The 60948-nt window shown below is 33.8% G+C and overlaps 2 protein-coding genes and 1 long non-coding RNA gene across 11 annotated transcripts; 2 read left to right on the top strand and 1 right to left on the bottom strand.

The window, feature by feature from the left end:
• The first annotated feature begins 9375 nt into the window (after positions 1 to 9375).
• On the top strand, positions 9376 to 17658 carry LOC130052889 (uncharacterized). Of its 2 annotated transcripts, XM_056159058.1 has the most exons (5): positions 9391 to 9493; positions 9717 to 9832; positions 10443 to 10507; positions 11395 to 11556; positions 15363 to 17658. In XM_056159058.1, the coding sequence occupies exons 2-5, from the start codon at positions 9801 to 9803 to the stop codon at positions 16199 to 16201; spliced, it is 1098 nt and encodes a 365-aa protein (XP_056015033.1). In that variant the 5' UTR covers positions 9391 to 9493; positions 9717 to 9800; the 3' UTR covers positions 16202 to 17658. The 2 variants fall into 2 exon arrangements, with proteins under 2 accessions (XP_056015032.1, XP_056015033.1); XM_056159057.1 differs by lacking the exon at positions 9717 to 9832 and having other exon boundaries at positions 9376 to 9493.
• Positions 17659 to 20324: 2666 nt separating this feature from the next.
• LOC125676218 (glucose-6-phosphatase 2-like) lies at positions 20325 to 44345 on the bottom strand. Of its 7 annotated transcripts, none has more exons than XM_056159079.1 (8): positions 44300 to 44345; positions 41521 to 41622; positions 39899 to 40056; positions 37807 to 37919; positions 35669 to 35756; positions 35451 to 35569; positions 29569 to 29811; positions 20325 to 20570 (listed from the first exon to the last, which is right to left on the bottom strand). In XM_056159079.1, the coding sequence occupies exons 2-8, from the start codon at positions 41602 to 41604 to the stop codon at positions 20329 to 20331; spliced, it is 1047 nt and encodes a 348-aa protein (XP_056015054.1). In that variant the 5' UTR covers positions 41605 to 41622; positions 44300 to 44345; the 3' UTR covers positions 20325 to 20328. The 7 variants fall into 7 exon arrangements, with proteins under 7 accessions (XP_056015054.1, XP_056015052.1, XP_056015053.1 ...); XM_056159077.1 differs by having other exon boundaries at positions 43791 to 44333; XM_056159078.1 differs by having other exon boundaries at positions 41521 to 41633; positions 43791 to 44331.
• Positions 21679 to 26634, top strand: LOC130052898 (uncharacterized). Of its 2 annotated transcripts, XR_008801269.1 has the most exons (3): positions 21679 to 23568; positions 23786 to 23855; positions 26180 to 26634. It is a non-coding gene; the product is annotated as an uncharacterized LOC130052898 (long non-coding RNA). The 2 variants fall into 2 exon arrangements; XR_008801268.1 differs by having other exon boundaries at positions 21679 to 23855.
• Positions 44346 to 60948: the final 16603 nt, after the last annotated feature.

Genomic DNA, 60948 nt, shown 5'->3' with positions numbered 1-60948 from the left:
CGAATATCAAACAAACAAAGCATTACTTCCAAGGTGATCCATCGAATAGCGACAGTTACTCTAGACTATTGACATTACTTTTAAACGAGTTGGGTTACTGTAATTTATACATATAATTTACATCTTAAAATTATTATTTAATTAAATAATAAAAATGTTTCGTTTCCAATCTAAATATCATTATGTTAAATTACTTTACTATTAAAATCTTAATTATTTACATGTCCTTATAACTCCATTAAAAAAAAATTTTTTTTTTTCCAATCTAAATATCATTATGTTAAATTACTTTACTATTAAAATCTTAATTATTTACATGTCCTTATAATTCCATTGATAATTTATGCTTATTCAATATTCAATGCATTCAATAACTTAACCTTCTGTTTTGCTTATTATTGATATAATAGGCCATCGTACCGTGGTTTCAGCGGGTGAAACGTCACAATAACACAAATTACGTTTTATGAGCGGTTTCAGTGGATGAAACGTCACAATGTCACAAATTACGTCACAAATTACGTTGTATGAGCGTCTTCACAGCGGCTGCCACGTAACTAATCTATTCATTCGCCATCTTCAATTTGCATGATTTATAGCTTCCAATATCATTCGTAAGTTTCCTTCCGGTTGGTGAGTAAAAAGTTTTACTTATATGTATAACTAAGGTTTTATCATGCATGTTTACAAATATGTAAACAATTTCGTATGTTTATATGCATGTTTACAAATATGTAAACAATTTCGCATGTTTATAAGTATGGAAACCACTAAGCATCATTATTCTACTGTTGAATTTTTATATGCTTACTAATATAAAAACAACTACATGTGTTATACTTATATAAACAACTAAGCATATAATTCGGGTTTTCTATCGTGTATATCTATATGTTTATCAGTATGTAAACAATTACATATATAAATATCGTAGCATATTAATATTAGGAATATAAACTTTGCGTTTTTATCGTTTTAGTTTATATAAACATGTATGTTAAAGTATAAATGCAGCTATACATCAAATCCAGGTATATTATAAGTACATGTATATGCAAATATACATAAAATTCAGGTATGTTATTATACGTATGTATTTTGTAAACTTCTCTTTTTATGACAAACATTTAGATGCAATGTCGCAGTTTGTATGTATGCAGGCCTGCTACATACTATTATATTTAATATATGTAAGCTTGTTGGATGTATGCGATTTGTGATTTTGCATCTACTCTGTATTTTCATTAATTAATTAAATCTATATGTTTTGTAATTAAGTATACCACTTCTTATGGTTAATATTTTATCTGTCATACAATTTTAACATTACTAACTCACCAATTATTACATTATGCATCTTCAGTTTTATACACATAATACATACTATCGAATAAGAATTATGGAGCCATGTCGTGCTACGAGCTGGATCCAGTTACAGAAACATGGTACAGGGTCTGAGGTGTAGCACCTGACGACGACCTCAAAATTCTTGCCTGATGACGATCTCAAAATTGTTGTCTGGCATAATTTTATAATTTATGATTAACAAAGTAATAACTAGTGGCACTCTATTATCAAAATTTTCTTTGGCGACCCTACCCTAATTCTTTTCTGTATATATTTTAGTTATTTCACATGTATATACATACCTACATCCATATTACTATCACCTGTTACTAATATTAATAATTATGTAATAGTTATGGTATATTTATTTCGGTGTATCTTGAATTGGACGAAGGACGGAGACTCGTGCGATTACTAATTATTATTACCTTCTATTAGAATCCAAATAAATAACAAATATTTTAAATATTTAATTTTATATTTACTTATTATAATTTTTAAATTTTAATATACTTAAGGAATAATTTAAATAAAGATCATTATTAAAATTATTATATAAATAAAAATTATAATTTATTTCATTAATTTTTACTTTTTATTTAGTTTTTATAAATATAAGTTACTTCTTTATTTCATTATAATTTATGACATACGACCATCACATGTATGTGTCCGGCCATCAAAAGACAGTACCGCAGTCATCAGACGTGTTGGTACACGATGGTCCTTATTTATTTATATTTATTTATTTTTAAACCATGGGACAACCCATACGTCCCATACGGAGCATATGGAATGTTACTACAACACACTTCAACTTCACTATGTTGGTGCATTTGGGAGGTGTTGGAGAGTGAGGCTGGATCGCAATGAGATGGATAGTATTATGGCAGATAATACAGTCACCAATCGGTTAACGATATATAGTTAACCAATCCTACGAATATCAAACAAACAAAGCATTACTTCCAAGGTGATCCATCGAATAGCGACAGTTACTCTAGACTATTGACATTACTTTTAAACGAGTTGGGTTACTGTAATTTATACATATAATTTACATCTTAAAATTATTATTTAATTAAATAATAAAAATGTTTCGTTTCCAATCTAAATATCATTATGTTAAATTACTTTACTACTAAAATCTTAATTATTTACATGTCCTTATAACTCCATTAAAAAAAATTTTTTTTTTTTCCAATCTAAATATCATTATGTTAAATTACTTTACTATTAAAATCTTAATTATTTACATGTCCTTATAATTCCATTGATAATTTATGCTTATTCAATATTCAATGCATTCAATAACTTAACCTTCTGTTTTGCTTATTATTGATATAATAGGCCATCGTACCGTGGTTTCAGCGGGTGAAACGTCACAATAACACAAATTACGTTTTATGAGCGGTTTCAGTGGATGAAACGTCACAATGTCACAAATTACGTCACAAATTACGTTGTATGAGCGTCTTCACAGCGGCTGCCACGTAACTAATCTATTCATTCGCCATCTTCAATTTGCATGATTTATAGCTTCCAATATCATTCGTAAGTTTCCTTCCGGTTGGTGAGTAAAAAGTTTTACTTATATGTATAACTAAGGTTTTATCATGCATGTTTACAAATATGTAAACAATTTCGTATGTTTATATGCATGTTTACAAATATGTAAACAATTTCGCATGTTTATAAGTATGGAAACCACTAAGCATCATTATTCTACTGTTGAATTTTTATATGCTTACTAATATAAAAACAACTACATGTGTTATACTTATATAAACAACTAAGCATATAATTCGGGTTTTCTATCGTGTATATCTATATGTTTATCAGTATGTAAACAATTACATATATAAATATCGTAGCATATTAATATTAGGAATATAAACTTTGCGTTTTTATCGTTTTAGTTTATATAAACATGTATGTTAAAGTATAAATGCAGCTATACATCAAATCCAGGTATATTATAAGTACATGTATATGCAAATATACATAAAATTCAGGTATGTTATTATACGTATGTATTTTGTAAACTTCTCTTTTTATGACAAACATTTAGATGCAATGTCGCAGTTTGTATGTATGCAGGCCTGCTACATACTATTATATTTAATATATGTAAGCTTGTTGGATGTATGCGATTTGTGATTTTGCATCTACTCTGTATTTTCATTAATTAATTAAATCTATATGTTTTGTAATTAAGTATACCACTTCTTATGGTTAATATTTTATCTGTCATACAATTTTAACATTACTAACTCACCAATTATTACATTATGCATCTTCAGTTTTATACACATAATACATACTATCGAATAAGAATTATGGAGCCATGTCGTGCTACGAGCTGGATCCAGTTACAGAAACATGGTACAGGGTCTGAGGTGTAGCACCTGACGACGACCTCAAAATTCTTGCCTGATGACGATCTCAAAATTGTTGTCTGGCATAATTTTATAATTTATGATTAACAAAGTAATAACTAGTGGCACTCTATTATCAAAATTTTCTTTGGCGACCCTACCCTAATTCTTTTCTGTATATATTTTAGTTATTTCACATGTATATACATACCTACATCCATATTACTATCACCTGTTACTAATATTAATAATTATGTAATAGTTATGGTATATTTATTTCGGTGTATCTTGAATTGGACGAAGGACGGAGACTCGTGCGATTACTAATTATTATTACCTTCTATTAGAATCCAAATAAATAACAAATATTTTAAATATTTAATTTTATATTTACTTATTATAATTTTTAAATTTTAATATACTTAAGGAATAATTTAAATAAAGATCATTATTAAAATTATTATATAAATAAAAATTATAATTTATTTCATTAATTTTTACTTTTTATTTAGTTTTTATAAATATAAGTTACTTCTTTATTTCATTATAATTTATGACATACGACCATCACATGTATGTGTCCGGCCATCAAAAGACAGTACCGCAGTCATCAGACGTGTTGGTACACGATGGTCCTTATTTATTTATATTTATTTATTTTTAAACCATGGGACAACCCATACGTCCCATACGGAGCATATGGAATGTTACTACAACACACTTCAACTTCACTATGTTGGTGCATTTGGGAGGTGTTGGAGAGTGAGGCTGGATCGCAATGAGATGGATAGTATTATGGCAGATAATACAGTCACCAATCGGTTAACGATATATAGTTAACCAATCCTACGAATATCAAACAAACAAAGCATTACTTCCAAGGTGATCCATCGAATAGCGACAGTTACTCTAGACTATTGACATTACTTTTAAACGAGTTGGGTTACTGTAATTTATACATATAATTTACATCTTAAAATTATTATTTAATTAAATAATAAAAATGTTTCGTTTCCAATCTAAATATCATTATGTTAAATTACTTTACTATTAAAATCTTAATTATTTACATGTCCTTATAACTCCATTAAAAAAAAATTTTTTTTTTTTCCAATCTAAATATCATTATGTTAAATTACTTTACTATTAAAATCTTAATTATTTACATGTCCTTATAATTCCATTGATAATTTATGCTTATTCAATATTCAATGCATTCAATAACTTAACCTTCTGTTTTGCTTATTATTGATATAATAGGCCATCGTACCGTGGTTTCAGCGGGTGAAACGTCACAATAACACAAATTACGTTTTATGAGCGGTTTCAGTGGATGAAACGTCACAATGTCACAAATTACGTCACAAATTACGTTGTATGAGCGTCTTCACAGCGGCTGCCACGTAACTAATCTATTCATTCGCCATCTTCAATTTGCATGATTTATAGCTTCCAATATCATTCGTAAGTTTCCTTCCGGTTGGTGAGTAAAAAGTTTTACTTATATGTATAACTAAGGTTTTATCATGCATGTTTACAAATATGTAAACAATTTCGTATGTTTATATGCATGTTTACAAATATGTAAACAATTTCGCATGTTTATAAGTATGGAAACCACTAAGCATCATTATTCTACTGTTGAATTTTTATATGCTTACTAATATAAAAACAACTACATGTGTTATACTTATATAAACAACTAAGCATATAATTCGGGTTTTCTATCGTGTATATCTATATGTTTATCAGTATGTAAACAATTACATATATAAATATCGTAGCATATTAATATTAGGAATATAAACTTTGCGTTTTTATCGTTTTAGTTTATATAAACATGTATGTTAAAGTATAAATGCAGCTATACATCAAATCCAGGTATATTATAAGTACATGTATATGCAAATATACATAAAATTCAGGTATGTTATTATACGTATGTATTTTGTAAACTTCTCTTTTTATGACAAACATTTAGATGCAATGTCGCAGTTTGTATGTATGCAGGCCTGCTACATACTATTATATTTAATATATGTAAGCTTGTTGGATGTATGCGATTTGTGATTTTGCATCTACTCTGTATTTTCATTAATTAATTAAATCTATATGTTTTGTAATTAAGTATACCACTTCTTATGGTTAATATTTTATCTGTCATACAATTTTAACATTACTAACTCACCAATTATTACATTATGCATCTTCAGTTTTATACACATAATACATACTATCGAATAAGAATTATGGAGCCATGTCGTGCTACGAGCTGGATCCAGTTACAGAAACATGGTACAGGGTCTGAGGTGTAGCACCTGACGACGACCTCAAAATTCTTGCCTGATGACGATCTCAAAATTGTTGTCTGGCATAATTTTATAATTTATGATTAACAAAGTAATAACTAGTGGCACTCTATTATCAAAATTTTCTTTGGCGACCCTACCCTAATTCTTTTCTGTATATATTTTAGTTATTTCACATGTATATACATACCTACATCCATATTACTATCACCTGTTACTAATATTAATAATTATGTAATAGTTATGGTATATTTATTTCGGTGTATCTTGAATTGGACGAAGGACGGAGACTCGTGCGATTACTAATTATTATTACCTTCTATTAGAATCCAAATAAATAACAAATATTTTAAATATTTAATTTTATATTTACTTATTATAATTTTTAAATTTTAATATACTTAAGGAATAATTTAAATAAAGATCATTATTAAAATTATTATATAAATAAAAATTATAATTTATTTCATTAATTTTTACTTTTTATTTAGTTTTTATAAATATAAGTTACTTCTTTATTTCATTATAATTTATGACATACGACCATCACATGTATGTGTCCGGCCATCAAAAGACAGTACCGCAGTCATCAGACGTGTTGGTACACGATGGTCCTTATTTATTTATATTTATTTATTTTTAAACCATGGGACAACCCATACGTCCCATACGGAGCATATGGAATGTTACTACAACACACTTCAACTTCACTATGTTGGTGCATTTGGGAGGTGTTGGAGAGTGAGGCTGGATCGCAATGAGATGGATAGTATTATGGCAGATAATACAGTCACCAATCGGTTAACGATATATAGTTAACCAATCCTACGAATATCAAACAAACAAAGCATTACTTCCAAGGTGATCCATCGAATAGCGACAGTTACTCTAGACTATTGACATTACTTTTAAACGAGTTGGGTTACTGTAATTTATACATATAATTTACATCTTAAAATTATTATTTAATTAAATAATAAAAATGTTTCGTTTCCAATCTAAATATCATTATGTTAAATTACTTTACTATTAAAATCTTAATTATTTACATGTCCTTATAACTCCATTAAAAAAAAAATTTTTTTTTTCCAATCTAAATATCATTATGTTAAATTACTTTACTATTAAAATCTTAATTATTTACATGTCCTTATAATTCCATTGATAATTTATGCTTATTCAATATTCAATGCATTCAATAACTTAACCTTCTGTTTTGCTTATTATTGATATAATAGGCCATCGTACCGTGGTTTCAGCGGGTGAAACGTCACAATAACACAAATTACGTTTTATGAGCGGTTTCAGTGGATGAAACGTCACAATGTCACAAATTACGTCACAAATTACGTTGTATGAGCGTCTTCACAGCGGCTGCCACGTAACTAATCTATTCATTCGCCATCTTCAATTTGCATGATTTATAGCTTCCAATATCATTCGTAAGTTTCCTTCCGGTTGGTGAGTAAAAAGTTTTACTTATATGTATAACTAAGGTTTTATCATGCATGTTTACAAATATGTAAACAATTTCGTATGTTTATATGCATGTTTACAAATATGTAAACAATTTCGCATGTTTATAAGTATGGAAACCACTAAGCATCATTATTCTACTGTTGAATTTTTATATGCTTACTAATATAAAAACAACTACATGTGTTATACTTATATAAACAACTAAGCATATAATTCGGGTTTTCTATCGTGTATATCTATATGTTTATCAGTATGTAAACAATTACATATATAAATATCGTAGCATATTAATATTAGGAATATAAACTTTGCGTTTTTATCGTTTTAGTTTATATAAACATGTATGTTAAAGTATAAATGCAGCTATACATCAAATCCAGGTATATTATAAGTACATGTATATGCAAATATACATAAAATTCAGGTATGTTATTATACGTATGTATTTTGTAAACTTCTCTTTTTATGACAAACATTTAGATGCAATGTCGCAGTTTGTATGTATGCAGGCCTGCTACATACTATTATATTTAATATATGTAAGCTTGTTGGATGTATGCGATTTGTGATTTTGCATCTACTCTGTATTTTCATTAATTAATTAAATCTATATGTTTTGTAATTAAGTATACCACTTCTTATGGTTAATATTTTATCTGTCATACAATTTTAACATTACTAACTCACCAATTATTACATTATGCATCTTCAGTTTTATACACATAATACATACTATCGAATAAGAATTATGGAGCCATGTCGTGCTACGAGCTGGATCCAGTTACAGAAACATGGTACAGGGTCTGAGGTGTAGCACCTGACGACGACCTCAAAATTCTTGCCTGATGACGATCTCAAAATTGTTGTCTGGCATAATTTTATAATTTATGATTAACAAAGTAATAACTAGTGGCACTCTATTATCAAAATTTTCTTTGGCGACCCTACCCTAATTCTTTTCTGTATATATTTTAGTTATTTCACATGTATATACATACCTACATCCATATTACTATCACCTGTTACTAATATTAATAATTATGTAATAGTTATGGTATATTTATTTCGGTGTATCTTGAATTGGACGAAGGACGGAGACTCGTGCGATTACTAATTATTATTACCTTCTATTAGAATCCAAATAAATAACAAATATTTTAAATATTTAATTTTATATTTACTTATTATAATTTTTAAATTTTAATATACTTAAGGAATAATTTAAATAAAGATCATTATTAAAATTATTATATAAATAAAAATTATAATTTATTTCATTAATTTTTACTTTTTATTTAGTTTTTATAAATATAAGTTACTTCTTTATTTCATTATAATTTATGACATACGACCATCACATGTATGTGTCCGGCCATCAAAAGACAGTACCGCAGTCATCAGACGTGTTGGTACACGATGGTCCTTATTTATTTATATTTATTTATTTTTAAACCATGGGACAACCCATACGTCCCATACGGAGCATATGGAATGTTACTACAACACACTTCAACTTCACTATGTTGGTGCATTTGGGAGGTGTTGGAGAGTGAGGCTGGATCGCAATGAGATGGATAGTATTATGGCAGATAATACAGTCACCAATCGGTTAACGATATATAGTTAACCAATCCTACGAATATCAAACAAACAAAATATCCCTGATGGCATGCACACATTTTAACATTTTGTCTTTTATCGTATCCCAAAATACATTTTTAGAATTATTGTTCACTACATGTAAATGTGATAATATTTGCTGAATATTGAGGACAATCCCATTTTATCAGAAAAATGTCGATTCAACAAGCCGTAGTTTCCTGATGTTGACTGTACGATGTATTTCCTGGATTTGATGAATCTAAATAGAATTTGTATTTGTTTGGATTTAATGGCTTATAAAGCTGTTGGAATTTTACCTCTGCTCTTTGCGTGTTCATCTTCCATTACCAAAAGTAGAACTGTCTGCATTCGAAACAGGTAAAATTCAGATCGAATATTGTTTTTTCTGTTAATGTATTCTTCATTTTAACATGTTTACATTTAAAGGCATTTAGAGCGTAGAACGAGGAAATAAATTTGATGTAACAATTCACTCTGTTTATGACTAACAATGTTTTTATAGTAACATACCGGTAAATAGAACAGTCTCATATTTACAGATTAATTGTTGAAAATAATTGTTTTGCCTGTTTCGTTATAGTGAATTGCTGCCTGTCGAGTAAATTATACACACAGGTTTAAAACCATTGGTCTGCCTCTGGGTTTAAACATTCTAGCATAATTTATGTATATGACGTTGACAAGCCTCAACACAGGGTAAAATTGAATTTCTCAGTCATCGAATCACTCAACTCTTTCTTCCTTGAAAATATCTACTTGAGCAAACGTTCGTGATCATATACATTCAGATAACTCTATGGGTTATTTTTTTCACGGCGCATATAGCCCAGTAGTTAGGGATCAGGGCCCATATTCACAAAATATCTTACGACTAAGACGAAAAAAATAAATCTGTCTGATAATCAAATACCGAGCCCAAGGTCACAAATATGTATTCAACTTTTATAAACCATGGATGTACTTTACATATTAATTAAGAAAGTCTACAAGAAATGAAAAATAAGGCAATTACCGTGTTTGTAAATTTTGATCTTAGTCGTAAGATATTTTGTGAATAGGTGCTCAGGTCTTGGCTTCGGTTTCCATCTGTACATGTATGTTGGTCGCGTGAAATTTACGACGTGAATAGTGAAATTGTTCATTCGCCAAACACTGCTACAACTCTGAGCACTATGTTTTTCAAGGTTCAAATGCCTGGTACTTCATCTTCAACTGGTGACGTATTTATAGATGATATTTTAGAACAGAATCAAAACAAAACAAAAAAAGATTTATTTTCTGTAATTCCCATGTGATGTATATTCAGGACCGACGCAGGATCCAGTGCATGCTGCGACAACTACGAGAAAGACGAAAATGGAGAATGCAATTGTAAGATTGATACACTTGAAATTTACCTTGGGACAAAGCTACACATTTTGTAAATGAATTTCATTTGACAAGTTAGAGTATATACGCTATGCGATTATCAGCAGTCGATGAAATGATTACTTGATTGATACAAAATTTAAAATAATGTTCGTAAGATTAATTCAAATAAATAAATAGAATCTCTATCTATCTATTATAAATACCGTATCATAAATAGCCATTCTAAAACATGTAATATTGAACATTTTAGATATTGATTGTCTGTTCCTGTACGAATTAAGCAGAATAATTTCAGGAAGCATATTACCCCCAAGAATTATGTAGACTAAAACACCGTATGTGTCTCTTATACTGTTCTGTACTTCAGCACATAATTAACATTTCCCGTTCTTTTTAAATTGTGAAATTCAATATAATAAGACGTTTTATTTATCATCTGAACATCTTAGCTCATAATCACGTCATAATTTACTACAACATCCGGTGATTAAAAAAAGATAATGATAGAAAATAAAGAAAACAGAAGCCCCATAAAATCATTGCTACTTCATTTAAGACGGGCCATCATGGACTATACACCGAGGCCCTAGCATAGACCCGCTACTAACATTGTGTCAACAGGAAATAGCTTGATTTACTTCCTAGTAACACTTCACTTTACTTACTATTTTTTATCATAAAAATAGCCAGGGAATCTGGTTTGACACTATAGAAAAACAAATTAATCATTGAAAACAGAAGAAAATAAGATAAAACGCTATGAATTCATTATTACAACTTATAATCATAAGCATTTTGTCATCAGAAAATAAAGAATAAAGTAATTAACACCCGTCTCTTCTCCGGAAGCTTGATTTATTTCCCATAATACTTGACTATATCTGCAGCTTGCGTACCTGGATATTTTGGAGACTTTTGTAAAACACCTTGTCCTCTTGGTTCATTTGGAAAGGACTGTGGAGGATTGTGTTCTCTTACGTGTGTCCCAGAAGATTGTGACCATGTTAAAGGTTGTCTGCCTACAAATACTGCCTCAGTCACAGCTTCAGGTATCCATTCTGTTCAGATTATAACATAGCTAATATTAAATACTGCCTCAGTCACAGCTTCGGGTATCCATTCTGTTCAAATTATAACATAGCTAATATTAACGTTTTTCAAGTTTTTATTTTTCCCAATCGCTGTTAAAATAACATAGATGAGATGTATCACTGTTCTTTATGTTCACCTTTCATGACATACAAAACAGATATTCAAGAGTAATACTCACGCATGAACATGTAATGCATATAAATACACTCTAAAAACAATGTTTAGGTTTGGAACACTTTTTAAACGTGTTTAGGTCTAAACGTGTTTAGGATTGTGCTTATATCCTAAACGCGAAGTGTAATAAACATGTTCTACCCTAAACATGTTCAGACTGAGAACATGTTTAGCTATGCAAAAATACAGTATCTAAACACAAAATAACATGCTAAACACTTGCTAAACACATTCCTAAACGTCTAAACACAATCCTAAACGTCTATGCGTTTAGGTTTTGAACATGATAAGCTTAGTAACATTGTTGACATTAGTTTTACAGTCTTCATGTAGAATATTCCTGTCTTCTGTAAATGAAATTCGAATTGCAGAAAAAATTGCATGTCAGAATTGCCATACTTCAAACTGTTATAGTGTACCAGGTCCCGATAGTGACCATAGTGTACATCATACGCCGTATTGCAAGTATACACTGTCGAGGTCGATATCCAAAATTGATGGAACCATTAGAAGAGCCGTCTATGGGCTTCAACCCTTTCCTGTTGGAAATGAGCAGAGTTTAGGAGTATCCAGAAGATTTTGATCTGGAATTCCATTTCAACTTGAACAGGTCTAGACACATACATATTGAATTTAAAAAAAGAGTGTAATTCATTTTCTCTGGTATTAGACGTGCCTTTAGTGTTAATTTAAACCAATGCATCACTCTTACTTTGCATTGGAACAAAATTCATTTAAATCTTGTGAAAGAGAACATCAGTTGCAATTTGGCCCCCCCCCCCTTTTTTTAATTCAACATGTGACAGTGCCTGTTATGCGAAAACTAGCATATCAAAGACAAAAAAATTGTTGAAGTTGTACTTGCCGGATGATATTTAACCATGTATAGTTTACTTCTTATATGTGCATAAGTGATTTTTAATGGTTTTGTCTTTAACATGTATCGCGGAAATGTCAACCGTGTTGTTTCGGCAATTAGAATATAGAAATAGACTTGCAATGTAATTTGAGAAGAACCGCCCAAACCCGTGTAGTGATTTTGGGGGGTGGATTTTTAGTATTTCTGGTCGGGCTCGGAGTCCTCTGAGCCTGCACGTGATTTTCTCTCTCTCTTACCCGCGAACTCTAGGCAATCGGACGTGTTTTAGAAAGTGCAGCAGTGTAGTTATTGTATTTGTTAACCCCTTGTAAGTTGTTCTGTGTATTTGTGAATATATCTGTTTATAAGTGTTTTCCGGTGTTCTTTGTGTGTAGGAAATCACTTTACCCGCATTGTTCGATTTGAAACATCATGGATCCCATAGACACAGTTTGTAATGCAAGGGATATTCTTGCTAGATTTTGCAATGTTATTCTCCTATAATAGAAGAGAAAGCTACTATTTAAGACTCTTTAATGCTGTGGATTGAGTTTTAAATATAAGGTTAGCAAATCATTTTGTAATTGAGACAAAGTCAAAACCTAAATACAAGGAGAACTAAACATGTTCAAAACCTAAACACAAAAGAGGTAAACGTGTTCAAAACCTAAACACAATAAGGGTAAACATGTTCAAAACCTAAACATAATAAGGGTTAAACATGTTCTACACCTAAACATAAAAAGAATTAACATGTTCAAAACCTAAACACAATTAGTTAGACGTGCTCCAAACCTAAACACAAAGAGATTTAAACATGTTCAAAACCTAAACACATTGGGTTGAACATGTTCAAAACCTAAACGTAAGAAGTGTTGAACATGTTTAAAACCTAAACACAGAAAGTGTTAAACATGTTTAGATTTAGAACGCGTTCAAAACTGTACACAAGAAATGTGTTTAACTTTGTGTTTAGGATCTAAACACCATTTTTAGAGTGTATACATGTATATCCCAATCTTAATAAATAACTACAAGAAAAGACTATATGCATTTACTCCCTCGGCATTTAATTGTATCTATTTACACAATTTCATAAGTAGTTGTTTCATTTTTGGTTGCAAATACATTTTGGAATCTGCTGACAGTAGGTCTAGGTATGAAACATTTCTGGCATATACTATCGCCTGATATTTAAAACAGGACAAATAAATACATCGCATCTCCAATATCAGAGCTGGGAATGCTATATTTTTTATTTCGATCTATATCAAACCACCTTCAATACTGTAGATTACTTATTTTACGCGAGTACTTAATATTGCGAAATAACTTGAAGTCAAATCGCGATAACACAGATTCGCGAATACACTGTTGATCACGTGTATGTGTGTGTCGCGAGTACACTGTTGATCAAATGTCTGTGTGTGTCGCGAATACACTGTTGATCAAGTGTCTGTGTGTGTCGTGAATACACTGTTGATCAAGTGTCTGTGTGTGTCGCGAATACACTGTTGATCAAGTGTCTGTGTGTGTCGCGAATACACTGTTGATCAAGTGTCTGTGTGTGTCGCGAATACACTGTTGATCAAGTGTCTGTGTGTGTCGCGAATACACTGTTGATCAAGTGTCTGTGTGTGTCGCGAATACACTGTTGATCAAGTGTCTGTGTGTGTCGCGAATACACTGTTGATCAAGTGTCTGTGCGTGTATTTTAGCAAGAGAAAAATAAATGCGAGTAATTTTGATTCTCGTGAAATTATGCGACAAGAAATTCCTCTCAAATATTTATGGAATTTATAGTATTAAAGTACATGTATCATGAATTTATCATCGGCATAACATACAGTATAGCTGTATTATTATGTATTTATCAATGGCATAAAATACCTAGTGTAAAATAATTTTGTCATCGACATAAGATAGCTAGTGTCAAAATAATATCATTATGGGTTTATCGTCGGCATAGCATAGCTAATGTCAAAATAATGTAATATCATGAGTTTATTATCGACATGACATAGCTAGTGTCAAAATAATCTATCTTCATGGATTTATCATCCGTATAGCATAGCTAGTGTCAAAATAAAGTATTATCATGATTTTTATTGACATACATATAGTACAGCTAAAGTCAAAGCATTATCATGAATAAACTATACTCATAACATAGCCAGTAACAAAGCAACATGGATTTGCTATACTCGCAACGATACACAGCTTGTGTCAATGGATCATTGTATCATTTTATTGTAATATTGATATATTGTCGTCATGAAATAGCTAGTCTCACAGTATTTCCATGAATTCATTACAGTCATGTCATATCTATACTTCAAATTGACATTGTGAACGTAGTATCGTCATGACATAGATTGTGTCACAGTATCATGGAATCATTATCGACATATATATGCAACATAGCTAGTGTCAAAGTGTCATAATTCACTACCTTCATAGCATCTCAATGAATCTACATGTAGATATTATCTAACAGCATACACCGTAGCTAATGCCAAAGAATTACACGTACCATGAATCTAAAGTATCAAAAATTGAATTTATCCGTTCCTACCGGTTTGTATACAAAGTATACCAATATAATCTATTGCAAGAAATTTAAACGTCATATATAGTGGGTTTTTAGGTACTCGCGTACATTCACATAAAACAGTGGACTGATTATTAAGGTACTAGAATTATGAACATTAATTCATGTTTTATTTGTAGATGCGTCAGTTTTTACAACAGTTCCACAGCATCAGATTTTGAATATCTCAACATCACCGCCATATTTAACACATATTTCATCCACCACCAATATAACCAATCACTATACAGTGTTGCCTTCAACAAAACCGCCTATAGCCGTTAGTAATCCCGAAAACGGACAGTTCAATTCCAATTATTTGATTGTTGGTGTGGGAGGGTTTATATCCGTTCTTCTACTTGTTATGATCATACAGAAGTGTTTGAAATCAAAATCGGCACAGCGAAACATTTCCAAAAGAAAAGTAGAAGATTACAATGCACCCGTTGATTCTATTGTTAAATCACGTGACACCGACAAAAAGAAATATGGCGGACTTTATCACTACGGAAACAAAGACCACTTTTATCAACAAATGGAGTCTGATTACCAGGAAATCGATCAATGTCTAGAAATGGCAAATATGACTCCAGGGGGACGAAAACCACCTGGTACAGAAGAATCCAGTTTGTCATCTGAACCTAACGACTCTTATTTATCACCAATAGCCGGAAGTGACACATATGTTGAACCAGTGACACAAGAAGCGTATATCGAACCACAGAACTTACAACCGTACTTAGATTCTCATAAAATACCTAAGGGAAGAGAAAATAGCAGTAATGAACGATTTCATTCTTACATAGAAGTGGTAGAATTAGGTGAAATGAACCCAACAGAAACTATAAGCCATACAAATCCTGATAACGTGCCTCGACTCTCATCGTCATATGATGATGTCATGTGGGAGTGTCCGGCCGTTTGTCATGAAATGGATGACGAAAAAGACAACTCTTATCTTGATGCTGTCTTCTCATGATACTTTGATCAGCTGATTACGCGAACGTGTTTCGAGTTATCGCTAATAAATGGGTGCCAAATATACTCAGGGATGTATTCATTTTGCTGTATTTTATTTTCATTTTCATGAAATGATTTCAAAATGTTTACATATCTAATGTTGTGCCTTTAACATCCCAACAAATTGTAATGGTGGCCATTTATCTAATGACTGTAAATGTAAAGAACATGCGTGCAGATCAACATAATAATTATATTCTAACGGCTGGGAATTCCGACAGAAATAAATGAGAATGTAAATATGAGATGTAAAGTTCATTTTAATTCACATGAACTGAAACCTCGTGAGCATTTTTTTTAATTATCCCTTTCAACATGACTCTGGTGAGCTGTGTGGCCCATGTGGCTCTTGTTGAAAAACTATAGCGCCTCACGCTGATATGTAATGAAATGCTTTTCCTTGGTTTAAACGGGTTATGCAAAGTTTTCTGCAATGTGTGTGATTATTTATGTCCTGTTAAACAAACAAAACGTCGACACTTTCATAGCTATATTTAGATTTTTCTGCATTTTGAAAAAAAAAATCATAAGTATTTCTAAGTATGTAGATTTAAAAAGATAGATACTATTGACCTGTAAGTTAAAAGTAACAGCTGAAAATCATCTGGCCTTGACTTCATGTTTGGTTGGTTGGTTCTTTTACTCATATTGATAGGTCACCATTTATAGGTGAAGTACTACAAATTTAGACAAATGATCAGCGGCGCTTTTGACCGCATATTTAGCAGCAGGGTTTCTTTATTGTGTCATAACCTTCTGTTACCTTCATCTTCAAGGTCATATTCGAAAGAATCGCGATTCTCACTTCTACATACCGAGCACTCGGTGACGGAGCAATCATTACTTACACTGACTGTTTACATCTTAGGTTTGACACGGCCGTAGCCTGAACGGGGCTCGAACTAACGAAGAGAACCCTGTTCCACTGGGCTTCATCGACCAGTTCCATATTTGGTAATGATTTCCATATTTGAACAACGGCAAAGAAAAACTTATTCAAGAAGGAAAACTCTAAACTGATGATATAATCCATTAAATAAAACTGGTACATGCAAGCTTTATCTTGCATTCGTAATTCAGATAAAAGGTAGAAATAAACCAGAATACTTATAACATATTTGCAACAATTATAAAGATACAACGTAAGAGGTGGCGAGTTCGTTGGAAGGTGAATATTTATACGCGGACAGTTAGAAAAATACAACTACCAATTCACAACTTCCCTCCACCACTACCACCCCACGAAATAATTCATTAGAACTATTCTTGGGATTCTCCCAAATTATATGAAATGTGACAAACGATAAATTCATTGGACCTTTTAGACTTGTTCCCAGTAGAAGTTAGTGTATATGATTTTATGATTATGTTTTGTTCCCGATTCTGTCATACTGTTAATACAGAGTTGTGTATATATGTCAGATTTATCTTTTTATTTCTGTTAATTTACCTGGAAATATGAAAACAAAACAGGATTATTTTGTTAAAAAAAAAACTTAAGCCCACATTATTGCATCATTGTAAAGTGTTTACACCCCACCCAACTCCCCCACCCCCCGCTAGAAAATATGTCACCCCAATATTCATTACTCCACCATGTCTACTTTCTGGATATATTCCTGTTTACAATTTTTCTTTGAAAGGGGATGTTCTAAAGACACAATGTTTTATTCTGATTCAAATCAAGGACATAAAACCGGATAAAATTATTTAAGTAAACTTTAACAATAGCTTAGAAAAGAAAGCTATATTTCTTTTATTCATAGAAATAAATCTACAGCAATATACCTGTATAGATAGCTATGTCTGGTTGTTAGATAGGGATGTTCGTCTTCTTTGAAATTCTTTTTATCTTCCATCTCACTTTAATATCATGTCTCATACAAATTATATATCATACCAAGTACTAACCTTTAAAAAAAGATGATGAATTACGCACTATTTTAGAAATATAATGACAAAATCCCATTGGAAAAATATATTATAATATGTACCTTAAAACCACGACAAAATAGAGCATTATGGGCCAGCTTCGGATGAACTGTTATTTGTGGAGAGTTCGCCGTGTTATGTTGGTGTATTACAAGCTACTAGTGTAATATTTCAAAATTATATGCATAATTTCTTTAACAATAATGTACATGTACCATTAAAAAGCTGAACTATGCTGTGAAGGTGTAGGGAGAAGGAACATGGTCATATGTCAGAAGAATTACGTTAATGTATGTTTCTCAAATTGTTGTATTTTTTAAAGCAAAACCACTTGACTGATCCAGAACACAACTTAGCGGTACAACACTTTCCGTTACATCTCGCGTGTTGAAAATACTGATAGGGACATTGATTTCCTGATATTATCACCATATATTAACTTCCTTAAAACGTTTGCCTTATTTTCTCTTCTCACCAAAATTCAGGAAGTTTCACTTGATCTACTCCCAATTTAACAAACCGTGGGTTTAATATGAAAACCTTGTCATGCTGTTCGAGAGGTGATGACTCTTTTTTCTTCCTGGAGCAAATTCAAATGTGCAAAGGATAGCAATGCATTCTTTCAGATAAGTAGTGCACTGCAGCTAATTAAATGTTCGAGGGCTGCTGATTTTAGCTATATTAACCTCCACGCGAAATAGTTCATATAAATCGTTATGGATTCGCCCAACGTGAAGGATTCTCCAGTGTCCAAGAAGCGTGCTTACCCTACCCTTAATTTTCTATTGTTTATAACATCTATGCAATTCATCGTCCGTTATTTTCTCTTTTTTTCCTCTCACACATCTTCAACATTCGGTAAATGTATAAACATAACAGCTTTAGATCACAATAATTGATCAACGAATGAAAGTAGACTCCCTTTCATTTTATTCAATTTAATGCTGGGTATGTCTATTGTTTGCAAACCTTTCAAGACATTTCAAGATGTTGGATAGTGTCTGTTTCATTTACAGGAGCTCGATTTTGATACTATTCAGCATAGCCACACCGTTAAAAGAAACGTTCGTCACGCAACAAAAGGGAAATTCTAGCCTTTGAATGATACCTTCAATTTTGCAACAACAAAAAAATTGTCTCCTCTTAAAACAAAGGAAAAAAAAAAAAGAAAGAATTAAATGATTTGATACCAGCAAGCTAGCTCAGTAGACTTCTCTCATTATTTCCATTGTCTCCTGTCATTCGTAACTAAATCATTTTTGCACATACATGTAATTTCATTACTATAGGCGCACTTTATATTTAATCAAGAGTATCAACAACAGTACATGATACACCCGTCAACAGATAACATTTGGTCTTTTTCTGACACCAAAATTTGTAGAACTTGGCTTCAGGTAGTATCAGCAATCATCGGAGTGTGACGTAATCCCCTTGCATCATAAAAACAGACAACTTATGTAATGTCTATCTAAAATTTTCACATGTCTTAAGGTATATATGTACCAAGTTTGATGGTCCTAATCCCAACGGTTCAGTCTGTTTCCTGCTATTAAAACCGTGGCCTTGAGAAACAATAGACATCATCCACTTGGCATAAAGTATATGTGTACCAAGTTTGACGGTCCTTGCCCCACAGTTCGGTCTGTATACTGCCTACAAGTTTGACCTTTTAACTGATATAGCGACTTTGACTTTTGACCTTGAAAAACAATAAGCATATTCCCCTCATCATTGTGATCAAATGTACCAAGTTGCAATATCCTGAGGCTTATGGTGGGTCTGTATCATACCTACAAAGTTCTCTACTAAGTGATAATGTGACCTTGACATTGATAAACAGGCATCTTCCTTTCATCATGGTGATCAAATGTACCATATTGCAATATCCTTAATCTTACGGTTCGGTCTGCAATATGCCTAAATATTTTATTACTAATTGATACTACGACCTTGACCTTTGATCGTGAAAAATAATAGACAACGTCCTCTACTCAAGATGATCAAACGTACCAAATTGTAAAATCCTAGAGCTTATAGTTCGGTCTGTATCCTGGCCACAAGGTCCGAACAGACGGACGGACGATGCCATACCATGATACATCCCTTCAATGATGGACGTATGCCACCACACCATACACTAAGTGATGTTCACTAGTTTTTCTTCTTTTTATTTGTAAACACAAGATACGGTATAACAAACACAATGCCAATCATCATTATGTTGAATTTGACGAATCCGATCACGTAGAATACTGGGGATGTTGACGGAATCTTGAAGTTTTCTACAACCATTGTCAATGTAAGAGACAGAGTTACATACACAAGTTTCTGTCCCATCCCTATATCTACAGTGGTTTTCATGTTGTTTCGTAGAGAGATGCCTGCTCCAAAACCTGAATATAAGAAGAAACATCAATAAATCATTCAACATATACATGTATATGGCAAATTATTCTACATACGATATATTTATATAGTTGGTGTCAAAACCTGAAAAATATGAAATGTCAACAAATTCCTCAATATCCACTTCGATTAACCGGCCAATACTTGCTAAATCCACGTAAAAACTTTTTAGTAGAACAGCAAGAGGCCAACATGTCTTAGCGGTCACCCGAGTACTAGGTCAAAAGTATCACTACTCCCAAAGGCTATTGATTCTAGAAAAAAATCCTGTTCTAAAAACTTCAATGCCCTTAAAAGTGCATACACTGATGAAAGGCTTTATATGTTATAATAGGTATATTAACATTAAAAGATTTGACTAAATGTGGACCTTTCCTAGAGTCAAAGCCCTTGGTTGTAAATCTTTTGAACATCCTTTTCTGCTATTCCTAAGTATGCATTTAGATTTTATACAGTATCAGAAGACTTACACATGAATACTATTTACTAGGTTTGGCCCCACCCTAGGGTCAGAGCCCCTGCCCCGGGGATGATCAAATTTAAAATTTCAGTATATGACTACCTACGCTTTTTAACAATATCCATTTAATTTCAATTTAGAATCAATAACACTAAATATTTTGTTATTAAAGTATTTTACACATAAACACTACACAGTAAGTTTGGTCCTGCCCTGGGGTCAGAACCCATACCTCGGAGATCATGAAATTCACTATTTTGGTAGAGGTCTTCCAGCTCTACATTACTATATATTTAGTTTCTCTTAAACATGTGCGGTTGTTGAGAAGAAGATTTTTTAAAATTTGTGAATTTTGAGCATTTTGTGCCCCGCTCCTAAGGCCCCAAGAGTGCAGGAATCCTAAAATTTACACTTGATATGCTGACCCCCACCCCCCTTGTCCGAAAGATGCTTTATACCAAATTTGGAAAGAATTTGAACAAGAGGCCCATGGGCCACATCGCTCAACTGAGTCACCTTGGCCCATATCTGAAGACTTTTCATATATATTTGCATGTAAAACCTTAGTCCTTATTATGGCCCCAACTACCCCTGGAAGCCATGGTTTTTGCAAACTTGAATCTACACTACGTCAGAAAGCTTTCATGTTAACATCAACTTCTTTGGCCCAATGGTTCTTGAGAAGAAGATTTCTAAAGATTTTCCCTATATTTGTATGTAAAACTTTGACCCCGCCCCTCTTGTGGCCCCAATATCAGCTTTTCTAACTCAGTGGTTATTCAGAAGAAGATTTTACCTAGATATTTGTATGTAAAACTTTGATCCCCCTTGTGGCCCAATCCTACCCCCGGGGGTCATGATTTAAACAAACTTGAATCTGCACTATGTCAGAAAGTTTTCATGCAAAAATCAGCTTTTCTGGCTTAGTGGTTCTTGAGAAGATTTTTAAAGTTTTTCCCTATATATTTGTATGTAAAACTTTGATCCCCTATTGTAGCCCCCTCCTACCCCCGGGGCCCAAGATTTGAACAAACTTGAATCTGCATTATGTCAGGAAGTTTTCATGTAAATCTCAGCTTTTCTGGGTTAGTGGTTCTTGAGAAGAAGATTTTTAAAGTTTTTCCCTATATATTTGTATGTAAAACTTTGATCCCCTATTGTGGACCCATCCTACCCCCGGGGGCCATGATTTAAACAAACTTGAATCTGATGTCAGGAAGCTTTCAGGTAAATTTCAGCTCTTCTGGCCCAGTGGTTCTTGAGAAGATTTTTAAATGACTCCACCTTATTTTTGCATATTTGTGATTATCTCCCCTTTGAAAGGGACATGGCCCTTCATTTGAACAAACTTGAAAGCCCTTCACCCAAGGATGCTTTTGGCCAAGTTTGGTTGAAATTGGCCCAGTAGTTCTGAAGAAGAAGATAAAATTGTGAAAAGTTTACGACAACGACGACAACCGACAAATTTTGATCAGAAAAGCTCACTTGAACCTCAACTTCAGGTGAGCTAATAATAGTTAAGAGGCTGTCTACGATAGAACCATGCAAAACCAAAAAAATATTATGGAAGGTGTTGTCAAATTTTCAGACCTTTTTATGATATTTCAGAAGTATTTTACTAGTTATATCATATTTTGTGGCAAAAATCGATGAGTACCTCCCGAACTAACACCTAATGGGCCGTTCTATTTTTAGCACAATATACACATCAATTTCACGCAAAAATGGTGTATTTTCAGCTAGTCATTAGAATATCAAAAGCAGAATAATCACATATAATTTCAGTTCCGCATAGTCTATTTGAACGGTACCTTTGAATTGGTGAACATAACTTTAAAATTAATTCTCCAGATTTAAGTCGTATAGTGTTTGAACTAGTAAGATTATGTAACTTTCAAATTGAATGCTATTTTTAGTGAGTCATAAAACCCCAAGAAACGTTTAAAATAAATAGTTTCGTGGTTTAAAACACAGAATTATGCATAAATTATCACTACTAAACGGGAATTTGGTTGCAAATAAATAGAAAGTCATTTATTTGGGGTATGAAATTCGGAAATTTTATCAAAAAATTATCTCTCTTTGTGGAACTTTCATGGGAAGAAGGTAAGGAAAAATGATTCATAAGGCAGATGACAACAACATGGAATTGGTGGAAAGTGATGGAAGATGAATTTATAGCCTTGGTGAAAATTTCAAGGAAAGAGGGTGTTTATTTACATCAGGATTGCAAGAAGTATACTTCAGCACAATTGAGATTTTTAAATGTCCATCCGAAATTGTGTGAATTCCAGAATCTTTGTTCACTGCACTGCACAGCTGGTGTGCATTAACTATGATCTAGACTTAACAGACATCATCATGCCTATGCCAATCATGGACATTGACTTTGAATAAAGAACAACATGTTGTCACCCATTACATGACAAATCTAACTCAGATGTGAAAGGGGGGGGGGGGGTGACTCCAAAGCCGATAGATCTGCCACATTACTCAAGCTGACAACACATGTTCCATTGATTCTGGTAAGTTAAATTGTTTTTATATCTTCCTGCACTAACAGATATTGAAATATGCACTTATGCATAAATACTCATAGATGAAATCTATAAAATTTTACTTCTATTTTTCTATTTGAAATTTTTAAGATATCAATTTGCTGAATGCACAATTTTCTAGATTAAAATACTGTTACAATATATTTAGGAAATATAATGAAATATATGTGTTTGGTGTTTGCAGACAAGACAATGCATTGAGAAACACAAAAATTGTGTCCATATTAAGACAGATGTAAAGAAAGAGTTGAAAGGTATGATGCAAACAAATGTCTGAATAAAATCTAATAGGAATTCAAGTGACACCCTCTAGGTTAACAACTAACATATAAGTTGATAGAATTATGGATGGAAACTGAATTAAGTCAAACAAAGTAAAATTCAGGTCCAGGATTTTTCTGGAGAATGTAAGAGCAATTTATATTGTAGTTTTTAGACATTTTTTTTAACTTTTAAAGAAAACCATAATAAAATTGATTGAAGGGAGGGGGTGTGCATTAATATTAATGTAACTAGTTTAACTACTAGGTTTTTTTTGGTTCTATAAACAGAAAATTTATTTAGCAGTGCATATTGGAATCAAGATAATTTTAAATAAAATCAAATGTCATTAAATATTTATGTATGAGTCTATGGAGATATTTGTGAGATCTGTGATTAATGAATTGAAAATCAGAAAGAAGTAAGATTTTATTAATTATTCTGTTATTTACATTGTATCATGTTTATTACACACTTAATAATAAATGCAGGTTTAAGTAATATGTGAAATGCTTCTAATCACTTTGAAACTTTCCTGTGATTTCGATAAATAAAATTTTGTTTTATGTAAGACAACAAGTTCACATTATAGATGTAGCATATACCATATGTATATGTAGTATTGTATAAATATCTCTGCAGACAAATAAAAAAAATATTAAACTTAAGAGTATATAAGATATTTGTTTTAATTAAAACCCTGCCTATAGTCAAGAGCCCTACAGTGAACAGGCCAAATTAAAGAATATGTGTGGTTCCGGTTACCCGACCGTCCCTAGTTTTTACCCCCAACCCTAAACATTTTTTGACCATTTCCAAAATCAGTTACCGTATTTTGCCGAATATAATGCACACCTCTTTTCAAGATTGTATAGTATATACCACAATATATATATATAGGTTTTTGACCCGTTTTCCTTCAGCCAATATATAGATACCACTAAAATGCTAAACTGTAAACACTTATTACAAGTCATCTAACATTAGACAGAAAGTGACTTAGAAGTAGAACTAAAGAGTGCTTACATAAACAATAGTGCAAATCTCAGGTTGCTTGAATATAATAAGTGATTACCCTCCTTATTTTTGAAAATGTTGAATAGATTTAAAAACTTGGAAGGGCTTGAAAACAGTACTCTAGTTGAAATATCATTCCTACTTTCATGTTCAAAAAACATAATTTTGGCAATTGCACTGATTTTTTCCCCCTGTATTTATTTTTTTATTTGAAATAAATATATAAGAATTGTCAAAACTAGGGTGATCCCTACCAATTTTGATAGGTATATATATAAATGGTAAATGAAAAGAAGTGAAAGTAAAAGAAAATTGTGTTTCCATCTAAAATCTATCATTAAAAAAGTAAATTTTAAAAAAATGAAATAAAATACCTACCTACCTACCATATTTTTCAAGGGAGTGTAACCAGAACCACACATTATTTTATCTGGCCTCAGGCCTCAGCCTGTCTATACATCTGTGCATTAACAGTTTTCATGACTTTTTTGGCAATGTGTCTGCAACTATTGATTTGAAAATTTATACACCTGCATTTATATCAATGGGTTACAAGTCAAGTTACTTTTTGTGCTAAAGTTTTTGACCTTGTGACCTTAAATTTGGAATTTGACCCAAATTTTAAAACTGGGTGAATGATAGGCTGTCATATTTCATATTAACAATCCTTGTGACAAGACCTCTTTTCAAATCGAAATTTTGGACCTTGTTTATAGTTTTTTGTTGCCATTAGTGTTTCACATCTTGTGTTACTTTCAGTTTTATGTTTCAGGCAAGCCATGTTTAGGCAACTTAACACCTTGGTTAGACAACTCACCCCTTGTTTAGACAACTTGACCCATGAAATATTGTTTTTCATGAAAACACTAGAAAAAGAAACACCATCTATAAATCAATTAATTATCAAATTTAAAATTTTATTAGATCACAAAGAGTATATCAGTGCATACTCATTTGAAAAAGAAAATTCTCACAATAAAATGAAAATCTTTATCTCGGTCTCTAAATTCAAATTTAATGATTAAAAGAGATGCATATTTTTGTGCAATAAAAACAGTGAACAAATTGCAAGGAGGATTTTAATACCAAAGAGTGAGCTGCTGAAATTGTAATTTATGGTTAAACGTAGCCATAAAACCTCTAAATATTATAATAACTTTTCTGGTTATTTAACGTTCAAAACACATGTGATGCTAATATGTCTGGGTTTTCTGTATGACCAAGGGGGGGGGGGGGGGGGGGGGGTTCCGGACAATAGGCAAACTCATGCAATAATAAGAATTGTTTTGTTATTTTGCAGATGTTTCTGAAGTAAGACAGTCATACCCCTGCTTTCCAAGGAACCAAACAATTACTTTCCTTGTATTGACATGGTGAAAAATGGGGAGGGTCCAGAAAATGACAAATACCTCCAGAATGTCATCAGTGATATTGTTGCAATTGAATGTAACCAATTATTATCCAATATATATTATCTATGACTGAACTCATAAGTGGTTAAGGAAAACTGTTTTATTTTTTTTAGTCACTGCTTGGAGGTTATTTTACATCTCTCAGGATTTTCTAGATGTCAGATTTCCTAAAACTCACACTTGTGCTTTAATTTTTTTTTTTTTTGTTGGTATAAATGTACAGAAAAATTGAATGTTCTTCTATAGGATAGTTTTGCCAATAGTTTCAGTTGAAAGTTACAACAAAAAAGAAGAAAAAAAAGAAAAAAAGAATTGCAATGATTAAATCTCTATGTTTATAATGAATGTGTCTTTCATGATCTTGTATGTGATGTTCATGAATTTTTTTTACATTACCTGACTTACAGTGTAAAATCCCCCCCCCCCCCCCCCCACACACACACACATCCTTTATGGCTTTACTTACAATAAAACTACATATGCAGAGTGAATTTAAAACATGAGAGATATATCATATGTTGTAATTGCCTGCTGAATTTGATAGAAAGCAAAAACGCTTTGAATACACGATTCTTGTCCATGGCTACAATAAATGTACTATTTATTGGTGGAAGGTAATGGTGGAAGATGTTTTCAAAATAACCCCTCTCCCTCCAATATTGGGTCAAAGTACAACAAACAATAATTTTTACCCTTCATTAATGCTTATGCATGACATGTGCAATGATATTATTACGTTATCTGAAGATTTTAACTCTACAAAACCGACATTATCACCCCCCCCCCCCCCCCCCCCCAATATACCACTAAATTTCATTTGCGACCAAATTCCCTTTAACATGTATTAGAAATTGATAGGTTCTACACATGTATCAAATATGATGTCTATTGAAGCGTTTCTTGGGCAACTATACCTGTTTCAGTGCAAATAGGTGAAATTAGGTAAAATTTCAGCATTTCCTTCATTTTGAAATTTTGATATTTTATTGCACTGTGTATTAAATTTTGATTGCTTATGTGTTATTAATTCCTATTTGTCTCTGCAATATCATGAAATAGGTATCATTAAATTGCAAGACATGGGTTTTGCAATAAACCAAAAAGAAAGTACATTGTCTGATTTTTTTCAATAGATCTAAATATAGAAATGGGGAAAACCAAGTGTCTCTCGTTTCCATGGTTACCGATCGAGTGGAATGAAAATAATTATTTTTACGTTCAAGTTATGTTATCTAAAGGATATATACCAAGTTTCATGAAATTCTGACACATGTCCATCAATAGCCATTTGCATGGTTCTATCGTAGACAGCCTCTTAATAGCTAATAATATTTATCAAGAAAAGTTAAAAATTTCTATTTTTCACACATTCAATAACTCACCACTTTGGCCCCACCCTGATACAAATATCCTACCCATGGTTTCATCAAATTCAAAATTTTAGTAAAGAACTAACAGCTCTTTCTAAATATCAATTTAGTTTCAATAGCACTACAAAGATGTTATTTAAGTGTTTTACACATAAACACTATATACCAAATTCGGCCCCAGGCCCTACCCCGGGGATCAGGAAATTTACATTTTTGGTTGAGGCTTCTTGCTCATCATTACTTTATACTCATTTTCTCTGCTAGATGCCCAGGAGTAAAGAGGAAATTTTTTAAAGGAATACATCAATTTTACAGTTTACCCCAAAATTAAGGCCTCTTAGGGTGGGGCAGGGGTCATGAAATTTATAATTCACCAGACTTCTGAGGCTGTAACCCTCTGTTCTGTAATTTATGGATCCGAAACTAATTGCACATGGTATCTAATCAATTCGGATATGTACTTTGTGCTTACTCAACACCCCCCCCCCCTTTCCAGCTTTTAAAACTTTGTATCAGTCAAACCAAAAGCCTACATCAAATGGGAGGCGAATTTTATTTATATGTGGTAACGTTCACAGGGGCCAAAGATACCATTTTTAATTATTATAATTAAGAGTTTGGTTACACAATCTGTTTCGTTTCGGTATGTTTCGTTTCATTTCGGTGGGTTTAGTTTCGTTCCGGTGGATTTCGTTTCAATTTTGTTTCGCACTTTAAAGGTACCCGTTCTTGAGAAGATTTTTGAAGACTGTCCCTATATATTCCCATGTAAAACTTTGGTTCCCTACAATGGCCAACCCTAACACCGGGGAACATGATTTTAACAAACTTGAATCTACAATATATCAGAAAGCTGCTCTGTAAAGAATTTCTCTGACCAAGTGGTTCTTCAGAAGAAGATTGTTAAAGATTTTCCCTAAAATATATTTTTGCATATAAAACTATTGTGGCCCTTTCTATCCCTCGGGTCATGATTTTAACAAACTTGAATCTACATGTTGCCCTACTTTTGTATTTTCGTGAGTATATCTCCTTTGAAGGGGGCATGACCCTTCATTTGAGCAAACATAGATCTCCTTCACACATGGATGTTTTTACCAAGTTTTATTGAAATTGGTCAAGTTGTGTAGGGGAAAATGAAAATGTGAAAAGCTTACGAACGGACAGATGAAACGCAAAAGGTGATCAGAAAGCTCACACAAGCTTACAGCTCAGTTGAGCTAAAATATTGTATTGCAAAGTCATCTCAAAAGCAAAGTTGGGGATAACAGACATTACACAGAGATAACATTTACCAAGCATTCTTAATAATGCACATTACTTAAACCATGTTTTAAAAATATCAAAGCTTACAATCAACGAAATAAGATATCAAGCTATTCACTGAAGTTATCCATTTCTTTAAGGTAGTACTCTACATCGTCATAATGGATGACTTCCTTTAAAAACATGGATGAAAAAATCGATATCAGCAATATTAGACTTTTCCTTTTCCATTTAAATAACTAGCCGAGTAGCTCAGTAGGTTAGAATACTGACTACTGAACTGTAGGTCGCAGGTTCAAGTCCAGCAGGGGTTTTAAATTTTTTTCTGATTACCTTCTATTAAAACTGTATTTTTTGACAAAACAAAGTAAATATAATAATTTTCAACTTCAAAATATTGTTGTACATATCCTCCACTTTTCATCTACATCAAATTTCTCTGGTGTAGCATACCTCCTTAAGTAAACTGAATGCTGACATCCTATTGATATCTGTGACATCATCCTAACAGATACTGCAATAACAGAAATATTCAGTCCTTTGATGGCTACATTTCTACAAACTTGAACTTCTATCAGAGATCATTACAACCTCTGATTTTATTTTTTACTAAGACACACAGTTTTAGTAGTGATTCATACCTAATAATGATGACACGTCTCTTGTGAAGGCGAAGAACGGAGTTGTATCTGGGTGAACCCACTCTGGATTAGCACACCATTTCTTGGCAAGAGTGAGGCTCCAAAGAGGATCCAAACTGAGAATGGATATTCCAAAATATGTGACACACACCCCAATCACCAACACAATGCACCATATCGCATAATGCTTGAAAGTGAGACCAGATGTGTGTTCATGTTTGACAACCTCTGCTAATAATATCCCTGTAAGTACACATGAAAATATATCAAACGCTAGCGCATCGAATGCAAGTACATGTAAATTATATCTGTCTTCCCACAAATGTTGTAGATACTTAGTAAATACATTTCAAATGTTTATTCAAGCAGGCCATATTGTTTTCTAGGTACAATGTAAGGAATACCATTATATAGCACTTATTTCATTTTGTTTTCATTTTTGGTTTCTATTACCTCTTTAGCTAATGCAAATCTTTGTTGTTTGTATCAAATGTAAGTTTTAATTTTGACAAATCTAGTTAATTACTTTTATGCATATAGTTTTTAGTATCAATTGATGTGATTGACAATTTAAGATTGAATGGATGTGCCATATGATACAGAACCAAAATTCCTAAACAGTTTGACATGTTCAGTTTAATAAGAGCTCTGTAAGGTGGGTTATATTCTCTCATACTGAATGTCTACAAACTACTAACCTAGTACTATTAAGTACTTACCACTCAGTGATTCTGCTATTGCATGTACATAGTACTATTAAATACCTACCCCTCTGTGATACTACTCCCTAGTACTATTTTAAAAGTACTTAGCACTCAATAGTCCAGACCTACAACTAACTAGTAATATTAACTGCCTACCAACTACATATGGTGAGCCTACAACTACATAGTACTATTAAATACCTATCAACTAGTGATTTTGCCATTACCATGTACTATCATGTACTTGCCAGTCACTGATCCTAATAGTACTACATATACTTAGAACTATTAGGTACCTACATGTACCACTGAGTGATCCTACCATTTGCTACAAGCTATTAACTTAGCACCATTCTGTTCTTTAACTTAGCACTCAGGGATCCTACAACTACCTAGTACTATTAAATATCTACCACTCAGTGATCCTACAACTACCTAGTACTATTAAATACCTAACACTCAGTGATACTACAACTACCTAGTACTATTAAATACCTAACACTCAGTGATACTATAACTATCTAGTACTATTAAATACCTACCACTCAGTGATCCTACAACTACTTAGTACTATTAAATACCTAACACTCAGTGATCCTACAACTACCTAGTACTATTAAATACCTACCACTCAGTGATCCTAAAACTACCTAGTACTATTAAATACCTACCACTCAGTGATCCTACAACTACCTAGTACTATTAAATACCTACCACTCAGTCATCCTACAACTACCTAGTACTATTAAATATCTACCACTCAGTCATCCTACAACTACCTAGTACTATTAAATACCTACCAACTAGTGATCCTACAACTACTTAGTACTATTAAGTACCTACCACTCAGTGATCCTACAACTACCTAGTACTATTAAATCCCTACCAACTAGCGATCTTACAACTACCCAGTACTATTAAATATCTACCACTCAGTGATCCTACAACTACCCAGTACTATTAAATATCTACCACTCATTGATCAATTAATTACCCTGCACTATTAAATACCTACCACTCAGTGATACTACAACTACCTAGTACGTATTAAGTAACTACCACTCAGTGATCCTACAACTACCTAGTACTAATAAATACCTACCAACTAGTGATCCTACAACTACCCACTACTATTAAATATCTACCACTCAGTCATCCTACAACTACCTAGTACTATTGAATACCTACCAACTAGTGATCCTACAACTACTTAGTACTATTAAGTACCTACCACTCAGTGATCCTACAACTAACTAGTACTATTAAATGCCTACCAACTAGCGATCTTACAACTACCTAGTACTATTAAATACCTACCACTCAGTGATCGTACAACTACCCAGTACTATTAAATATCTACCACTCAGTGATCCTACAACTACCCAGTACTATTAAATATCTACCACTCATTGATCAATTAATTACCCTGCACTATTAAATACCTACCACACAGTGATCCTACAACTACCTAGCACTATTAAATACCTACCAACTAGTGATCCTACAACTACCTAGTACTATTGAATACCTACCACTCAGTGATCCTACAACTGGCCAGTACTATTAAATACCTACCAACTAGTGATCCTACAACTTTCTAGTACTATTGAATACCTACCAACTAGTGATCCTACAACTACTTAGTACTGTTAAGTACCTACCACTCAGTGATCCTACAACTACCTAGTACTATTAAATGCCTACCAACTAGCGATCTTACAACTACCTAGTACTATAAAATACCTACCACTCAGTGATCCTACAACTACCCAGTACTATTAAATATCTACCACTCATTGATCAATTAATTACCCTGCACTATTAAATACCTACCACACAGTGATCCTACAACTACCCAGTACTATCAAATATCTACCACTCAGTGATCTTACAACTACCTAGTACTATTGAATACCTACCACTCAGTGATCCTACAACTACCCAGTACCTTTAAATACCTACCAACTAGTGATCCTACAACCACCTAGTACTATTAAATACCTACCACTCAGTGATCCTACAACTACCTAGTACTATTGAATACCTAACACTCAGTGATCCTAAAACTACCTAGTGCTATTAAATACTTACCAACTAGTGATTCTACAACTACCTAGTACTATTAAATACCTACCAACTAGTGATCCTACAACTACCCAGTACTATTAAATATCTACCACTCAGTGATCCTACAACTACCTAGTACTATTAAATACCTACCAACCAGTGATCCTACAACTACCTAGTACTATTAAATACCTACCACTCAGTGATCCTACAACTACCTAGTACTATTAAATCCCTACCAACTAGCGATCTTACAACTACCCAGTACTATTAAATATCTACCACTCAGTGATCCTACAACTACCCAGTACTATTAAATATCTACCACTCATTGATCAATTAATTACCCTGCACTATTAAATACCTACCACTCAGTGATACTACAACTACCTAGTACGTATTAAGTAACTACCACTCAGTGATCCTACAACTACCTAGTACTAATAAATACCTACCAACTAGTGATCCTACAACTACCCACTACTATTAAATATCTACCACTCAGTCATCCTACAACTACCTAGTACTATTGAATACCTACCAACTAGTGATCCTACAACTACTTAGTACTATTAAGTACCTACCACTCAGTGATCCTACAACTAACTAGTACTATTAAATGCCTACCAACTAGCGATCTTACAACTACCTAGTACTATTAAATACCTACCACTCAGTGATCGTACAACTACCCAGTACTATTAAATATCTACCACTCAGTGATCCTACAACTACCCAGTACTATTAAATATCTACCACTCATTGATCAATTAATTACCCTGCACTATTAAATACCTACCACACAGTGATCCTACAACTACCTAGCACTATTAAATACCTACCAACTAGTGATCCTACAACTACCTAGTACTATTGAATACCTACCACTCAGTGATCCTACAACTGGCCAGTACTATTAAATACCTACCAACTAGTGATCCTACAACTTTCTAGTACTATTGAATACCTACCAACTAGTGATCCTACAACTACTTAGTACTGTTAAGTACCTACCACTCAGTGATCCTACAACTACCTAGTACTATTAAATGCCTACCAACTAGCGATCTTACAACTACCTAGTACTATAAAATACCTACCACTCAGTGATCCTACAACTACCCAGTACTATTAAATATCTACCACTCATTGATCAATTAATTACCCTGCACTATTAAATACCTACCACACAGTGATCCTACAACTACCCAGTACTATCAAATATCTACCACTCAGTGATCTTACAACTACCTAGTACTATTGAATACCTACCACTCAGTGATCCTACAACTACCCAGTACCTTTAAATACCTACCAACTAGTGATCCTACAACCACCTAGTACTATTAAATACCTACCACTCAGTGATCCTACAACTACCTAGTACTATTGAATACCTAACACTCAGTGATCCTAAAACTACCTAGTGCTATTAAATACTTACCAACTAGTGATTCTACAACTACCTAGTACTATTAAATACCTACCAACTAGTGATCCTACAACTACCCAGTACTATTAAATATCTACCACTCAGTGATCCTACAACTACCTAGTACTATTAAATACCTACCAACCAGTGATCCTACAACTACCTAGTACTATTAAATACCTACCACTCAGTGATCCTACAACTACCTAGTACTATTAAATACCTACCACTCAGTGATCCTACAACTACCCAGTACTATTAAATATCTACCACTCAGTGATCCTACAACTACCTAGTACTATTAAATACCTACCACTCAGTGATCCATCAACTACCCAGTACTATTAAGTACCTACCACACACTGATCCTACAACTACCCAGTACTATTAAATATCTACCACTCAGTGATCCTACAACTACCTAGTTATATTAAATATCTACCACTCAGTGATCCATCAACTACCCAGTACTATTAAGTACCTACCACACACTGATCCTACAAGTACCTAGTACTATTAAATACCTACCAACTAGTGATCCTAAAACTACCCAGTACTATTAAATATCTACCACTCAGTGATCCTACAACTACCTAGTACTATTAAATATCTACCACTCAGTGATCCTACAACTACCTAGTACTATTGAATACCTACCACTCAGTGATCCTAAAACTACCCAGTACTATTAAATACCTACCACTCAGTGATCCTACAACTACCTAGTACTATTGAATACCTACCACTCAGTGATCCTACAACTACCTAGTACTATTGAATACCTACCAATCAGTGATCGTACAACTACATTTGTACCCAGTACTATTAAATATCTACCACTCAGTGATCCTACAATTACCCAGTACTATTAAATATCTACCACTCAGTGATCGTATAACTACCTAGAACTATTGAATACCTACCACTCAGTGATCCTACAACTACCTAGTACTGTTAAATACCTACCACTCAGTGATACTACAACTACCTAGTACTATTAAATACCTACCACTCAGTGATCGTACAACTACCCAGTACTATTAAATATCTACCACTCAGTGATCCTACAACTACCTAGTACTATTAAATACCTACAAACTAGTGATCCTACAACCACCTAGTACTATTAAATACCTACCACTCAGTGATCCTACAACTACCTAGTACTATTGAATACCTACCACTCAGTGATCCTAAAACTACCCAGTACTATTAAATACCTACCACTCAGTGATCCTACAACTACCTAGTACTATTGAATACCTACCACTCAGTGATCCTACAACTACCTAGTACTATTGAATACCTACCAATCAGTGATCGTACAACTACATTTGTACCCAGTACTATTAAATATCTACCACTCAGTGATCCTACAATTACCCAGTACTATTAAATATCTACCACTCAGTGATCGTATAACTACCTAGAACTATTGAATACCTACCAGTCAGTGATCCTACAACTACCTAGTACTGTTAAATACCTACCACTCAGTGATACTACAACTACCTAGTACTATTAAATACCTACCACTCAGTGATCCTACAACTACCTAGTACTATTAAATACCTACCACTCAGTGATACTACAACTACCTAGTACTATTAAATACCTACCACTCAGTGATCCTAACAGTGGCTACAACCTGTTAACCTGCTGAACAATGATGTACTTACCAGTCAGCGATCCTGCTACTACCTGGTGTGGAAAATGTGTTGCTATGAATAGCCTGGATACATTCACGGCTACAAGTACCACTGTAAAAGATACCCAGACTAACACACGCTCTACAGCTCTGCAATAGAAGTTACATAGTATTAAAAAATAACATACATGAACAATTTCAAAAAAAAATCGTGAATTTGATTGGATTCCAAATGATGGACTGAAGTACTTTGCCTGTTGAATTCCATGTTTCATGAAAGATGTTCCAATGGAATACAGCACAGCTGAAGTGACCATAGCATGTCCTGAAGGACTACCTGATGGTACAATGGTATAATGTAGATATCCCTTATTGTGAGTACTGAAGGACTACCTGATGGCACAATAGTGCACAGTGTTAATACTCCTTATTGTGAGTACTGAAGGACTACCTGATGGTACAATAGTATATACAGTGTAAATATCCCTTATTGTGAGTACTGAAGGACTACCTGGTGGTACAATTGTATATACAGTGTAAATATCCTTTATTGTGAGTACTGAAGGACTACCTGATGGTACAATAGTATATACAGCGTAAATACTCCTTATTGTGAGTACTGAAGGACTACCTGATGGTACAATTGTATATACAGTGTAAATACCCCTTATTGTGAGTACTGAAGGACTACCTGATGGTACAATAGTATATACAGTGTAAATATCCCTTATTGTGAGTACTGAAGGACTACCTGATGGTAAAATAGTGTACAGTGTAAATATCCTTTATTGTGAGTACTGAAGGACTACCTGATGGTACAATATTATGTACAGTGTAAATATCCCTTATTGTGAGTACTGAAGGACTACCTGATGGTAAAATAGTGTACAGTGTAAATATCCTTTATTGTGAGTACTGAAGGACTACCTGATGGTACAATAGTATACACAATGTTAATATCCCTTATTGTGAGTACTGAAGGACTACCTGATGGTACAATGGTATAATGTAAATACTCCTTATTGTGAGTACTGAAGGACTACCTGATGGCACAATAGTGCACAGTGTTAATATCCCTTATTGTGAGTACTGAAGGACTACCTGATGGTACAATAGTATACACAGTGTAAATATCCTTTATTGTGAGTACTGAAGGACTACCTGATGGTGCAATAGTATATACAGTGTAAATATCCTTTATTGTGAGTACTGAAGGACTACCTGATGGTACAATAGTATACAGTGTAAATACCTCTTATTGTGAGTACTTAAGGACTATCTGATGGTACAATAGTATATACAGTGTAAATATCCCTTACTTTGATTACTGAAGGACTACCTGATGGTACAATAGTATACAGTCTAAATACCCTTATTGTGAGTACTGAAGGACTACCTGATAATACAATAGTATATACAGTGTAATTATCTTTTATTGTGAGTCATTATGGACCAGTGGTCACTATCGGTCATAGAAACCTAGTGGATACAACACTCACTTCACATCTGGTTTTTTACCATGTTTACATGCAAGTTTGATTCCCAATCCTAATGCTGCTTCATACCAAAGAAGTTTAGAAATAAGTAAATTAGAACTCTTGTATAGGAAATGAAAATCATTGGTATTTCAGAAATCACCTGACAAATGGAGGTTTTATGCCACTGGATATGTTGGCATTATAAAGAACCCCATGGATAAGACAGTATGTACTATGCTTAGGTCAAAATTAACAAAAGAAATGTAGCTATCTGGGAAATTAGTGAGAGCTTGTTCTGCATATACTCAGTTTCTAAATCGAGGCAGGCTAATGACAAACAATTTAATATCATAGGGATTTCAACAGTCTCGTTTAAAGTGAGCATTTTACAAATTTTATGGTCGTTAAAATGATCAAGTTTGCCAATACAACCTGTCATTGGGTCAAATGCTGTCTGACGTGTTTCATACCGATTGTTGGGCCGTTCTTGGCGCACTGGTTCTGACTACGGATAACTCCGTTTACCTGATTATTATATAAGGATCAGGGTGGGTATGACTGGTCGACAGGGAATGCTTACTCCTCCATGGCACCTGATACCACCACTGGTTTAAACAGGGGTCCTTGTTTGCCCAACTCTCTATTTTGCATTCCTTATAAATTATGAGTTTTAAGATTGATTACTGTTTGTTATCTTTATCTTTTCATCAGAGTTATGGTGCGTCCCAATATTTTCCCAGAGAGTTACAGATCTCTAGTTTAGGTCAAAATTTGTTTTAATTCACAAAAAGCTAGTGACTAAAAACACCTATAGGCAATGTAAAACAGCAAACAAACAAAACTTCATTTTTTGATTCATTCAAATAATGTGTTTTTTATGAATTATTAATACAACAAATTAATCATTACCTGGTCCCGTTTCACAGGTGAGACTGTATTGTTCCAGAGAAGGAATGTTTAGAACATTGTCGTGTAGTTTTACTTCATTAATCCACCAATATGGCCGCTGTCCGTGCAGTATCCTTCAACAAAGTCATTCAATACACACATGGATACTCTAGGTAACTTGAATCAAATATACCAGCATGGACAGAAAACTATTGAAACAACAAAATGTGCAATTTTGTATTATAATTTTTCTCTCGAAGGAAACTAATTACTGCAAAAGTGCTGGTTTATGCTGGGTGTTAAGTACACGTTTTTTTACGACCAAGATTACATGTGGGGAAAAATATGTGGTAACTGATTATAAAATATATTACATGTATATCAAATGTTTATACCTATACACGTGGGGAAAATTTACACGTTTATTACATGTCTGTGCAGACCTGTTTACCCCGTCCAACTGATGTCAGTATTCTAGAACCAAGTTGACAGTATTTTGAGCACTTTGTCAGTATAAAAGTTGAATATAGCAAAAAATGCTACGTGGGTTGTTAAACCCTTTTTTATATGAACAAAATGCAACTCCTTGTTGTCATATAAATAGCATGTTGCTGTTTACTGTTGCTTTTGTATTTTACAATTTGCAATGTGTAATTATCATGGTTTTCCATCATTCTTTAATTAAATCTGTCATATCTTATAAAATACCACATCATTTTGATAAATAATTTTTTATAGAGTCCACGAGGTTATCTCCTTGTAGAGGGTTGCCGATTGTATTAATTTTGACCATGCTCTTTGTTCAATAAATTTCGTTTAAATTATATTCCCTACATCCATACCATTTATCCCTTAATTTCAAAACAATTTGAACTTGATAAAATATGGAACAAAAATAAATACTCAATATTAAAGTAATGTTAGAAATATCCATGAAAACACCATGTGATCTTTCTTTGATTGTTGGAGGCATGGCCAAAGCACTCTGTATGAGTCCTTAAAATTAGGGCATATTTTTTTTTCTTGTTTTGAACCTCTGAATGGGTTTGGATGTTTCGTTTGCATTCTCGTCAATCTAACATTCACCATACATGCTTTTTTTAAAAGTTTGACATAAAGCAGTATCAATGGTGCGCTTTAAACAATGGTAACTTTAATTGACTAAACTCGTTCCCTATTGACTTCGCTTTTCTCCTCGGACTAATCAGCGGGGAAACAGTTTAATTCAATTGACAAGGTCTTTTTCTATCATACCTATCGGCAAATTTCGGAAACTGAATTTTTCCAGATTCATGGAAAATCATAGATTCTTAACGTGAATCCGTAAAGCGTATTTTGACTTTAAAATCCGTGGAAAATTCGGACAATCCGTACAAGTAATCAGCTCTGTCCGTGTAATCAGTGTAAATTTTCCCCATGCGTGAATAACCACTTAATTTACAGAATCAATTCACAGAAATTCCATTCATTGTGTGTATCTTATTCTTAAAGGGGAATGGACAGGATTTGATCTGAAAATTTTCAAATTTTATTTTTCCATTTTTATTGTTTACAATGCATAACTAAAGTATTTCTAATGGTCAACCAAAATTTGAATATCAGTTGTTGAGTTATAAGTGAGATACAGCACTCGCAATTCTTTGTTATGTAAACAAGGCTTGTGCCATGTTTTTGTTTATATTAGATTGTTTAATAGAAAATAGCATGTTTAAAAAATGAGATGCGCCAAATGCTAGAAAATATTTAATTGTGTTAACAATTCACTTATAAATTGAAATACTCTGCTTTAAACGAAACTTTTACTAGTATATTTAACCTATGTAACCAAAAACATGGTACGAGCCTTATCTATATAAAAAAGTATTTGTGACCTCTGTATTTCCCATGAACCTTAACTACTGACAGTCAAATTTTTAATGATCATTAGTGATACCTTAGTTAAGCATTCTAAACATTAATAATCTAAAGATAAAATTAGAAAATTTTCTGCTCAAAGCGTGTCCATGTTCCTTTAATTAAGGGGCGGCACATCATGTACAGAATTTGCAAACTATACGATATTTGCCCAGCGGTTAATCTTTAGCGATAACTTTGTATGTACATGGTTACGTACCATTTCAAGACTCCATTCAGCCATTCAGACAGACAGGCAATCCACAAAACTCTTGTTCCGGTGGCCCGGTGTAAACAGTAAGCCAATGGGAAATAAATAAGGAAGGCATATCTAGGATCACCAACACGTGTCAGTATTTGCATCAGGTCCACATGGTGCTACAAAGGAAAGGTATCACAATTAAAGAACTTCATGATTTAATTTAAACTTTCTGATTTCCTTTAATTTCTACAAGCATACCGTGAAGATCCGGGTTAGAAGAGACCCTCAGTACTCCAATAAAGGGCTGCACAATTTAGGCTTTTTTCGGTGCTTATGGATTTTGAGCAGGGAGGGATCTTTATCGTACCACACCTGCTGTGACACAGGGCCTTGGTTTTTGCAGTCTTATCCAAAGGACCTCCCCATTTAGTCGCCGCTTATAACAAGCAAGGGGTACTTAGGACCTATTCTAACCCGGATCTCCATGGGATTATTATTGAACAACAGTGTTTTAACAAGACCATTCTGAATTTAAAATTCCCTCAAGACAAGATTTATTTGTGTAAACTTGATTTCTCTGTTGGTGTCAACACAACACAAATCAATCATTACAAAAAATAGATACATAATCATGGCTTCTCGCAATACAGATTAAAAAAAACCAGTAGTAGTTATGGAAATAAATCATGACCTTTTGGCACTTGACATACAGAAAAATTCATGATATCAAATTTCTGAGTTGAAAAAGGACACATTAAGAGTAATGTTAATTTCTAAAATTTCACATAATGTTCAGTCTTGTCTTAAAATTTGAAATGGAACTAAAAAGGTGGGGATTATAAATCAAATCTTTAAATCATTGGCCAAAATACTGAATTTTTATTTTTATTTTTTTAAATTCAAGTAAATCTATTTTGACTGTTTTCAAAAACAATGTTCTGTTCGGAAAAATAATAATAAATTACAATATTTGAATTAGTTCCAAGTATGAAATGCTTGTATCATGAATTATATAAGTTATAAAATGATGCAGATTTAGAACTTTTGTTTATTAATCAAACTTTCTTCCACAAAATATAGTCCCTGGTCAAACCCTTTCAAATATTGAAATGACACATTTTTTTCCACCTGGATAGGAATCAGTAATAAATGTGTAATCAATATGTTTGTTTATGAATGTCCAGGTAGCGTAGTGGTTAAAGCACTCGCTTCTCCGAGAATCTCACCGCTGCGACCCGAGTTCGATCCCCGTGATCAGCAGTGGCTGTATGTGAGAAGGTATGGTGGTCAACCACTCGGGTACGTGAGTTTCCTCCAGGTACTCTGGTTTCCTCCCACTTAAAGGCCCCCTAGCGCAAACATCCGTTCAAGTCGGTAAAATAGCTAGGATATAACTAATGTTATTTGTTGATTTAATATGTATATTCAGCTTTAAAAATAAAAATTATTAATCATTATTGATATTGGCACCAATGGGATCAGTATTGAACCAGTAGATACTCAGCTAGAGCATCCTGCCCAGTTGTGCTAAAAAACTCAGGAGTTAACTTCCCTAAGTAACGGTAAGATCTCATGACAAGCACAAAACTTATTAAGAATGGAAGAAATATAAAGTATGGGAAGGCCCGAGCAAATTTTACCCTGAATGTGTGTTGAATTTGATGAATAATCTCCACCCCCCTCAGGTGGACGTAATCCATGATCCCGGGTTCTTGATTTCCCATGTCATGCAACGTTAGGAACTGTAAAACAACTAAAATTGAATCCTCAATGATCATCATCATTTTCTAGTATAGCAGTATATGACAGGCGTTCACAATTAATTTTACCAATAGGATTTCTAATATAACCTGATAACTTCTACCAGTTCTGGGCTGTGTGGGGGTATATATTGAAAGTGGATCATACGACAATCTAAGAAGCTGACTTTTCAAAGAAATATCCAATTTTAACTGGTTACTTTATAGAGGGCGAAGCCGAAGGGCCATGAGAGCGGAGCTCTCCCTATAGGTAACACGTATATACATGTTTAAAAGGAAAATATAGAAAACTGATGAAAAACTAACCCATAGTTATGGAACTTGAAAATTTTTGTCCCAATGGCATCAATTCGAATACTAGTGCGTGGCAGAGATGGGGTAATCGTAATCAGTAATCGTAATTGATTACATTTGTTTTTAAAGAAAAGTAATCATAATTGTAATCAATTACTTTGGCAAAGTAATCGTAATTTATGATTACAATAATGATTACAATGATTACTTTATATTTATATTAAAATAATTATTTAATAGATAACAGTTAGAGCTTATGTATGTTATGTGTGCCATCATAAGATTTATCCATATCTATATGATATTATACTTACAGTATTTGCATGTATTCAATAGCAACTAAGGTCTAAATCTGTTTAAATTAAACTTAATAATCTGAACTAGTATACTAGAGACTGTTTAGTATTGCTGGGAAAGTGTTTCGCCCTGATAGATGTAGATTAACGGATGCACAGTTTGAGAGACTTATGTTCATAAAGTGTAACAAACATTTCTTATAAACATTTTAAGTGTCACTGAATGGTTTACCAGTTATCATGTTACCAATACTTATGAAAGACTGTACATAAATACATAAAGTGTATTATACAATGTATCTTATTAATAAAACCAGTAAATATTTGTTGTTTTTCTTGTTCAAAAGCATGTAATCATGATTACTTTTCACAGTAATCGTAATTGTAATCAATTACTTTCAAAATATGTGTAATCGTAATCATAGATTTTCAAAGTAATCGTAATCAATTACATTTACAATGTAATCGCCCCATCTCTGGCGCGTGGACATGTATTTCTCCATTTTGAATCTCGTCTAACCTAGTTCACGTCGTTCTGAGATGTTACATAAAATCCGTAAAAGCATGTAAATCTTTTTTTTTTCTAAATCATATAAAATCACTCCTCAGTTAGAGCGAATTGTGTCATGCCTCCTCTGTTTGTGTATAAAAAATTTGCTAAACACCGACGCTGAATATGACGTCACAACACAGGGGCCTGTCACGAAATATTTGCATTCTTTTATATATGACCATTCCCTATGTATAAAATTATTAGAGGGCAAAGCCCTCTCACGGCCCAAAGGGCCGTGAGAGCGGAGCTCTCCCTATAGGTAACACGTATATACATGTTTAAGAGGAAAATATAGGGAAATAATGAAAAATTAAACCATACCTATGGAACTTGAAAAGTTTGGTACTAATGGCGTCGATTCGAATATTATCGCGTGGACATGTATTTCTCCATTTTGAATCTCGTCTACCCTAGTTCACGTCGTTCTGAGATGTTACATAAAATTCGTAAAAGCATGTAAATCTTATTTTCTTAATCATGTATAATCACTCCACGATTAACGCCATGTTTGTTGTTGTGGTTCAAACGCTATGTTTGTAAATTTGCTAAATAACGACGCTGAATATGACGTCACAATGTACTGTTTACATCAATTGCGTTATATTTCCCGCGTTCAATATGTAGGAGGATCAAATATCCAAAATTAGGATGCTTTGATACAGATCCGTCCTCGTACTAACTTCAGGTTGATTTTGTTCTGTTTTGGATATAGATACCAATGCCAAAATTTGTTTGCTTCGCCCTCAAACACGGTCACGCCGTAAAACATATTATTTTGTATATAGAGAAGGGTCATATATAAAAGAATGCAAATATTTCGTGACAGGCCCCCTGTGGTCACAATGCACTGTTTACATCAGTTGCATAGAGTTTCTCGCGGAGCTCTCCCTATAGGTAATAGAGGGCGAAGCCCGAAGGGCCGTGAGAGCGGAGCTCTCCCTATAGGTAACACGTATATACATGTTTAAAAGGAAAATATAGGAAAATAATGAAAAATTAAACCATACCTATGGAACTTGAAAAGTTTGGTACCAATGGCGTCGATTCGAATATTAGCGCGTGGACATGTATTCCTCCATTTTGAATCTCGTCTACCCTAGTTCACGTCGTTCTGAGATGTTACACATAAAATCCGTAAAAGCATGTAAATCTTATTTTCTTAATCATATATAATCACTCCACGATTAACGCCATGTTTTTTGTTGTGGTTCAAACGCTTTGTTTGTAAATTTGCTAAATAACGACGCTGAATATGACGTCACAATGTACTGTTTACATCAATTGCGTTATATTTCCCGCGTTCAATATATAGGTGGATCAAATGTCCAAAAATTAGGATGCTTTGATACAGCTCCGTCCGCGTGCTAACTTCGGGTTGTTTTTGTCCTGTTTTGGATATAGATACTAATGTCAAAACCTTCTTGCTTCGCCCTCAAACACGGTCACGCCGTAAAACATATTACTGACAAAATAAATTAGTAATGCATATATCATGAGGGAAAACAATATCTTCAACCTCTGTTCTCACTCATGATCGGTACACGAAACATACCAGGAAATCATACATCTCACACTAATTAATGAACCAATGTGGGCAGCGAATAAAATTCCGGATCATGATAGACGGGTCCACACACACTCCCTCTACGATTAATCTCTATACTCAATGATGTCATGTTCACTGTATGGTAATAAACAATAGTTAAACAATGTCCCTCTTCGCTATATTGTTTTTTTCTTCTTCCTCCCTTCAATTTAATTTTCAGCACATAGTTTTTTTCTTGGTAATAATATTCATATATATACGTACATTGGCCAGGGAAGTTCAATTATCGAATTATACAATATATATCAAAAGGTTACTGAATATACACAGTGGCGGATTTAGAGCCCCCCCCCCCCCCCCCCCCCACTCCCCACCCCTATCTTGTTTCGGAAAATGTACTTTACGATAAAAGAAACAATAATTTCCCAGACCCGGAGAAATAAATGACAAAATCTTTTGATTTCTTGAATTACTTTATTGGGATATCTTAAGTTTTTTTTAAAAAAAAAACAACCTTAAAATTTGGGTCATTTTTATTAATTTCACCTTATTAAAATGATAGAAAATAGTACAAATGACTAAATAGGAGAAATATTTCAAGCCCCATAAAATCTGTAAAATCCAGGAGCTTTCGGGGGCTTCGCCCCTTGGACCCCCACCAGGCTTCGCCCTGGACCCACTGCCTCATAAAGTGGCGCCCCCGTAACCGCAATTCCTGGATCCGCCCCTGATACATCACAACATATTTGGACATAAAAAACAATATATTGAACATATATCACAATATATTGAACACACACAGGATGTTGAATATACATACATCACAAGATATTGAATATAGCAACGTTTTACAGGCCGTAGAAGTGCAGTAGAGATGTGTATCAATTTTCTCATCATTAGCTACAGTGGCGGATTTAAGGGGGCGCAGCTGGCGCACCCACACCCCTAAAATTTTCAAATTTAAGGTAAATCCTGGTATCTTGTTTAGAAAAATGTACTAAACGATAAAATAAGCAATAATTTCTTCCACTCCTGGAGTAATAAAAGACAAAATCTTTTGATTTCTTCAATTACTTTATTGGGAGAACTTATTTTTTCCAAAATTAACCCTTAAAATGTGCGTCATTGTAATGATATCACCTTATCAAAACTGATAGAAATATAGTATAAATGACTAAATAGGAGACATATTTCAAGGCCTATAAAAGTTGTAACATCCAGGAGCTTTGCTCTGGACCCACTGGGATTCCTGGATCCGCCCCCGAGCTATTACGTATGAAGGTACATGTATGTCACAGAATAATGACTGCGGCATTGTTATGACACGTTTGGTCGTATCGGCACGTTTGGTCGCCTGGCGACTGAACGTGTCATAAGGGTAGACACGAATGGTCGTCAATTTTAGGTCATATCCGAGCACGATTGTTCGCGACCCAAGCCACCTATCTCAAACTCCAACTTTGCTTTTTTCTCCGGGATCCCTCTCTTCCTCCTCCTCCAGCACCTATTCCCCTTCTCTCTCTCTCTCTCTCTCTCTCTCTCTCTCTCTCTCTCTCTCTCTCTCTCTCTCTCTCTCTCTCTCTCCATGTATCTCTCGTCTTTTTAGACACAAGACCTGGAATTTCATTTTTCTCATTTTTTTTTTTTTGTATTAAACACGGCATGCATGGAATTTCAAATCTCTCTCTCTCTCTCTCTCTCTCTCTCTCTCTCTCTCTCCAAATTTAATAACAGGGAAGAGAACTTTGTGCTAAATACTATACGAAATAATGGCTCTTTTTTCAAGAGCCATTTTCATGCATGAAAAGTGCTTCATACCTATGAATTTGCTCATTGCTCCATCTGTTCAATTTAATGTGTACTTTGTAAAATTTCCAATTTTTTTTTTTGGTACATCTTATTTTACTTTCATGCTTATCCCTAGTACAATAGTTGCCCTAAATTATTTTTTTTTTTTTAAATTTGACGCTATTCGAAAGCTATAAAGGATAAAAATTAGTTTTGTGATTGTGATACAACTCTGTTGTCGATGGTAAATGCACTAACAACAGAAGAAAAAAATTAGAAAGTTAAACAACACCATGTTTAATATCAATGCATTGCGATGTCAAGCAGTTTATATATAGCAAGGAGGCGTTAGTCAGCGGGAAGTAGTTAGACGTGTTAACGCTCACCCTAGCACGATAAGCCGATATTGATACGACGTCATCGCCAAACAGGGTCCATTAATGATTGCACAAGACCTGGTCGACCATTTGTAACAACACAACGTTACCAGGTTTACGGAAGCCGCGACGACGGTGAGGCAAGCAGTTGAACACAATGGCAGGGAAATTCACCGTAGTTCCTCGAATATTGAAACGTCATAAGATTCTATGCAGAAGATCTCATGAAGGTTTACAACATAAGGGCATAGTGTACTCCCTAAAACTTGTTATAGAATTTTGTAAAATTATATCTAAATGTTTCATTATTGCCACCAAAAAAAAATATATCAAAATGGGGGGGGGGGGGTGTTAGTAATATCCATACTTCAGGTGCCTGTGGTAAAACTTGTTATAGAATTTTGTAAAATTATATGCAAATGTTTTATTATTGTTGAAAAACCACATCATTTTCCTATGCAATTATCTTATATTTTGTATTATTCTGAAATATTCACCTAAAATTTTATTGGAAAAACAACATCAAAAACTGAAATCCTTTAAAAACAAGAAATTCTTGGTGCATTTCTGTGAAGTTCTTTTCTGGGGTTCTTTTTTCCGTATTTTCCGTTGTTGTTTCTGTACTACATGCAATCAAAACAATTCCGGGATTGTCTACTATTTGTAGGCCTCATTTCTTTACTATTTTTTTTTGACATCGATATGATTAAAGTTACAATATCATTATAATTATTATAGAACCATAGGCATCTAATGGACATCATAAATAAAATTCATTAACTCCAAAGGTGAAAATTGTATTCATTACTAAATTTTTTGTGAGATAGAGTTTATGGATATGCATGTATATTGAACACGAGGCCCACAGGCCTTATCGGTCACCCGAACACTAGTGAACAAGTATCGATACTCCTACAGGTTATGAAATCTAGAAACAAATGTACCGTTCCGAATATCTAAGCTAAATTCTAATGTTCAGCAACAGTGTAAACCAAGATGTGTTCTTAGGACTTCACTGCCCTCAAAAGTGCATACACTGACGAGAGGCTTTAGATAAAGGCGTATTAACATTAAAACATCAAAAGATATAACTGATTTGGACTCATCTTAAAGTCATACCCCTGGGTTTTAAAATTCACCATTTTTGGTACATCCTTTTCTGCTATTCCTAAGTCGGCATTTAAATTTTATACAGTATCAGCAAACCTACACATAAATACTATATACTAAGTTTGGTCCCACCCTGGAGTCAGAATCCCTACTCCGAGGATCATCAAATTTACAATTTTGGTAAAAGACTACCTGCTCTATCCATTTCGTTTCAATTTAGTATCAATAGCACTAAAGAAGATGTCATTTAAGTGTTTTACACATAAACCCTAAATACCAATTTGACACCGCCCAGGGGTCAGAACTCCTACCTCGGGGAACATGAAAGCTACAAATTTGGTAAAAACTTTCCTGTTCTGCATCACTATGTATTTAGTTTTTCTTACACGTCTGTGGTTCTTGAGAAAAATATTTTTGAAAATTTGTCAATTTTCGGCAGTTTTTGCCAATCCCCTAGGGCCCTAAGGGTGCTGAAGTCCTGAAATTCACAACTGATATCCCCTTTGTCCCAATGATGCTTCATACCAAATTTGAAAAGAATGGAACTGGTATAGTAGTTATTAAGAAGAAGTTAAATATGTTCAATTGTTAACGTACGACGGTGACATAAAAATGTGCAGTCAGTTTTATTTTTCGTGGTAAATGATGCTGAAACTCCGGTGTGCCAAGTTATGTTCTTAATCGCGAGTTGCCTGAATGTATAGGGTACGCCCACATCCAGGTTTATATAAGCGTGTCTTTTCCTGTGAGGTTTAAACCTGAATACTAGAATGAGACCTGTAGATTCTAGTTCTAACTAGAATTCAAAAGACACCCTTCTATTGTTTTCATTACTAAAGTAGAGAACAACGCTAAATGAAAGTATAATAACTTTATTGTGTAATTTATAAAACAACCAAATCGTGGGTACCAAAGATCAGCTTAGATCAAAATTACATTGTAGATTACAGACTATTCACTTCTACAGAGCGTTCGATTCGTAACCGGGGGGTCGTGAGTTCGAGCCCCGCTCGTGTCATGGCCGCGTCAAACTTTTAAAGACGTTATCATAGGAAGCGATTGTTTCTACGCCAAACGCTTGGCATTTAAAAGTTAAAATCACTGGTCTTTCAGATATGACCTTAAAAACGGAAGTCCCCTGTCGCAGCAGGCGTTGGTACAGTAAAGAACCCCGCTACAGCCTTCAGCGCTAAGCATAGGTATACATTTGTGGTGTAGGTCTCAATATGAGTGATCACGAAAAATTCTCGACGGGACGTAAAACAATCTATCAATCCAATTCTACATGTACAGATATGTCGTTATATTACTCTCTGGACAAGGACAGAAAATAACGTGATGGTTTCCTATAAATTAATTATAAATACAATGTACACAATTCTACATGTACAGATATGTCGTTATATTACTCTCTGGGCAGAAAATAACGTGATGGTTTCCTATAAATTAATTATAAATACAATGTACACAATTCTACATGTACAGATATGTCGTTTTATCACGCCTCAGACAAAATTGTTGAAATCTAATTGGTCAGATCTTGGTCACATGACGCCGTGAAAAAAACCGTATCATGTGAGTAAAATCCGTATTGGGCGAGTAATTTTATTTATCGTTGGGTTCGACTTGCAGCCGTGTCAAAAGGAAAGACTAAGTTGTATGATATAGACACCCCACATATACAGTTAGAGGTCTTCGACGTGATAAATTTTCGCCTCGCCCGATACGGGTTTTCTTTTCACACCATGTATTTTTCCGTATCAGGTCACTAACTAACTGTGTAACTAATAATATTACTCTCTGAGCAGAAAATAACGTGATGGTTTCCTATAAATTAATTATAAATACAATGTACACAATTCTACATGTACAGATATGTCGTTATATTACTCTCTGGGCAGAAAATAACGTGATGGTTTCCTATAAATTAATTATAAATACAATGTACACAATTCTACATGTACAGATATGTCGTTATATTACTCTCTGGGCAGAAAATAACGTGATGGTTTCCTATAAATTAATTATAAATACAATGTATACAATTCTACATGTACAGATATGTCGTTATATTACTCTCTGGACAGAAAATAACATGATGGTTTCCTATAAATTAATTATAAATACAATGTACACAATTATATTATTTTTCTTCTCCTGGTATCCCGTGGGAATCAGGGTTAGAATAAGTCCTCAGTACGCCTTGCTTGTCGAAAAGGCGATCGAATGGGGCTGTTTTTCGGATAGGACCGCAAGAAAAACGAGGTTCCGTGTCACAGCAGGCGTAGCACAATAAAGATCAATATCCCTCCCTGCTCAAAGGCCGTAAGTGCCGAGCATAGGCCTAAATTGTGCAGCCCTTCACCGGCAATGGTGACGTCTCCATATGAGTGAAACATTCTCGAGTGGGACGTTAAACAATATACAATCAATCTTCTCCTGGTTATATACATGTATGAGAAAGCACTGGTATGTTGGATGATATCATATGTTTGTTATGATTTATTAATTTGAACTATGACTACTATTTTACTGATACAATACTTCCACACATTACACGGCGATGTATACAGTTCCTAGACACGTGATTCAGAATGCATGCAATATATGTTATGACGATATCTAATTGAAAGTTTCTTTTATAATGACTTGTGGACATGAATCACCCTGGGGGCCAGTCCATCTGTCTTCCTCCCATTACGTGAATATGGAGATGGTATACTGACTGACAGCCGTCAGGACCATTGTTGATCACTGTGGGGTAGAAAAACAGACTTATGGAAGAGACAGAGATATGAAAGGGAGATAAATGTTGACATTAACAGAGATATTGCTATCACTAATATCACATCTAAACAAACTGTATATTTATATATACTTCAACCATTAATCTATAAAGAGACTTGTGAGTAACATGCAGCAATTATAATTCAATGGACATGTTAGATGCACATATAGATCAGAAGGATGTTCACTACTTCTTTAAACAAATAGAATTGTCATTGGATTTGGAGATTCAGATTAAAGGAGCTTTTTTCTTCAGAAAACAAGAAATTATATGGGCCACATCACTCACCTGAATCACCTTGGCATATATCTAAAGATGTTTCCTATTATATTCGCATGTAGAACTTTTATCCCTGTTGTGGCCCCAACCTACCCCCGAGGGCTATAATTTTTGACAACTGAAATCTGCACTATGTCATGAAGCTGTCATGTAAATTTCTACTTTCCTAGCCCAGTGGTTCTTGAGAAGAAGATTTTTAAAGATTTTATCTATACAGTGAAACTTCTCCAAACCGGCCCCTTAGGAAACTGGTTCACCCTGAATATCGGCCGATTTTCAAAGTCCTGGCAGAAATCTTAACATTTCCTTACAAAGAAAGTCTTACACCCCCCCCCCTTTGAAAACCGGACATCGGCCACTATTTAAAGTACATTTGTTAACAAATATGTGTAATTTACCCTTATAATACCGGCCACTTTTTGAAGATTAGAACATGTTGGCCAGAGGGTGATCAAAATTGGCCAGGTGTGCAAATTGACGGACCTACAAGCCAGATGGGAAATTATCTACCGGAAGTCTGAAAAACATGAGTGGCCTCCCTAATTTCTATTGTTTACCTGTGTTATCATGGGTATTAATAAACACTTGGCTAATCCAAGCGACCCTTCCAAATTCCGTACAAAGTGTAAAAAACAGTTAGGAACATATTGAATGAATGAGTATCAAACCCTGTATTGTTGTACCAAACTATCGCATGAATATAAGCGGTAGTTGATAAAGAACAAAACCATGACTATTAATGATAATTATTAAACAATAAATTAATTTTCTTGGTTTCCATAGACTTAAAATTCCTAAGAAATATTCAAATTACAATTTCATATTTACTACTGTACTTTTTAAAAACGTCAAAACAAATATGTTAATGATATAAGCGATGAATGTAAACAGAGTGTTTATAGGTAAGAGGAATTCTAATAATAGGCTTCTTTGTTTTCTTTAAGTATCCTGTTCTAGATATTCAGTATAATGAGGTAAACGTAAAGATAGATAATTCCAGTGTTCAAAAAACTAAAGAAGAAATATACAACAGTAGACTAAACGTAACATAATACACTGTCCCAAATATACAACAGTAAACTAAATGTAACATAAATATACTGCCCCAAATATACAACAGTAAACTAAACGTAATATAATACACTGCCCCAAATATACAAGAGTAAACTAAACGTAACATAATACACTGCCCCAAATATACAACAGTAAACTAAACGTAACATAATACACTGCCCCAAATATACAACAGTAAACTAAACGTAACACAATACACTGCCCCAAATATACAACAGTATACTAAACGTAACATAATACACTGTCCCAAATATACAACAGTAAACTAAACGTAACATAATACACTGTCCCAAATATACAATAGTAAACTAAACGTAACACAATACACTGCCCCAAATATACAACAGTAAACTAAACGTAACATAATACACTGCCCCAAATATACCACAGTAGACTAAATGTAACATAATACACTGCCCCAAATATACAACAGTAAACCAAACGTACGATGTAACATAATACACTGCCCCAAATATCCCAAATATACAACAGTAAACTAAACGTAACATAATACAATGGGATTCTAAGAATAAAAAAGAAGGAAGTATACCATAAAGGTAAGTAAACAAGTGTATACTATTTTACCATATTAATCAAAGAATCAATGTTTATAATGAGGTGAATTTAAAGATAGATAACTGCAGTGTTCAAAAGAAGAAAGGTTTGCACTACGTAAATCAACACACCGATGTTTGTACTACACATGTACAGTAAACCAGATTACCATTGTACTAAAGTAAATTGAAGAACATAAAGAACAGGGGCGTGTACTACAATATATGTAAAAAGTACAGGTGTTTGTACTACGATGTATGTAAATGTAAATGAAGACATCAAAATGATGTTTATGTTACAGTAAATCGAACTGCTTACTTAGGAAATATTTAACTACATCAATTATAGCCTTAGCCACATAATTACTGAAAGGAAATCCCCAAACAATAAATCTCTTGATTTATTACGCATAGTGAAAGCATCAGTCTATGGATCATTATTAGTTAATCAAATCACATTACAATAATTTTGTCTTTATGTTAGAGAATGATTCGAGCTCTTTCGCCTGTCATAAATATACCCACAATCTGTACTCTCTATGACTGAAATCTAAATACTCCTATATGTGAAATACTTCTATCTGACGAGGTACATTTATTACAAATGATATAAACATGTAAATGAGGCATTCGGTATATACTTTACGTTCAGTTATATTTACATGTAAATGAGGCATTCAGTAGATCATACTTTATGTTCAGTGATATATACATGTAAATGATAGCGTTAAAATGAACCTACAACCTATATAGATTCCCTACTTATGCAAAAACAGGAAGAAGTGGATTTATAGATGCAGGTAAATAAGTCATAATACTTATATTTTTATAATTTAATCGCCGATTGAGAACTGAGAAGCAGTGAGCTTTACCTAGGAGCGGGTGATTGATCTAAAACCTATTTAACTGAATATTTTCGATAGTAAATAGCTGTCAAGTTGAAGAATTTAGTTTTTTATGAGTTAAAACTAACATTACACAGGGCTCGAAATTAACATATGCCCGTCAGTCTGTGACTGGTTAAAAGTCTGACGGACTGACTGACATTTGTTTTAGTCAGTCCAATGGGACTGGTTAATTTTCTAAAGCATAATTTTGGAAATTATACTTATGAAATGTTATACACACATTTGGCATGCTTCGATATGTAGATATCAGACGAATCTGATTTGTAAATATAAATCCCACATTTAAGTGTTACAATATTGTCTGAGGCATATTGAGTTAAATTTCATTTTAATAACATTACCGAAATATGTTTAATTATTTCTGGAACACTCTGTTGGACTGGTAAATTTTTCTGCGGACTGGTTGAAATTATATCCCATCAGTCCGGCTGGACTGGTGACACAAAAAGTTAGCTTCAAGCCTTGTAATACATGACACAATTATTCAGTATGTTACTTTTGGTAAAGGAGACAAACTGAATGCAAAAGGGTCGGGAATAAAACAATTAGCTGGGTAAAGTAAATATATGCAGGTATTTATTTGTACCATGTTTTGTCAATCTTCCTGATTAATAGTTGATCATATAAACTTGTAATAACACATTTTTATGGGATACTTACAGCTAAAGGGGGGGACACATTTACAAAGCAATGCAGTTTCTCATTTTCATTATGTTTTAATTAATGATGATATTTTTTGATGGGACAAGGGGTGGGAGTGGTGTCAAATATGGGGATTTGGGTTGCAAATTTGATAATTTTAATTAACACATACCTCTTTTACGGGGATAATATAAATTACACTCCCCCCCCCCTCCTTTCCAAATTTTCTTGATCCACCCCTGTAATACTTTTAATGATATTCACTTGATGTCTATGCTTGTTACAGATGCTGTTATATACATCATTTCCTTCAGAAGTATCAATGTGTTGGTGGCTGTTAGGAAGAGAATGGGCCCATTTTAACAACTTCTAGGATGGGCGGTACAAGGGTTCATACCAGTGATCATTTTCTCATGACTCTTATGAAGTTGCAACTAAATCTAAGGGATCTACATTTAGCAGGCCAGAGGGCTCAATGCCGATTTTATCGCAATGAATACAACAAACATAACACTGGATTTAACCTTAAAAATGAATAACTAGTCATTATTTGAAAGCAACTACATTGTGCAACATTTGTCACACAGCAAAGGCTATCACTTGTGTAGCACAATTGTTCTGAATTCTATCTTGGATCCACCTCTGATGGTGACATTGTTGATCACTGATGTGTATTGGAGACGTTGAAGCCAGATAATATATGATTCTTGCTAATAAAGGATTTGATATATTTGATAAACTTTAATTAGGAGTGACATTGAACATATCACCTTTTCTTTCATCAAAATCTCATTTCAGTAAGGATGAAGCACAGCTGTTACAAGACCAGGAAGAGTAAAATTCATGTAGAGTGTGCAATTGAATAATTAAAAACATCCATATTCTAAATCATATACTTTCACAATACAGACATATATATCTGTTCGCTAAGATTTTCAACTCTGTGTGACTCTTGTACAATTGCAAATCCTTTACTAAAGGAAATAGCTGATATGAATTCCACAATATATTAATCTTACCTTTGGACTGAGATACTATAAATGTACAACTTCCTACTCACATTATTCTGCATTGTCAAGTTGTATTAAGTGCATTCAAGTAAATGATAAAGTGAACATTTATTTAAGGTTGCCAGTCAAAGAAATTGTTACAATGGTGATTCATGCACATCTTTACACTGATCATTTGTAGCAAAAAACAAAATAAAATTAATGGAAGACATTTGAATTTTCACAAGTCTGTCTAGTTGGTTATTGCAGAGAGGGCACAAAGGCTCAATCATGTATGCCAAGTATAATTCCCATAATTCATCTAGAAGAATGAGAATCACTTCCATGTTCATTGGTGTTCAAATTATGAAATCACAAGTGGTGTCTGTGAGATAAAGCTGATGGAGAACTTGATGCCAATAACCATGGCTCTCTTTGAGCTGCAGTGCACCTTCCCGGTTGTACTCTGAAAATTTTACCCCCCAAAAAAATATTTATTAAAAAACACTCTGATAGAATTTGTAAAGAAAAGCTTTATAATGATATCTGCATTTATCTAGTAAAAAAACCTATATGTTTGCACAGGCATCCTTTGCTGTTGCAGGTAAAGGACATTTTTAAAATGTCTATGTTGTCTGGAGATGCATTCATTTTTGGTGAAGCTTTATATTTTGGGATCACCTGAATTTACATGTATACAAGTATTCATTACAGAATGAATAACATTTAATATTGATAGCTTGACGAGCATATATTGCATAAAGAGCTCTGGTGAGTTACCTATATTCTGATTGCCTGGGTGGATACATTTCTCTCATTGTCATAGCTTTACGAGGTGCACACTTAGGATGCTTTATCCAGCTGTGTTGTTTGCCTTTTTATATCTAAAAGATTAACATTGTAGTCATTGTCACACAAAACATGTAGATTATGCACACTTAAATGCACATTGACTATCTGGACTTGACAGTATTTCATAATAGACATATAACATGTTCTATCAATTCAGCTGAGATTCAGATAAACCAAAATTCATAAGATATACATCTTAGAGTTCACATAGCTCCGCCCTACCATATCACCTGTATTTTATGATATATTTCCATTATACCTGTACTTGGACACTAGAAAAACACTAATTTGCGGAACATGGGTGCGAGTTAACCCCTGATAGCGATTTGGTAATGGAAAACACGACCAGGAAATACACGTGTATAATCTCATGTAAGGTTAATCCTGATCTCAATTACGTATAAAACTATCGTATACTTTAACTGTACCTGGAAATGTGGTTGTATTTTATTATCAATACAGAATATTCAAACTTAGCACATAGTACCAGGGTGTGTTTCATTGCCTTAGTGTCGCCTATCGGATGGATTCAGGGGCTGTGTTGTTTACCTGGAGCATTGACCACGCTCGGCATTGCATACAAGGCACCATATTCCGGGGAGAAATACTGTGGTTTTCTACTGTTTGTCATACAGGTAACCGAAAAGTGAGTAAAATTGTCCGAAAGAAAATCTCAAGCTTACCCTGTCCTGTTAAGTTGAATACATCGGACAGTATCATTCAGATGAAAGGAAACAGTGTTTAAAAATAAACAACAACCAAAAATAAATAAAAAAATTTCTAAAAAAACCACACGTTCACTTTGATGGGAAATAATTAATTTAAAGCATTTGTTAATGTTTTCAGATATATAGAAAAACGCGTGTTTTACATAGGAGATTTTACTCTAACAAATTCACAGACATACAATTAATTAGACAAATGCTATTATAATGCAAATTTCATGGTGGTGTTCTATCTAATCTCAAGTTATATATTTCCTATATGAAATCAAAACCATTCCTATTTTGGTAACACTTCATGCACCACAATTATTCAATAAATTGCCGCTATCATTTTCATAGGAATATATTATTTCAACCGCATTTCGTCTATCAGTCTATATAGGAAGAAGAAAAAAATGAAACACGTTTAAATCAATATTTTTTTTTTTTTATATTGCATGAAAATTGTTCTTCTAATTGTTCGATTCTATAAGACTCAACAACATTATACTTTGGATTTCATGAGTAGCAATTGTACACACGTTCAATTCCCATATGCATTGTACAGTACATGTATATACCTGTACGTGTTACATTATCTGCCTGTTTCTTATTATATACTATTCAAATATACACCTTGCACTTTTTTTTTTAGAATTGGACCAACTCATCATATCTATATTAGTATCGATAGTTTCTTTACTGTACAACTCTTTTATACATTTTTTTCGTCACAATGTGCTCGTGAATAATTACAGTAATTTTTTGTTAGTTTTTACGGAGTGAAAGATCGACTAAATAGAAATTCTTTATTACATGCTAAATATATTTTTTGCTGCGGTATGATCAAATTCGTTTCATTCGTACTTCGTTTTACATTCAGTGAGCTGTTTCAACAAGCCAATGCGGACGTTGTAAAGGTTAGACATATACAAAAATAAACAGACAGGGATATAATTCAAGTTTCCTTTACGTAAATCTTACCTTCAGATGTCGGAACAGGGTATCTTTCTTCTTTAAAGTATAATTTCATTCAAATCACAATCGCATCCCTCCACACAACAAAATGCTTCAACGGTTTCCGTAATGCTTTGAATTATTGATGTAAATTCAACAACGGCTCGGAAATAAATTGAAGCACGATTCATTAAGACGTTTAACCATGGAAAATTAACCTGCCACGGAGTAGTACCATTAAGGACTCCCTTGAATCAATGAGTCGGGAAAACTGTTGAACAAACGTCGATTTTGTTTTTCGGCAGTGCTCTAGGAAATCCCTTGGACCATCGATTCGCCCTTCCGTTTGCTTCTTTAAAACGTAAGTGCAATATTATCTAATTATCGACGGGATAGGCTTTCAACATCTTCTTAATGTAAAGATAAATTAGAAACCAGTTATCTGAGGAGAATTATATATGTATAACCAAGCGACGTAGGTTTTATTAAATTTATTAACAACTAAAGGCAATGGCAGATCTGAAATTAACAAATCACACACCACATTACATATGCAACAAAATATACAATTACATAAATTCATATTCGTATTTCCCTTTAAAGAAGTCAACATATTCCAATGAAATGTATATGATTGACTTTATTACTTTACTTCAAAAAGTAACAAAATTTATAGTCCTTGATCAAAAAACGGCCATTTCATAGTAGAGAAATATACTGATAAAAAAAAAAAATAGTTCAACGTACATAATTATCAATCAGTTAATAATAAACATTTCAAATATATACCTTAAGGTGTGGCACAACGGGCAGCTACATGTATAGGTCTACTCCCTCTAAAACAAATTTCCCGCACTGATGAAAAAGCCCGCGAAACTGATTTATAGAAGAAAAAGTTATTAAACTGGTTTTAGCTAGAGTGAGTGAATTCCTACAAACAACCTGGCCAATAGAATGTTGTGAATAGATTTCATTCAATTAATATAGCACAGCTTAGTATTGAAAAATGTAGAAAATTCAATTAGATATAAAGATCACCCTGCCACATACTCCCCAGCTTTAAATTTAGCGTCTCGATAAATGAAAAAGATTAATCAAATATAAACAGCCACATACTTCCTACTAATAATATTTACATGAAAACACAAAGTAACAAAAAAAGTTCATAATATCAGATATAATATGTATAGAATTGTCATCTTGAAACACATTTGGTAACGTCACGGCGGTTTAATGTTTTCTGGCAGCCACCATCGGATACAACAGCTATAACGTTTCCTGAAATGTTCACTACGCGATACACAGTTGAATCCCATGAATCTTGTATTTTGTTACGGCCACGCACTTGACGGTTTCTAACATATACCTTGTCACCAATGTCCAAGTTCGGCTCGAATGCTCTACAGTCGTTGGTAGACTTCCGGTATTCCGCCATCATGGATGTACGGTCACCAGCTTTGTCGAACGCGTACTTTAGTCGGTCTTGGTGGTTTCTGATCCATTCATCAGTAGACATCGGATCGTCATCGTCGTCATGTAAGAATCCAAGTAGAAAATCAATCGGTAGTTTAGGAAGACGTCCAAACATAAGATGAAAGGGGCTGTATCCTGTTGTTGTATTTTGCGTTGCGTTGTAGGAAAATAGTAACTCTGGAAGATGTTTCGGCCAATGTCGCTTACGTTCAGGTGTAAGTGCCTTTAATAAGTTGTGCAGAGTTCTATTAAATCTTTCACATTGAGCGTTTCCTTCGGGATGATAAGGAGTGGTGCGTGAACGTGAAATCCCATACATCTTACACAATTGAGCAATGACATTTGCTTCAAAATTTCGCCCTTGATCAGAATGTAGACGATCCGGTACACCATACTAGTAAAACCACTCGTTGAGAAGTACGTTTGCAACGGTATCTGCTTTTTGGTCTTTAGTCGCAACGGCTTGAGTAAATTTCGTAAATACATCCGTCATCACGAGAACGTTTTCCTTACCATGTGCTGGCTCCAGAACGGTAAAGTCGATTGCCAGAATTTGTAACGGTTTGGAAGCGATGAGATGATTCATGGTAGTCCGAACAGCTGGTTGAGGCATTTTAGAAATAACACAACGTTCACAACGCTTACAGTAATCTTTCACCGAATTAAATATTCCCGGCCAGTAACATCGTGATCGAATAGCGGAGAATGTTTTCTCAATACCTTGGTGTCCTAGATTGTCATGACAACTGATCAACACTTTCTCATGCAACAATCTGGGTAGAACAAGCTGTTTTAAATCCCCTAATGTAGGATCTGCTACCACTCTGTAAAGTACTCCCTTGACAAACATCAATTTATCCCACTGCTGAATCAATGTAACCACGGCTCTCGGTAGTTTTCTCATTTCTTTTTTCGTTGGTTTCACTCCCTCATTGAATATATTAAGAAATGTTCCAATGTTTGAGTCAGCGGACTGTAGAGATAGGATTTCATCCAATTTTAGAGACGGGAAAGTGTCATATTCTTCATTAATAAACTCACTAGGTGTATTTCTTTTCTGCAAGTCTGAACATTCTGAAGGTACTTTTGTAGAATCAGAGAACTTTTCCAGTAGAACCTCTAAATCACTCTGCCTCAATGCGTCATTTGGATCATTCATCCGTGAAAGGGCGTCTGCATTTGCGTTATTCCGACCTGGTCTAAATTTCACATCAAAATTAAACATAGCCAATTTTGATAGCCAACGTTGTTCTGTTGCACTGAGTTTAGATGTTTGTAGGTGACACAGCGGATTGTTATCAGTAAACACAGTGAACTTTGATCCAATTAAGTAGTCCTTGAATTTTTTCTGTAATTGCCCACGTTAACGCTAAAAGTTTCAGCTTCCGTGAACTGTAGTTTTGCATGTTTCTTTCATTTGGTCTTAGCGATCTGCTGGCATAGGCAATCACATGTGGTTTTCCGTTGTTTAGTTGTGAGAGAACTGCTCCCAGACCACGCATACTGGCATCCGTCTCAAGAATGAAAGGGTTTTGAAAATTTGCGTACCCTAATATAGGAGAACACACCAGAAGTTCTTTCAGTTTACAAAATGCAGTGTCACACTTAGAATCCCATTTATTTCCAAATGGCTTCCTTGGATGAGGTGTAAATTGTTGGGATAACTTGTGCAATGGTGCTGCAATGTCACTAAATCCTTTAACAAAGCGTCTATAGTAACCCGTCAATCCAAGGAAAGATTTCAGTTTTTTCACTGTTGACGGTTTTTCAAAATTCTGTACAGCACTGATTTTTTCAGGGTCAGTTTTAATTCCTTTGGAAGATATAACATGTCCAAGATTGCGAACTTCACTCTGAAAAAATTTACAATTCGACATTTTTAATTTTAATCCATGTTCACGTATTATTCTAAACACAGTTTCTAATCGTTTAACATGTTCTGGAATGTCCTCTGAATACACAATGATATCATCCAGAAATACTAATAATATGTTAAATATTTCATCCCTAAAGCAGTGCTGCATTAACCGCTGAAACGTAGCCGGCGCGTTGCATAAACCGAATGGCATACGAAGGTATTCATATAGGCCCATGGGTGTTGTAAATGCAATTTTCTCAATATCA

Source organism: Ostrea edulis, chromosome 3 (assembly GCF_947568905.1).
Source record: "Ostrea edulis chromosome 3, xbOstEdul1.1, whole genome shotgun sequence".
Lineage (NCBI taxonomy): Eukaryota > Metazoa > Mollusca > Bivalvia > Ostreida > Ostreidae > Ostrea > Ostrea edulis.
This window is presented reverse-complemented; position numbering and strand designations above follow the sequence as displayed.

Coding starts and splice junctions, on each gene's coding strand:
- LOC130052889 (XM_056159057.1), top strand. CDS start 9,405: ATGGCTTATAAAGCTGTTGGAATTTTACCTCTGCTCTTTGCGTGTTCA. Junction 9,494..10,442: donor ACTGTCTGCATTCGAAACAG/GTAAAATTCAGA, acceptor ATGTATATTCAG/GACCGACGCAGGATCCAGTG. Junction 10,508..11,394: donor CGAAAATGGAGAATGCAATT/GTAAGATTGATA, acceptor CTATATCTGCAG/CTTGCGTACCTGGATATTTT.
- LOC125676218 (XM_056159079.1), bottom strand. CDS start 41,604: ATGGGAAATCAAGAACCCGGGATCATGGATTACGTCCACCTGAGGGGG. Junction 37,920..39,898: donor CTGAATGGAGTCTTGAAATG/GTACGTAACCAT, acceptor ACTTTGTTGAAG/GATACTGCACGGACAGCGGC. Junction 35,757..37,806: donor CACCTGTGAAACGGGACCAG/GTAATGATTAAT, acceptor TTGTACCATCAG/GTAGTCCTTCAGGACATGCT.